This window comes from Onychomys torridus, chromosome 15 (genome assembly GCF_903995425.1).
Source record: "Onychomys torridus chromosome 15, mOncTor1.1, whole genome shotgun sequence".
In the NCBI taxonomy this organism is placed as follows: Eukaryota; Metazoa; Chordata; class Mammalia; order Rodentia; family Cricetidae; genus Onychomys; species Onychomys torridus.
Genome location: NC_050457.1, coordinates 428,253 through 500,341, shown reverse-complemented (window position 1 = coordinate 500,341; position 72,089 = coordinate 428,253). Strand labels below are relative to the sequence as shown.

Below are 72,089 nucleotides of genomic sequence, written 5' to 3'. Positions count from 1 at the left end.
ATTACTTATCCTATTTAAAATAAGCAGTTGCTTTTTAAAAGTAGATTCAATAATCTCCATTTTTACCTTATATCCATATTCTCTTTTTTTTTTTTAGTAGAACAAAAATCTGCCTTTTGTCTTATTTCTTATGCCACAAGGAAACCCATTTATTTGTGTGCTAATAAAGAATAATAAAACATTTTAAACTTATATTGCTTGATCTATTTTAACCCTCTGAGTCCAGTTAGTGCTTCCCATATGCACATTGGTGTAAGACCATCTATGGGGCTGTGGGTGGGGGTGTGGGAAGCCTACCAATGGTCTGATTCCCAAAGAAAAGTAACTGTTCCTTCCCAAGCAGCCATTATTACCAATAGATCTTCAGCTAGGGCTGGGCTTTTTGGACCCCTTCCCCAATCCAAGCTGGAGATTTAACTGGCTCGATCTTGAACAGATACTGTCTCAGTTGTCACATCTGCTGTGAGTACTTGTGTTCAATAGATATGACATGGCCAGAGGAAAGCACTTCAGAGCATCCTTCCCTATCCTTTGGCTCATTCTTGCCACCCCCTCTTCCATGATGCTCTTTGAGCCTTCAGAAGAAGGAGTTGATATAGATGCACCATCTGTGGCTGAGCACTTAGTCAGTTCTTTTCAGCACTTTGAACAGTTAATATACCTCTGCATAAACCACTATCCATTACAATAAAGCACTTCTCTGACTGAGGTTAGTGACAGCACAAATCTATGCATTTAAATATAAACATTTAGAAGGCAGTTTAACAACATGATCGTTTATAAAAACAAAATCAATGATTGCTCACTTAGGGTCTATGACTTCCCTCACTAAGGGTTTTAACAATATTTATAGTATAAGAAATTAATTCCCCTGTGGATATGCCTTAAATCCAACCAAGACAGTAGTTAGTTACCCTATAAACAGTTATTGCTGCATGCAGAGTCCAACACTGGATAAGACAATTAATGTAGTTGGTTGCTTTTCCTCTCTTGTTCTTTGCCTCTGGCTTTTTTTTGGGGGGGATTGCATCAACCAGTTCCCAAATAAATTACACAAAGAGGCTTATTTTTAATCATAAATGTCCAGCTTTAGCTTGGCTTCTTTCTAGCTGGCTTCTCTTAAATTAACCTGTCTACCTTTTGCCTCTGGGATTTTTCCTTTCTCTTACCTCTGCATATGCATATCTTACTCTTAATCCTTGGCTGGATATGTGGCTGGGCAGCTAGCCCCTGCACTCTTCCTCTCCTTTCTTGCTTCTGGTTTTTTTTTCATATTTTTTTTTTTTTTTTACTTTTTACACATCAGCCATGGGTTCCCCAGTCCTCCCCCCTCCTGCCCCCACAGCCACTTTCCCCCCCAACCCCTCCCCTCCATTCTCATCTCCTCCAGGGCCAAGGCTCCTCTGGGGATTCATTTAAACCTGGTGGATTCAGTACAGGCAGGTCCAGTCCCCTCCTTCCAGGCTGAGCAAAGTATCCATGTTTAAGCCCAAGTTTCCAAACAGCCAGCTCATGCACTAAGGACAGGTCCTAGTTCCACAGCCTGGATGCCTCCCAAAGAGTTCAAGCTATTCAATTGTCTCACTTATCCAGAGGGCCTGATCCAGCTGGGGGCTCCACAGCCTTTGGTTCATAATTCATGTGCTTCCATTCAATTGGCTATTTGTCCCTGTGCTTTTCCAATCTTGGGCTCAACAATTCACGCTCTTACACTCACTCCTCTTTCTCAACTATTGGACACCTGAAGCTCCACCTGGGGCCTGGCCAAGGATCTCTGCATCCACTTCCATCAGTTATTGCATGAGAGTTCCAGCACGACTGTTAGGGTGTTTGGCCATCTGATCCCCAGACTAGGTCAGTTCAGGCTTTCTCTCGACCATTGCTAGCAGTCTACAGAAGATGTATCATTGTGGATTTCTGGGGACCTCTTTAGCACTCTGCTTCTTCCTGTTCTCATGTGGTCTTAATTTATCATGGTCTGTTATTCCTCGTTCTCATTCTCTGTTCTTGATCCAGCTGGGATCTCCTGTTCCCCTAAGCTTTCTTTCTATTACAAACAAAGCTGCTATGAACATAGCTGAGCAAATGCCCTTGTGGTATGATTGAGCATTCCTTGGGTATATGCCCAAGAGTGCTACAGCTGGGTCTTGGGGGAGATGGATTCCCAATTTTCTAAGGAAGCGCCATATTGATTTCCAAAGTGGCTATACAAGCTTGCATTCTCACCAGCAGTGGAAGAGAATTTCCCTTGCTCCACATCCTCTCCAGCATAAGCTGTCTTCTGTGTTTTTGATCTTAGCCACTCTGACACCTGTAAGGTGGTATCTCAGAGTTGTTTTGATTTGCATTTCCCTGATAATTAGGGATGTTGAGCAATTCCTTAAATGTCTTTCAGCCATTTGAACTTCCTCTGTTGAGAATTCTCTGTTTAGTTCTATAGCCCATTTCTTAATTGGACTGTTGGGCATTTTGATGTCTAATTTCTTGAGTTCTTTATATATTCTGGATATCAGCCCTCTGTCAGATGTGGAGTTGGTGAAGAACTTTTCCCATTCTGTGGGCTGTCACTTTGTCTTGTTTACCATGTCCTTTGCTCTACAAAAGCTTCTTAGTTTCAAGAGGTCCCATTGATTGATTGTTTCTCTCAGTGTCTGTGCTACTGGTATTATATTTAGAAAGTGATCTCCAGAGCCAATGCATTCAAGAGTACTTCCTACTTTCTCTTCTATCAGGTTCAGAGTAACTGGATTTATGTTGAGGTCTTTGATCCACTTGGACTTAAGTTTTGTGCACGGTGACAGATATGGATCTATTTGCAGCCTTCTACACATTGACATCCAGTTATGCCAGCACCATTTGTTGAAGATGCTTTCTTTTTTCCACTGTACATTTTTGGCTTCTTTGTCAAAAATTAGATGTTCATAGGTGTGCGGGTTAATGTCAGGGTCTTCAATTCGATTCCATTGGTCCACATGTCAGTTTTTATGCCAGTACCAAGCTGTTTTTATTATGGTAGCTCTATAGTAGAGCTTGAGGTCAGGGATTGTGATGCCTTCAGAGGTTGTTTTATTGTACAGGATTCTTTTGGCTATCCTGGGTTTTTTGTTTTTCCATATGAAGTTGTCTATTATTCTTTCCAGATCTGTGAAGAATTGTGTTGATAATTTGGTGGGGATTGTGTTGAATCTGTAGATTGCTTTTGGTAAGATCGCCATTTTTACTATGTTAATCCTGCCTATCCATGAGCATGGGAGGTCTTTTGATTTTCTGACATCTTCTTCAATTTCTTTTTTCAGGGATTTAAACTTCTTGTCATATAGGTACTTCAAAGGCTTAGTTAGCGTAACCCCAAGGTATTTTATATCATTTGTGGCTATTGTAAAGGGTGATGTATCTCTGATTTCCTTCTCAGCCTGTTTGTCTATTGCATATAGGAGGGCTACTGATTTTTTTTAATTGACCTTGTATCCTGCTATGTTGCTGAAGGTTTTCATTAGCTGTATCAGTTCTTTGGTTGAATTTTTGGGGTCACTCATGTATACTATCATGTCATCTGCAAATAAGGACAGCTTGACTTTTTCCTTTCCAATTTGTATCCCCTTAATCTCCTTATGTTGTCTTATAGCTCTGGCTAGAACTTCAAGTACTATATTGAATAAGTATGGGGAGAGGGGACAGCCTTGCCTTATTCCTGATTTTAGTGGTATTGCTTTGAGTTTCTCTCCATTTACTTTGATGTTGGCTGTTGGCTTGCTGTAGATTGCCTTTATTATGTTTAGGTATGTTCCCTGTATTCCTGATCACTCCAAGACCTTTATCATGAAGGGTTGTTGGATTTTGTCAAATGCCTTTTCTGTATCTAGTAAGATAATCATGTGGTTTTATTCTTAGAGTTTGGTTATATGGTGTATTAGATTGACAGACTTTCGTATGTTGAACCACCCTTGCATGCCTGGGATGAAGCCTACTTGATCATGGTGGATAATTGTTTTGATGTGTTCTTGGAGTCTGTTTGCCAGTATTTTATTAAGTATTTTTGCATCAATGCCCCTCATGAGGGAGATTGGTCTGTAGTTCTCTTTCTTTGTTGCATCTTTGTTTGGTTTAGGAATCAGGGTAATTGTAGCCTCATAGAAGGAGTTTGGTAATATTCCTTCTGCTTCTATTGTGTGGAACAATTTAAAGAGTATTGGTATTAAGTCTTCTTTGAAGATCTGGTAGAATTCTGCAGTGAAACCATCTGGTCCTGGGCCTTTTTTGGTTGGGAGACGTTTAATGACTGATTCTATTTCCTTAGGGGTTATTGGACTATTTAAATGGTTTATCTGGTCTTGATTTAACTTAGATATGTGGTACCTATCCTGAAAATTATCCATTTCCTTTAGATTTTCCAGTTTTGTGGAGTAGTGGTTTTTGAAGTATGACCTGATGAATCTCTGGATTTCCTCATTGTCTGTTGTTATGTCCCCCTTTTCATTTCTGATTTTGTTAATTTGGATGCCCTCTCTCTGTCTTTTGGTTAGTTTGGATAAGCGCTTGTCTATCTTGTTGATCTTCTCAAAGAACCAACTCTTTGTTTCATTAATACTTTGTATTGTTCTCTTTATTTCTATTTTATTGATTTCAGCTCTTGCTTCTTCCTGTTCAAGGGCTTTCAGGTGTGCTGTCAAGTCACTAGCGTGAGATTTCTCCAGCTTCTTTATGTGGGCATTTAGTGCTATGAATTTCCCTCTTAGCACTGCTTTCATAGTGTCCCATAAGTTTGGGTATGTGGTGTTTTCATTGTCATTGATCTCTAGGAAGTCTTTTTTTTCTTTATTTCTTCCTTAACCCATTGGTGATTCAGTTGAGCATTATTCAGTTTCCATGAGATTGTAGGATTTCTGTAATTTTTTCTGTTGTTGAAATCTAACCTTAAACCATGGTGGTCATATAGAACACAGGAGGTTATTCCAATTGTTTTGTACCTGTTGAGATTTGCTTTGTGGCCAAGTATGTGGTTCATTTTTAGAGAAGGTTCCATGGGGTGCTGAGAAGAAGTTATATTCTTTTTTGTTTGGGTAGAATGTTCCATAGATTAAGTCCATTTGAGCCATAACATCAGTTAATTCCATTATGTCTCTGTTAAGTTTCTATTTGGCCGATCTGTCCAGAGGTGAAAGTGGGGTGTTAAAGTCTCCCAATATTAATGTGTGAGGTTTTATATGTGATTTAAGTTTTAGTAATGTTTCTTTTACATGTGTGGGTGCCCTGTGTTTGGGGCATAAATGTTCAGAATTGAAACTTCATTCTTGGTGGATCTTTCCTGCGATGAGTATGTAATGTCCTTCATCATCTCTTTTGATTGATTTTAGTTTGAAGTCTATTTTGCTGGATATTAAGATGGTTACAACAGCTTGCTTCTTAAGACCATTTGATTGCAAAGTCTTTTCCCAGCCTTTTATTCTTAGGAGGTGTCTGTCTTTGAATTTGAGGTGTATTTCTTGTATGCAGCAGAAAGATGGGTCCTGTTTTCGTATCCATTCTGTTAGTCTGTGTCTTTTTATAGATGAATTAAGTCCATTGATATTAAGGGATATTAATGACCAGTGACTGTTCATTCCTGTTGTTCTTTTTATTTTTTGGTGGTAGTTTGTGTGTACTTCTCTTCTTTGGGGTTTACTGCTGTGGTGTTATCTATTGCCTGTGTTTTCATGCATGTATCTGCCTTCCTTAGGTTGGAATTTTCCTTCTAGTGCTTTCTGTAGGGCTGGATTTGTGGATAAGTAGTGTTTAAATCTGGTTTTGTCTTGCAAGGTCTTGTTCACTCCATCTATGATGATTGAAAGTTTTGCTGGGTATATTAGTCTAGGCTGGCATCCATGGTCTCTTAGTATCTGCATTATATCTGTCCAGGTCCTTCTGGCTTTCAAAGTCTCCATTGAGAAATCGGGTGTTACTCTGATGGGTTTGCCTTTATAAGTCACTTGGCCTTTTTCCTTTGCTGCCCTTAATATTCTTTCTTTATTCTGTACATTTAGTTGTTTAATTATTATGTGGCAAGGGGACTTTTTGGGAGGTCTAGTCCGTTTGATGTTCTACAGTCTTCTTGTATCCTCATAGGCATTTTGTTCTTTAAGGTGGGAAACTTTTCTTCTATGATCTTGTTAAATACATTTTATGTGCCTTTGAGTTGGTATTCTTCTCCTTCTTCTATCTTTATTATTCGTAGGTTTGGTCTTTTCATGGTGTCCCAAATTTCTTGGACATTTTGGGTCATGATTTTGTCGGTTTTAGTGTTTTCTGTGACTGATGAATCTATTTCTTCTACCGTATCTTCAACACCAGAGATCCTCTCTTCCATCTCTTGCATTCTGTTGGTTATACTTGCATCTGAAGTTCCTGTTTGTTTACTCAGATTTTCTATTTCCAGCATTGCTTCTGCTAGTTTCTTCTTCATTTTTTCTATTTCCTTCTTCAGGTCTTGGACTGTCTCCCTTGCTTTTTCATGATTTTCTTTCAGGGACTTATTGTTTTCTTCTGCTTTAATTGTCCTTTCCTCTATTTTTTTTATAGAGTTCTTCCCATTTTTTGTTTGTCTCTTCCTCCACTTTATTTTTGATTTCTTCTATATAAGGCTCTAGCCTCTTCATGATGTTACTTATAAATTTGTTTTCTTCTTCTTCTTCTTCTTCTTCTTCTTCTTCTTCTTCTTCTTCTTCTTCTTCTTCTTCTTCTTCTTCTTCTTCCATTCTATGATGTTCAGGTCTAGCTGTTGGAGAAGGGCTAGGTTCTGGTGATGCTGTATTGCTCTTTATTTTGTTATATGTACTTCTGCCTTGGCGTCTGCCCATCTCCTTGTGGGTTGGTTCTTGGTCTTATCAGTGTACTTGGTCCAGACAGAGCTGACAGATTTAGGGAGCCTCTCTCTGGTCCAGATGGAAGCTCTGGGCCGGATGGGAGCTCCGGTCCAGATGAGAGTGCTGGCGGGATAGGAGCTGGTGGGCTGGACTCTGAGTCTCAGGAAGTCCCTGGGTTCTCCTTATCTTGTCCAGGTGGGAGCTCCTCTTGTCCAGATGGGAGTTCTGGGACAGGATGGAAGCTCTGATCCAGATGGGAGTTTTGGGATGGATGGGAGCTGGGGGCTTTCTGGTCCAGATGGGAGTTCTAGGGCAGGATGGAGTGCTGGACACTGGTCACTAAGTCTCCAGAAGTGGCTGGGGTCTCCAGCAGATGGGTGTGGGAGCAAGGCATTGAGGTTGTAGTGTCCACCAGAGGGTCTCTCTGATCCAGATGGGAGTTCCAGGGTGGATGGGAGCTGGGGGCTGGTGTCTGAGTCTCAGGCAGTGGCTGGGGTCTTAGGCAAATGGGTGTGGGGGCAGGGTATGGAGACTGCAGGGTCTGCCTGCAGTCTTGGAAAAGGGGAGCCTTCCCACAGGGCCTGCCGATTGGCTGGAAACTGGGGCCAAGTTGGGCAGGTCTTCCCAGGATGGTGCCCATGGGTGGGACCCAGGGGCAGTTGCCTCTCTGACTATAACCCCAGGCACTCACCTCTGGTCCAGATGGGAGTTCCAGGGCAGGTGGGAGCTGGGGACTGGTCTCTGAGTCTCAGGAAGTGGTTGGGGCCCAGGCAAATGGGTGTGGGGGCAGGGTGTGGAGACTGCAGGGTCTGCCTGCAGTCTTGGAAAAAGGGAGCCTTCCCACAGGGCCTGCAGATTGGCTGGAGACTGGGGCCAAGTTGGGCAGGTCCTCCCAGGATGGTGCCCAGTGGTGGGACCCAGGGGTGGTTGCCTCTCTGACTATCCCTTTCCTGATTCTTGCTCTCTTTTACTCCTTTTATTTATTCTCTCTGCCTGCCAACTCAGCCTATCCTTTCTCCTGCCTTGCTAGTGGCAGTTCATCCAATTCCTAGAATTCTCCCCTGTTTTTTATATCATATCTGTTCTACTTGTAGTAGGAATCTTAAAGGTACTTGTAAATAAAATCAAACCTGAAGCCAGTTATTGGGGTGAATGCTAGAAGATCAGAGAAGCAGAACAAGCCACAGCTATCTAACCTTGCTAGTTCCTCAGGTGGTTCTGTTTCCTCAGGCTGGAAGCTTCTGAGTCCTCAGCTGAACTGTGCTGCTCCAAAGCCTGAATGCTAAATCAGCCAAATGCTTAACCAACTTAGTTCCTGGTCCTCATGCCTTATATACCTTTCTCTTTCTGCCCCCACTCCCTGGGATTAAAGGCTGGGTTTTGGGGAATAAAGGCATGTGTCACCATGCCTGGCTGTTTCTAATGTGGCCTTGAACTCAGAGATCCAGAGGTATTTCTGTCTCTGAAATGCTAGGATAAAAGGAGTGCACCACCACCACCCAACTTCTGCTATGGCTTGCTCTGACCCATTTTCTAGCCACCATTTTTGGCTTTGCTCTAGTGGCTGTCTGTTCTCTGACCCCAGATAAGTTTATTAGGGTGCACAATATTGTTGGGAACACAACACCACCACATCTACTATCCATTATTATTATATTTTTTACTTGGTTTGCAAGAGCTCAGTCCCCAAGTAGCTTCTTCACACATACTTTATTTTTCTAAAGATTTTTTTTATGTCATTTGTGTAGCTGGAGACCTTCTCTCCAGCCCCTGCCAAGTCCTGTTATTCCAACACACAGATGTTTATATTATTTAAACTGCTTGGCCATTAGCTCAGGTCTACCACTGTCTAGCTCTTACTCTTATATTTAGCCCATTTTTATTAATCTATACTTTGCCAGGTGTCTCGTGGCTTAATGGTACCTTACATTTCCTTGTCCTGGCAGCCACTGCAGTGTTCCTCCTGCCTTCCTGTTCTCTCTATTTTCCTCTCTATTAGTCCCACCTGCCTGGCTACTGACCAATCAGTGTTTTATTTACCAATGAATCATCCACTGCACATTTGTGCGTGTATTCACACACGTGTATGCAGGTACCCTGTGAAGCCATAAGGAGTGTCAGATTCCTTGGAAATTTGTGAGCTGCCTGATGTAAGTGCTAGGTCAAATTCTGATCCTCTGATACAACAGTAAACACTTAACTGCTGAGCCATTGCTTCAACCCCTATACTTTTTTAAAATAAATTTTAAATACATTTATTTGTTAAAATTTTTTTTCATTTTACATACCAACTGCAGTTCCCCCTCCCTCCCCTTCTCCTGCCTCCTCACCTCCCTCCCACTCTACCACCATCCACTCCTCAGAGTGGGTAAGGCCTCCCATGGTAGTCAACAAAGTCTGGCATACCAAGTTGAAGGAAAGCGTACCCCATTGTATCAAGGCTGAGCAAGGTATCCCACCACAGGGAGTGGATTCCAAAAAGCCAGTTCATGCACCTGGGATAAGTCTTGGTCCTGCTGCCAGGGACCCCACAAACAGATCAAGCCACACAACTGTCAACCACATTCAGTGGATCTAGTTTGGTCCCATGCAGGTTCCCGGGTTGTCAGTCCAGAGTCAGTGAGCTGTCTCTGTGGGTTTCCCCATCATTTAAGCCTTCACTTGGCCCTTCAGTTTCACAGCCCTGTTATGTACTACTTGTTTGAACTCTTCTGCCCCATATTCCTGGTCTCTACTTTCATTTCACCTGTATTCTACTATCTCTTGTCACGTGGAATGCATCACTTTGTCAGTTCTTATTTCTTGTTTCCTACCTTTCATATTTACTCCATGTTAATTTTAAATCCACAAAACAAAAGATTTGAGGCTGAAACCTTCATATGAGAAGGAATATCAGGCATTTGTCTTAGGGGTCTGAGTGACCTCAATCGGTGTAATTTTTTTCCAGTTCCATCCTTACCCACCTGAAAATTTTAAGATTTCAATTTTCATTTCAGCTGATTGGTATCCCTTTGTCTATATTTTCACTATCATTCTTCAGTTGATGGGCATCTAAATTGATGGATGATAAGCTTCTAAAGAGTAAAGACCATATGGTCTTTATATACCTCATTTCATTTTTTACACAGAATTTTGTATACTTCAATTTTATTGTAATACTTATTGTAGAGAAATTTTACTTAAATTGCTTGCTATAGCTGGGAAGTGTCTTGAGCTGGGGACAGAGGTGTATCACTCTAATGTCCCATCAATTTTTATTGTACATACTTCTATATTTTAAATTTTGGATGATAATAATGTTCATACACTATTTGTATGACTTTATGAAATTAAATCATCACCTTTGGGTCCAACATAAATATTATGAGTGTAACCAACCACTTTAAAATTAGATTAAGGCCTGCTTCACAAAATAAACAATTATATCATACTTCTCCCTGCAAGATTCAGAGCCATTATAGAAAAGGAGATAGGAAGATTGTAAGAGCCAGATGTTGTGTGAGACTAGAATGAGATAGTGTCTTCTGGACATGACCAGACCACTGCACCCATAAACGCATAGCCTTATGAGTAAATCTACTACTATTGTATTGCTAAAAAGATAGAATACTATCAAATTCCCTTTAAATGCACATTTCTCTACCCACATGCAGTGCAGGTTTGAGTCCTCATCAGAGAAGCATCCTTGTGTAGAAATTGGCACTTAACAGAGAAATTCACAATGGGTTGAAGTGCAGAGAGTAAATGCTATGGAATATCTGGCCATAAGTGAAACATCTATATCATAACCCCTCTCCTCAAGGTTCAGGGACCATCATGGAAGAGAAGACTAAAAAGATTGTAAGAGCCAAAGGTTGGGGAGAACTGGAGTGTGAGGCCTGTTGCATCCATAAACTCATATCAACTGTGGTGGCTGTAGGGGTAGCCGATCCAGCTTTGACCTGGAAGTGCCACCCCCATTGAGGCTTCAGTAATTGTCATGCCTACAAGGCAGAGGTGAGAGAGGACACCTGAAGACCTGAGATCCGGATGGCCTGGCTCTCTTGGTTCCTGGATCATGGACGCTGGAGGTAGACTGAGCAGAGTTCTCCAGAGAACACCCCTGACAGTGCTTCACCTTTCCCAGACCCTGTTACCTATCCCTTCACTTGTAAGTTACCCCACAAAATAAACCTCCCCTTTAACTACGTGGAGTTGCCTTAATAATTAAACCAGTAGGTGGCCTGTTCAGGAGCTGAAAAAAGTAAAGCCAATCAACATGCTAGCATGGAATAAGAAGGAGTTCATGAGCCCTGAGGAACTATGGTGTCAGGGGGAGGGAGAGTCAATTTTCTTTTAGGGTATACTCCTAGATCAATCTTACTCTAGTGGATATTCCTACACTCAGAAGTATCTGGACAATACAAATTGCAGCTTGTATTGAAATAACAAGGATACAAAATATTAGAGGACTAGGAGGTAGAGGCAGATTTGAAAGGAATTAATAAAAATATTTTTAAAAACCCTAAAATTAAAAGTGTACCTATGTGAACTTATTATTTTAATTTAGTTAAATTTACAAAATATCAAACTATCTTCTAAATATCTATGTTTATACCCCCCCAAAAAAATACTACACTCACCCATAATGAGAAGCCTCCTTTTGCAATGAACTGTTGTGAATACTCCTTCAAGGAGCTGAGAATAAGTGATAGAATGAGTTCTCAGTCACAAGTGAGATATTTATACCACCTAATCTAAGCTCAGAGAATGTCTATTGACAGAAATAATGTGAGAGCTGAAAACCAGGGAGAAAGACTGAGAAACATCATCCTCTGGGTGCAACACAGACATCGGAATCTTGAGCTTACAGCAGCTGTCATTACTACTACTGGGTCTGCACAAAACTGGCCCTGCCAACAATCTGTTATTGGCTCATGAAGTTCTACCCATCCATGATGAATTACAGGCTTCTGAAAAATTGTGGAGAGGAGGAAGTCATTACCTTCACCAAGTTTAATGGATAATTTCAATTAGTCACATAGATAGCTCTGGTTAAACTCAATAGATCATGAAACAAAACAAAAAGTTATGCATGCCAGGAGTTTGGAGGGAGGAAGGGACAGCGATGGGGCTAGGAGGTAAATATCAAATAACAAATCCAATTAATAAAAGACAGACCTGTAGTGAGTCTTTCTTGTCAGACTTTCTTTGGACTGATAGCCCCCAAATAATGACACAGAGACTTATTATTAATTATGAAAGCTTGGTCTTAGCTTAGGCTTTTCCCACTAGCACATGGCACTGGTTGCTGGCTCTGACCCCTTTGGGTCCATGTGAGCCAAGGCTTATTACCCTGAAGATACCAGCTGGAAGCTGTGTTTATCTGCCTCAGCTATGGAAAGCTACTGAGCCTGCTATCTAGAGTCCCCAACAGCCAACTGTTATGAGTGCTCGCAGAGAGGTCTAGGCACTGGCTGGCATGACTTCTTGTTTAGTGTGGTCGTGTGCCACATTGGGCACCAAATGCAGTAAGTCTTTCTTTTTGGACTTTCTTTGGACTGCCAACCCCCAAGTAATGGCAACAGAGATTTATTATTAATTATAAAAGCTTGGTCTTAGCTTAGGTTCATTCTACTAGCTCTTACAATGTATATTAACCTGTTTCTATTAATCTATATCTGCCATGTGACTCTTTACCTCTCCTCTTCATGTCTTGCTGGCTAATGTCTTGGGCCTAGGTTTATTACCTGAGTTCCTCTCTCTTCCCAGAAATCCTGCCTAAACTTTTCTGCCTAGCTATTGGCCATTCAGCTTTTTATTAAACCAATCATAATCATATACCTTCACACAGTGTACAAATATCCCTCAACACAACCCAAGAACTTTTCTTGAGCTATGGTTCCCTCATCAGGTTTAATAGAGATACACAACTGGGCATGTGCAGGAAAACAAAATGTTTTGTGGCATTCCAGGAAAATTGTGTGGGAGTTGTAGACATGGTAGAGATATCATAAAAGTGGTCTCAGCCTGTCTGGAAGATGGCATGAACATGATGCACATAGCATGCCTATGCTCACTTCCTTGTTGATGCATTGGCTATGAGTAATGCTTACAAAGTCTGGACCAGGAGGACAAAGCCCCGTTAGAACAATCCCTCTGGAATATTTGAAATATTATTTTAGTTTAAATGACAGATCTCTTTGGAGAGTAAAGTTGATTGTCAGGGAAAAACCCATTTTCAGGAACAGAAAGGTCTGTTTTTGAGCTGTGGAATTTTGAGGGGTAGTAGCCTGTGCAGGGGGAAGACTGTTCTGAGAATGGAGACTGGAGGCTTCATCAAGGGACATTTTGGAGGAAGGGGCCACAGCTTGGCTGCTTTATTTTGCCTTATAAACTGAATTGTCACAAATGATTTCTCCAAGGCAATGAGTCCTTTTTGTTTTGCCTTTTCTCCTCCTCACCATCTCAATTAAGGTTCAGTCACACAGCTTCCCTGTGTTCTCATGAACATGAAAGCCTGGGATGGGTATGAAAATGAAATGTGCCTGTTCAAGTAGGTACTTAATTTGCCTCTAAGAAAGCCAAATCACCTAAAAATGAGTTAATCACCATTTTACTGTAAACCTCCAGTTTTTCTAAAGTCCATTTGGAAAACGCATTGGGAAAAAGAGAGAACCCATTTTTGTTGAAAACATGAGCTTTTCCTTTTTGACTTAATGAGGAAGCATTTATTCTTATTTATAAGTATATTTTACATGTTCTGATTAATACATCAAGTGTGTAATGTTGAAGTTCCATTAAGAATTCTAAAACCATGTTAGACTCAGTTGTACATTGTATTAGGATATTAGATAAACATAACTTTTAGTATCACACACACAAACACACACACGCACACACACATATATACACATATGCTTTTATACACATACACACACATATATGTATATATATATATACATATATACTTTCCTATTCACAGAGGGACATGCCTTTCAAAAATATTTTATTGGATGAAGCATTCTTATTCTCATGAAAGCTTTTGATTCTTTAATATAATTTAATATGCCTTTTAAAATTCTGTTTGATAAAAGCATTTGGTACATTATAAATACCTGTAAAGAAAATATAGCTTAAAATTCCAAGGGAAATATTATATAATTATCATTTTTAACATTTTCACAAAAACCCACATAGGCACTAAAAACAAACTGACAAAAATATTTTGTCTAAACAATATGGAAACATTCAAACATAGTATTGTCTAAATATTAAAGCTTATCCAGAGTGAACCTTTGGCTATAGCCCACAAGTTGGGGTTCTTATAGGGAAAAGATGCTATTCAAAAGGGCTGCAGAAAATCTCTATATATTTAGTATAAGGATTAGGAAAGGATGTTGACCTCCAACTCTTTCATTGTTCTAAATCACTAATTAACAATTAGTGATATCTTCCTCTAGGCCATTTTTAATTAGTTAAAATTTAATGTAGTAACTCTTAAGTCCTTTTCAGTTTTAATTTGCTACAATAGTGAAAATTTCATTTAAACCTTTTAACAAACACCATGTAAAACCTTCAAGAACAGAGGGCTACTGCAAGCCTTCTAAGCATCATGGGCATGGCTCTGAAGAGAACCTTGTTATGTATAAATTTAAATGATAAAACAGGAGGTGAAAATTTATCATGCTAACCACACTCAAAGAAAAAGCAATTGTCTTTCTGAACTAATTCAGTGCTGGAAGTGACTGTAGAATGCTCAGACATAGTAGAAAATTTACAAACCAACTCAGTTGGAGAATGCAAGCATACAGTTAACTAGAGTCTGCATTGGCATGCTAAGAGAAGGAAGCAGGGGTCTCTAGTTAATGAATAATAGAAATGAATATCCAGTGAGATAAGATTAAGTGTTCATATTAAATGAAACTCCCAAGATATTTTTAGGATTCCAAGTACTCTTTTTACTTATAAATGCAAAAAACTAACTAGGTCATACCAAACTCAATTATTAATGGCAAAGCCTGCCTGGAAGTACTTGTGTGAAATCTTTTTCCTAACACATTTGCACTTTATACAGATACATTTAGTGTGGAATTGGGCAAAAATCACATGTGTAAAAAGACAAATATCACATTTTCTCTTCTATGTGTAATCTGGATGAAATGCAAAGACAGGAATTAGAGGCAGGAGCACTTATGAAGAGGAGGACAAGTAGGAACAAACAGAAGAGAGGTTAATGGAGGATGGACATTGTCCATGTTCATGAAGTACATGGAGGAGAATGTCAAGATGAAACCTTATCTTCTACAATTAACACACTTAATTTAAAAAGGAATATATGCCCATGGGATACTGAGTAGTAACAAATAAAGTGGCTATTGCAATAAAAAAAAAAAAAAAAAAGCCAGCCAGGGAATCCTGGACTTGGAATCGTACTAAGAAGGAGCTACCTTTTGCCGGCTATTGCAGTGATAGATGATGGATCTGAAAATCAGATTTTATGTGAAATCTCACACTTTGAACAGTCCTTTGCATTTTTGAGACATTCTGCATAACTTACAGGAAGGACAAATAAGACCTAAGTGCAGCCCATCTGTTTTTTGATTTGAAACATGGAAGGAATTTGGTAAGAATTTGAATACTTTCTTCTGAGATTAGAGAAGACCCTGTGGTGTCCAGAAATGAACACTCATTTACAGAGAACTAGAAGAACCTGTCCTAGGAACACATTGTGAGAATGTCTCACTGCTTCTCCCCTTTAATCACTATTTTCTCTGTTAGTACACTGGTTCTCTATACACTGAGTGGCTGCTTGTTATTAAACAAAACTATGACTAGGCATTTGCCAAATTCAAGCATAATTTTGTTCAGAGAAATAAGCATGAATTAGTTCTTTGAGTTTTGAGTTTGTAGCTCAGAAAGAAAACATACAAGACAGAAAGGGAAATAGAAGGCCAGGCCATATACAGCATAAGTCACAGCCATCTTTGGATCCATAGAGATCTCTGCATGGTACACCTATCAAGAGAAGTATTCTATAACTATTCTATCTAATATAAAATTGAAGAGCTGTTTTCATATGTAAATAGTGCATTTTATTCTGCCGCTCTCTAAAATGGTCAGATTATCAGCCTCAGCATGAGCAACACATAGTGCTGCCTAGGGTGCAGACCTAGTTGTGAACTTTCACTAGATACTTTATGAAGGCTTCCTTATGATCAAAATTCTAAGGACTCAATTGCAAAAATAGGGAACAAGATAAACTGTAGTACCCCCCACCTTTGTAGATAACTTTTCTAAATTAAAATGGATCTCCCAGTCTTTTCCTATTCTTGTGAGATAGGAAATGGGGGAGAAGCTCAAGGAGCCATTCCACTGGGTATGTCGACAGGGACTTTTGAAAGAAGTTGCTTTATTTGTGCAGATAGGGAAGACATTCTTAAACATTGAGACCCATTCATGAAGTTTGCTTTCCTTTTGGAACTCACCCCAAGGTACAGTTTGAGGAGAAAAAGTAAAAACACCAACAAGGACTTTATAAGCATAGAAATCAGTGACACAACTCTAGACCCAGAAAAGTCTAAGGGGAAGGAGGATGCATGAATATTTCCAACTTGGGGCCACACTATTAATTTTCCTCATTCAGAATGTCCACAAGAGCTTGCAGCAGCCTATCATCTCTATGTTTATAAGGTTTTGTATTATAGAAAACATCAACATAGTCGCTGTACAGACTGTCCTCAGCATCTTCAAGCTGAGAGGGTTTGTTTAGCTTCTCCAGGGCTTTGTAGAAACTCTTGTAAGGGATGCTGAGCTTTGCACCTGCAGACTTCTTTGGTGATTGCTTTGAAGGTGAGTTTTTGCTAAAAGCACTTTGTAGGAGCCTCAGCACTGCCTCTGAAGGAGCCACTTGTGCCAGCTCATCCCTTCTGCCCTCCACACTGCTGCTGCTGGAGCTTTGAGGCACCAGGAGATTGTCATTCAGGCTCTTTTGTGTGGGCTGCTCCTGAAATACAAAATGTCATCAACAAAGGGGGGAAGCTTATTATTTACAGTCAGGAAAGCTAGCTGCAGCCCTAACACAAGCCCACTACAGGTCCCCTGAGAAGCAATTTGGAGAGTAGAGAGAACACAAGGTTTGGAGTTATATGGGTTTGTATTTCAATTCTTATTTTCCCACTTACTGATTCACTGTTGGCAGCTTTTTCAGTCTCCCAGAATTTTAGCTGTAAAGTAGAAATCAGAACGCTTCCATGACTGCTGGTTTTGGAGGTTGAGACTATGCAAGTATGTATTTAATGTGTTGTATTCCTTCACTTTCAAGCCTGCTACAATCTAATCCATTTGCAGAAATGATGATAAATATTTAACAGCTTGCTTGTAAGGCATCAGTTGGTTGCTGTGTGCAAATGCAGCTGAGTAAAGGACCCTTGCTCCTGTTAGTAGCTATTAGATTCTGAGAAGGTCCTAGGGAGGAGAGGTCAGAAACTAGGAGATATGAGAAGTGGTTCCTTGTCAACCTTTATGTAAATACAGTTGTTCTCTAGGACTTTCCACAATACCAAAATCAATGGATTCTCAAACCCTTTGCATAAAATGCAAGAGATTGCTAAATAACCTACACATATCCTCCAGTATACCATATCATCTCTAGACCATTTTTAATACTTAATACAATGTAAATACTTGGTATACAGCATTATTTAAGGGAATGGATACAGAAAAATAAGTTTGTACATGTTTGGTAAAGAGGCAGTTGGTTCAAATATTTTTTCATCCATACTTGGTTAACTATAAGAATTTAGAACCCACCATATGAAGAGCTGATCATATTTCAATACTTTAACAAGGAAAAGTCCTGTCAATACTTTGAAAGGAACCTTGGAGACACACTCACAGTATAAGTTCTCCTTGTTGCTGTGAAGAAACCATGCCTGGACTCTGCTTAGTAGAATACAAACAGGGGCCAGAACCCTAGCTGAGGTTCTCTCTGTTAGTTTATAAGTTCCTCATGTAAATGTCATGCCTTAAAACCCAGCAGAGAGATCTCCCATTTAGGAAAGATTATTCCAAAGATTCTAAAATCCTCCCTACAGCAGAGGCACTACGTTAGATGCTGGCAATGTGGGGAAACAGATGCCATTTCTTCATGACTTCTAAAAAGGGCAAAGGATCCAGGATCACATTGGCTACCCTCTGAAATTTTCTGAGAGAAATTGTGGTTTTATACCTCTTCTTAATAATGCCAAGGCATGTCAGCTAAGTGCCAATTACTAAACAGAAATTAGCAAAGAGAAGCTTACATTATTTGACTGTCTAACCTTGGTCTCCTTTCTTTAAATGTTTTTCTGTCTAGGTTGCAGAGATTACAGTTAAAATAAAATAAGATTGAACATATGTATATATGTTTGTTTGTTGTTTGTTGAGGCAGGGTTTCTATGTGTAGCCCTGATCATTGTGGAACTCACTTTGTAGACAAGGCTGGCATTAAACTCAGAGATTCATCTGCCTCTGCCTCCTGTGTGTTAGGATTAAAGGTGTGCACCACCACCATCCAACTAAGACTGAATAATTGCACTGCAATACAATACTACACAATTTATTATAATAGGTATATATAACTGTGAAACACAGCTCAATTTGCAATATGCTGTTGTACATGGATAAAATTCATGTTATGGAATTTAATTTTATGTCATCAACTTTAATTAATAAACTCCAGATTTAGGAACAAAAGAAAAAAACAAAGGTTCATCCCGTTGGAAACCAACAGTTTTTCTCTCCCAAGCCCTTTCTCTCTATGAATATACAAATTCTTCCCTTCTTAAAAATTAGATGCATCTTTACTCACTCATTGTTTACTACTGTTCAAGAGAGAACATGCCAAGAACAGAGCTACACAGACCTCCACAACATTCACCATCTTCTCCACTCCTCTCCTGTCATTCTGGACAGTATTGTAGGACGTATACACTCGGGGCTGCTTCATGTGCTCTGGCTGAGAAGAGGTCCCATGCAAAATCAACTTCCAGTTTACAATTCTTCCTTCATTTTGCATTCTTCCAGACTAGTAAAAGCAAGCATATGTGTATTTTAGACAGTGTTTCAAATATAAAACAAACTCATTCAACTTGCCAAAAAAAATCTCATAGTTAAAAATCTAATTTTAGTGGTATTGTGCATTTCATGTTCAAAGATCTATTTTGAAAGAAACCACTGGATCCATTCCTCTTATAAAAACTGATACTATGTAAGTTCAACATTTAAAAAAAAAACCTGATTTATTGCTTCACACTCAAGCATCTATTTTTAAAGAAGAATTCCCCGTGTAAATCTATTCTGTCACAGTGGTTCTGTTCTTGAAAAGCTGAAACGTCTATAAGTCAAATATCTAAAACTGTGGAGTCAGGCTATATAGACTTGACATGAAGTGGATCCATCTTGGTAAGCAGCCTGCAACTGAAATGGAGCTAAAGAATTGAGGAGAGGCTGGAAAGGTGGCTAAGTGGCTAAGAGCACTGGCTGCTCTTCTAGACGACCCAGGTTCAATTCCCAGACCCACATGGCAGTTCACAATCCTCTGTAACTCAAATTCAGGGGGATCCATCACCCTCTTCTGGCTTCCTTGGGTACCAGACATGAATGTGTTATATATGCATATGTACATACATACATATATATAGGCAGCACACCCATACACATACAATATCTTTTTTGTTTTTAAGAATTGAGGACAAGTGCAAGAACAGCACTAATAAGTAAAAATACTGCTCTCTACCTGTTAGAACAGAACTTACTATAGTCTTCATTTTCTAAACTATAATTAATTAATTGATGGATTAATTAATTCTGTGTGTATGTGTGAGCATGCACAGTGTGACAAAGCACATGTTTGGAATCCAGAGACAACTCATATGAGTTGATTCTCTCCTTCAACAATGTGGTGTCTAGGGATCAAACTCAAAGAGTCAGACTCAGCTTGATGGCAAATGGACTTAACTACTGAGCCATCTTGCTGGTCCTACTTTAACAATCTATAAAAAAAAGTTATTCTCAGAAAAAGGTAGAAAATACATAATTTGCATTAATTGGCTTCTTTAGAAGTTTAAAGTGATTTATTTTTTTAAATTATCTAGGGAATAAGATCTGCACTGCTGGTCCTTATACTTTTCTCTCAGAACTCAAAGGTGGAACACCATGCATTTACATCCCAACCTTCAGAGAAAGCAGAGGAATGGTCAATGGTACAGGAACAAAGAACTCAGCTATGTGGCTTCATATCAGATACAGCCCTGCCACTGCATCCTTGTGGCATCATACTTTAAAGCATGTCAAAGAGTTTTAGCACAAATCTATTATCTGAAATGATGGGAACCAGAAGTATTTCAGATTTCCAAATCTTTCTGTTCTTAAAGTGTTTATATAGGTTTTACCAGCTGAGAGTCCCAATTCTCCAAAGTCTGTAATGCTCTAAAATTGTAACATTTTTGAGTATCATTTGAGCTTTAGAAATAAAAATTAAAAAAAAAAACTTTAGTGTTTTTTTTTTGTTACTAAAAGTAGAAAAAAGATATTAAACAAGATGTATTGCTTAACCTGAAGCAGGCAGCTGCTTCAATGAGAGCAGCGGGAGAGTTGTGAGGATGATCTCCTTGACTGCAGCAAAGTATCACAGCAAAGGCTGTCCATGATTATGGATGGTTCCAGGGACCACAGCCACATGGCTGCCTGCATACCTTTCTTATCCCTTTCAGCATGCTGAGTTTAGTTGTTTCTTAAAAATCATTGCCTATCTTTCTTTTGCAAAGAAGTGGACAGGTCAAGTTCATTACAATCTAACTAAGTGATGTCATCAACATTTTAAAATACTTCGAAGTATTTGAAAATGAGCTTGGTTTCTTTGTCTTCTTATTTATGCTTACCATGTCTGTAATTTTCAATGTCCAGGTGCCTATAGGATTCTCTCCCCATGTGTGAACAGACATGAAGTCCCAATTCTTAAAGCCATTGGTGGATGTATCCCGTTCCCTTTCAGCCAACAGTACGGTGCTGGTTCCTATTTTTATACAACAAACATAATTTAGTGAATATCTTAACCTGACAGTCTGATCATAGGATTCACTCTAGAATTTAGTAACTGGGAATCAAGAGTGAGATTAAGTGAACTATAGTCTGTCAATGGGAAGGTATGGGAATCTTAGCAGTATTTCAGTCAAACTTCAAGGCATCTAGAAAGTATAACTTTCAATAGAGCCTACTCCCAAGCTCTAAGACTTCGTACGCTAGAAAGATCATAGAGTTAGACAGCTCATCTTTCCTTGTCTAGTGTTTATGGAAACTGAAATTATTCGACTGAATTTTATCAAAATATTTTGTAAGAAATATTTAATTATATTTTTATTTATTTATTTGTGTGTGTCTGTGTGCTCATGTATGTGCTTGAGCACTTACCCATACACATGTGTGTGAGCCATGGCATGCATGCAGAGTTCAGAGGACAGCTTGTGGGAGTCAGTGCTCTCCTATCATGTGGGTCCTGGGGATGGGACTCAGGCCATCAGGAATAGCAGCAGGTGTCTTTCCCTGCTGCCTATCTCACAGGTCCATCAACTTACTTAAATATATTGGGACAACTTTGGGTTGGATTGTGGTTTATGGCTCAACAGTCCTTAACTGATCTTAAGTAGGATTCTCTCAGAAATAGGGTAAAGTCTGTATGATTATATATATTCATATTCATATTGCTGTGAAAGACTTAATCACTATTCTCAACTTTATGGGTAACAAGTCCTGACTTTTTTTCTTCAATGATCCAGACATATCTATAGGTTTTGATAATTTTTCAAAAATATTTCACTGTCTTTAACCTGGTAAAATGAACTTAGTTTGAAAACAGGTGATTTCAGAAAAGCTTATTAATTAGCATACTTGAGCAGGTAACACCCTTTGTCTATCTAGGATCCAGTGACAATGAGCAGGAAGAAAAGATCTACCATCACAAAAAGAACTGTAAATGCCCACAAGGAGACTAAGTTGTACAACCACTGATTGGTAGTTGGAGTTTACCAGCGGCAGAAGTGAGTGTGACATGAAGGTCTCCTCTACGAGAATATTCGATTGTTGCTTCAAATTGCACATGTTCCAGGGACTTGATAGAGTTTTCTTGTCCTTCACAAGCTCTTGTTGGTATTTCAACAATTACTTCTCCATTAGCTTTCAGGGCTCTACATACATTAGAGAAGCAATATTGAAGGAAAGGTATCTCTCCTGCCATCCTTTTGCTTGTTTGAGACAGTTGCACAAGTATACGCATGTCTTGACCAGATAGTCAGCAAGGCTTATTGCTATCATAGAATTACCTGAATTAGAGTTCAATTCATAATTATCTAAAGATTAACTTAATGCATAAGAAAATGATAAGAGTTGGGCAGTGGTGGTGCACACCTGTAATCCCAGCACTCGGGAGGCAGAGGCAGGTGGATCTCTGTGAGTTCGAGGCCAGCCTGGTCTACAAAGCAAGTTCCAGGACAGCCTCTAAAGCTGTCTCAAAAAACCAAAAAAAAAATGATAAGAAACACAAATGTATAAATAAGATGATATTGCTGTACAATCAAATTCAAATAGGTTTTTCTTCAACAAAAGTGGTCCATGACAAAGATATCAATAAGATTCTCATTTAAAAATTGATTTAGTGTAGAAGGCCTTCCTGAGGCATGCTCCCAGGCTTTCCAGGCTCTGGGACTTAGTGTGAGTGTTTTTTTGTTTTTTTTTTTTGTTGTTTTTTTTTTTTTTTTTTTTTTTTTATCATTATGGTTGCCTTGATAAAACAGCTTAACAGTCATAGCAGATTCTGCTTCCATGACCACGCACATAAAGGGCCCTACTTGGAAGAAAATCCATCTGTGACATAGAACTACAGTATGAAGTAGGGCTACTTTGGAAATAAGCCTTAGATAACACTAGTTAGCAATACTGGATTCCTTCAATTCTAAAATCCATTTTTAGAACAAACAATAATATCTTAAATCTAGATGTTGATTGTTCTTGGTTTGAGGATGTTTTGTCTTAATGTTATATAAAACAATGGTGCCTCTGAGGCTTAATGCTACACTGTAGGTAGTCTGCAAGAAGAAAATGAAAATATGTTTACATGACCAGCAGATCTTTGTTTTTTCCATGACTCCCCATAGAGACACAGACAAAGCAAATACTGGTAAAATCCATCCTCATTTATTTCATAAGACCAAGTGCATGAGAAAAAATTTAAATGACAACATCTTAATAAAACTGTGCTTTGGGCATATAGTTGTTTAAAATTCTCAGAGATACTTACCTAGGCTCAAAGTTATTGTCTTTTACAACACATTCGTTCTTCTCTGGCACACTTCTCCAGGTCCTAGGATCAGCCAGATCCACCAGAGCTTTGGCATTTAGCAAACCAAATCCAAACCGACTATTCACCATCAAGCCTGCACCATTCTTTTTCCAACCTGGATTATTGGCCAATGGGTCATACTCAGAGGTCCAGACAACCAGATGCTGCATATCTCGCCAGGTGAGATTTGGGCTAGAGAGAAAGTGACCCAAAGTATCTTTTAGGGACAAAATGAAGTATTCTTATAAAATCAAGTGCTACAAAACCTAAGTTCAAGTGGATCAAAGACCTCAACATAAATCCAGATACTCTGAACCTGACAGAAGAGAAAGTAGGAAGTAGTCTTGAACATATTGGCACAGGAGACTACTTCTTAAATATAACACCAGTAGCATAGACACTGAGAGAAACAATTAATAAATGGGACCTCTTGAAACTAAGAAGCTTTTGTAGGGCAAAAGACATGGTCAATAAGACAAAATGACAGCCTACAGAATGGGAAAAGATCTTCACCAACCCCACATCTAACAGAGGACTGATTTCCAGAATATACAAAGAACTCAAGAAACTAGATACCAAAATACCTAACAGTCTAATTACAAAATGGTCTATAGAGCTAAACAGAATTCTCAACAGAGGAAGCTCAAATGGCTGAAAGACATTTAAGGAATTGTTCAACACCCTTAGTCACCAAGGAAATGCAAATCAAAATGACTCTGAGATACCATCTTACACCTCTCAGAACAGCTAAGATCAAAAACACTGGAGACAGCTTATGTTGCAGAGGATGTGGAGCAAGGGGAACACTCCTCCAATGTTGGTGGGAATGCAAACTGGTAGAGTCACTTTGGAAATCAGAAAATTGGGAATCAACCACCCTCAAGACCCAGCTATACCACTCTTGGGTATATACTCAAGGAACACTCAATCATACAAGAACAGATGCTCAACTATGTTCATAGCAGCATTATTTGTAATAGCCAGAACCTGGAAACAACCTAGATGCCCCTCAACTGAAGAATGGATAAAGAAAATGTGGTACATATACACAATGAAGTACTACTCAGCAAAGAAAAACAATGACAACATGAGGTTTGCAGGCAAATGGATAAAACTAGAAAATATCATCCTGAGTGAGGTAACCCAGACTCAGATAGACAAACATCGTATGTACTCACTCATAAAAGGATACTAGATGTGGAGCAAGGGATAGTCAGCCTACAACCCATAGCTCCAGGGAGGCTGGCTAGTAAGGATGACCCTAGGAAAGACACAGGGATTGCCCAGTGATAGAGAAATGGATGAGATCTACATAACAAAACTAGGGGTGAGGGGAGGGTAATGGAGGGCTAGAGTCAGGGGAAAGAGAGCTTAGGAAAGACAGAGATTCTAGCTGGATCTGGAACAGAGTGGGAGAACAAGGAGGGAGATGCCATGATAAATGAAGACACCATGGGAATATGAAGAAGTAGAGTGCTAGGGAGGTCCCCAGGAATCCACAATGAGGACTCCACCATAGACTACTGACAATGGTGGAGAGGGTACCTGAGCTAACTTGCTCTGGTGACTGGATGGCTGAATACCCTAAATGTCATCACAGAACCCGCATCCATTGACAGATGGAATCAGATGCAGAGATCTAAGACTGGTCCCAGGTGGAACTCCATGGGCGGGGGATGTGGAAACCATGCTTGGAGGGAGTGCACAGACAGCTAGCCAGACTAGTAGAGATGCATAAACTGTGGACCAATGGCTGGGGAGCCCCCATGGTGCTGGACTGGGCCCTCTGGATAGGTGAGACAGTTGTTTTGAGGGGTCCCCAAGCAGTGGGACAGGGGCCTGTCCCTAGTACATGAGCTGGCTTTTTGGAGCCTGGTGCCTGTTATGAGACACTTTGCACAGCCTTGGCGCTGGAAGGAGGGGCTTGGACCTGCCTCAACTGAGTGTGCTGGGCTCTGCTGACTCCCTATGGGAGACCTTGCCTTGGGGGAGGTGGGAGTGGGGGGTGGGTTGGGGGGGGGGGAGGAGAGAGTACAGGGAAATCTGTGACTAATATGTGGGATGAATGGAAAATTTCTTAATTAAAATAAACAAACAAACAAACAAATAAAAGAAACATGAGGAAGCTCTAAAAAAATAAAATAAAATAAAGTGCTAAAAATAAGCATCTCCTTTTAGGGATTATTAAGTGACTTTTGTAAATACATATTCTCTTGCTTAATACTTAGTTCTTTTATTTAGAACTTACAATTCTAATATTTAGAATACAAGTAAATTGATTCATGGATTTCAATCAGATTTGAAAGACAGGGGCTTATAACCTACTCAACACATCTAATACATCTTGCCTTTTTTTTTTTTTTTTTGGTGTAGTTAGAGTTCCATATTCCTGGGTTCCACATATTTAGGATTCAATCAAACATGGATAAGAAAATTTTCAAAAGAAAAACTTTTCACTTGTACTGATGTGTATATACTTTTCCTTGTTACCATTCCTTAGACAGTCCAGTGTAACATAGGATTTATATTGTATTAGGTATTATAAGTAATCTGGAAATTACTTAAAATATATGAGAAGATGTATATATATTGTTTATAATTACTATACCATTTCATATAAGAGACATGAGCACTATAGAACATGATCCTAAACCTGATCCTTGCCAGATATTGAGGGATGAGAGTAGATGAAAGTTGTCAAGAAATTCTTGGCTTCATGAGATTACTCTTGAAAGGAGCTATGTTAAATATTGTTAGAATATTTAAGGTTATGGTTCTAAAAAATTTACAGCACAGTTTAAAAAAGGCCTTTTCTATAACTATGTATACTGAAATTGCATTTATAACAATGTACTGTGAGGGCTGGAGAGATGGCTCAGTGGTTAAGAGCACTGACTACTCTTCCAGAGATCATGAGTTCAACTCTCAGCAACCACATGGTGGCTCACAACCACTTGTAATAAGATCAGTCACTCTCTTCGGGCCTGCAGGAACACATGCAGGCAGAATGCAGTGTACATAATAAATAACTAAATCTTTAAAAAAAACAAAACAATGTACTATGAAAACCTGGAGAATGTCCCTTCTGGGAAGACATATATGAGATGACTTTTGAAGAGTTAGTAGAGCTTCTCTAAGGGAGAACAGGGCAACTAGAGCAGAGGCAGCACAATGTAGGAGAATAGTTGGGGGCAGATTCCAATTCGTAGACTAGGGCAGTGAAGAGGCAACGAAGAGAACTGAGCCAGAAGACTGAAGATGGTGAATGTCACAAAGTGAGCTTAAATTTGACCATTTGGGCAGTGGGAATTGTTCTGGACTTTTGTTCAAAAAAACGTTAAAATTTGAAGTTTTAGTAAAATTAATTTGTCAACAACATGTGTAAGTTGGAGACTCAAAGTATTACAATAGATTCAATCTTCTTTGACTATCCTATTTAGATTTTCAGCTCCCCCCAACATGCTCCTGGAGCTCACAGCCTGCTCTGATGTTTCTCTTTCTCCACATTATTACATACTGGTCAACTCATTTGTTTTGTGTCTTATTTTCTGCTGCTCTAACTAGAATTTAACCTTAAGGTGTGAAAACTTATTACCTCATTCCCTGATGCTTAGCAAGCACACAGAAGAATGCCAGGCACAAGAATATACAAGAACACATGAGTATAGCCAGCAAGTAGGGGCACCTCAGATCAAGCCTGTTGATTTGACTGCTATTCCCAGCATCTGCTTGGTGGAAGGAGAGAGAATTGACTCCTGCAGGGTGTCCTCTGACCTCCATATGTTTGTCCTCTGTGGCACATACATGTGCACATGAATCTATCAAGTGAATATAATAAAATATCTAAGCTACACACATAAAGTCTCACTAATGTGACTACATAAATGTGAGCTGAACAAAGACAACACCAATAGACATGTCAAAGTGGACCAAAGAAAATCTATGAGGCCTCAATCCTACACAAAGAATGACGGGCATTTAATGAATACTGAGAGTGGAAAAAATGATCTCTCAGGAAAGAGTACACCAGTTGCCTTGAAGACATGCATACAAGTGGCATGTACAGACTGGACAGGTTATATTTAGGAATACATATATACATATATGCATATATGTATATATGTAACAACAATTAATAGAAAAAGAGATCATGCAACACCTGTGGAGCCTCTGTGGGACTGGACTTGATCCTCTGCATAAACGAGTCAGTTGTGTAGCATGATCTGCTTAAGAGGCCCCCTGGCAGTAGGATCAGGATTCATCCCTGGTGCACAAGCTGGCTTTTTGAAGCCCACTACCTATGGTGATGCCTCACACAGCCCTGAGTCAGGAGGAGGGGCTTGGACTGCCTCTACTGAATGTACCAGGCTCTGCTGATTCCCCATGGGAGGCCTTACTTTCTTTAGGAGGGAATGGGGGGTGAGGGGTGGGGGAAGGCTGGAGGGGTGCAAGGAGAGAAGAGGGGGTTCTCTGACTGGTAAGTAAAATGAAAAAACATTTTATTAATAAAAAAAGAGGTCATGAATTTTAAGGAGCAAAGAAGGTATATGGGAGGGTTTGGAGGGAGAAAAGGAAAAGAGAAAATCATGTAATTATATTATAATAAAAAATAATAAAGAAGAGTATATGTAAACAATATTGATGAATAAGAAGTTGCCTAAGTTAAATATTTTGATATAATTTTGAAGTTTACTGCTGTTAGTCATTAGACTTCTCCAAGACCTTAAGATTTTTATTGTTTTGTGATCTGCATTGTTTCCCTCTTGTCAAATCAATCATTATTTAATGAATAATGCTTATTTCTGAAAGGTTCTATCTTACCATGAGCATGCAGAATCATGGAAATCTGGCTCAATTTGCTGCCAATAAGGTATCAGTTAATCATGCCTGGGGTACTGGTTAAAGATCTGTGTGTGGTCTTTCAGGCATGACCACATGGAATTACAAAGGCTTTCAATGATTAGACTTCTAGAGAAAGCTACCTACATTTGAAACAGCCCTGGTCCAGAGCTATTGTACTGCTGCCTTTGAGGTTGTAGTCAAGTCTTTAGCTCTCTGGCCCCTCCTGAACTTTCCACAAGTACATACCTAGCCCCCAAGGGTAAATTCCTTTATTTGCAAGTCTCTCTGTTGGAGAAGTCTTCTTGAGTTACTTCTGCCAAGATTTCCTTATGGAAGAAGAGGTAGAAACCCTAAAATCACTTCTCCAATTTTATCCTCTATCGAGCTCCTAGTACATACATAATTATAAGCTAAGGTTCATAAAACTGCTGAGATCTGTCATTTGGACTCTCAGAAATGAGACAAGCATCCTGTCTATGCTAGTCCACTTGACTGATGGAATTAGAAAAACCATTAATGGATAGTCCATTGGGTGATTAAAGGCTTAACTCTCTCATTTTAACTTGTTTTAATGGGATGTTCCAATAATTAACAGTTCTACTCATTCTCACTCAGCTGACCTATATTCTTGCTAGATATACTAGGAAATGCCAAAGACTAGTGGAGGCTTGAAAGGGAGTCCAGTCTAGTGATACCTAGGTCACATACATCACAGTCACCCACTACATTTATAAATAATGAAGATTTCTGAGACATATCCAACTCTACCAGTGTAGGTAGGGCAAGATATTTATATTTTTTAAAGTCTACCCTGTTTTGTATAGCAGGAAAAATAGCAGGAATTGGTAGGAATATTATAAACATATGAATAGTTAAGCAAATTACCAGACACTTTGAATCATAGCATCAAAGTAGGGAGCAATATAAAAAACATATTGAACTATTTAATATTCCAAATGAATGGCTCGACCTCAGTGTGACTTTTTTCTTTCTCTGGGCCTGAGTCATCTCATCTGTCATATGAGAAGTTTGGATGTGACAATCTCTAGAATGCCTTTCAACTCAGATCTTCTGTCTAACATTAGAATTACCTCTCTGTAGCTATTGTTTTTCATTCATCTGTTTTGTGGCCATCACACACTCAGGAATCATTAGCCAGTAGAGCATAAAAGGCTGTATTCTCAAGGAACAAACTACTTCTGTCCCTAAAGCACATTATTAAAATGCTTGTTTCATTCTAGTCTTTAAAATAAGGTGTCTCAACCAAAAGCCTCCTATCTAGGTGGTCAATGGACACATGTCCCATTTGGTTTATCAGGGTTTGCAGGTATGTGTAAGGGGGATGAATATGGAGACTAATGGGTATAAGAAATGATGATGTGGTGATCACATTCAAAGTGTCCATTTTTTACATTTCTATGAAAGAGCATTTATTTGCAATGCTTTCTGTATTTTCAAATTTATGTATAATTTTTGGGAAATACTTAAGAAAGTTCATTGTCAAGCAATTAGAAAAATTAAGTCTTGTTTCTTAACAGTTATTCCTCAGTTGTGTGCTTACATTTTATAAATGAAAAGGACCTGCTAACAGTAGAGCTAATTCCTGTGAGCCTTCCTTTGTTAATTACTGCATAGCAGCATCTGTAATAATTAAAAATGTTAAGATTGCACTGTGTTACTAACCAGAGATGTTATTGAAAATAAGAGTTACATAAGTTAACACTGAAATTTAGCAATCCTTTAATTAGAAGAGATGGAGATTAAAAAAAAGTCCAGGTATAAAATCACAGATTGAAAATTTTTGCGATACCTGGTTCAGTCTCTACCTGGTTCAGTCTCTAACTGCACCTATTTGAGTTCAGATTTTGAAGAATTTCTCAATTGAACTTTCGAAGAGGATTGTCTCAATTTTGTGGGGGGTTGTTCCACTGAAGGCTTTGTGCAATATTGATGATTTATTTCTGTTTCTCTAGACTTCAGTAAAGCCTAAGGTTCATCTGTTTGTTGAATATCTCCAAAGGTGTGATAGGATGCAATGATTGACTTGAGAATTTTTCTTCCATATTAAAAGTATTCTGATTCTTCTGATCTTGCCTCTGAATACTGAGATGATTATCTGCAAGCTTTCTTAGATACATTTAATACATGCTAATCATGGTGCCACAGGCATTTATGCAGAGAATTTCTTTCTCTTGAATTTGCCTATTTGGTACTCTACTGGATATTCTCATAATGGATGAAGTTGTAAGAAATAGTTAAGTAACTGATTCTCAACATTTGACTTAAGTACTCCTAGCATTAAAATGCCTTTGATGCCTGGTTAAAACAGGGCTTCTAGGATGGACGGGTCAGAATCTGAGTTCTTAGCAATGCAATCTGGTAAAGAGCATGGAAAATAACCTCCCCTGAGTGATACTGTATTCAAGAGTTACTGCCTGGGAAAGGAACATGTTACTTTGTAGATTATTTCACCCAGAAATGATTCTTTCTTCTTCCCTTTGTTCTCTCCAGTCTCTTAGTTCCCTCACTTAGACATACAGTAAGGAATCTGTGACTGCAGCCTTTTGTGGGGACCTAGATGTTCTTTACATTAGCCTCCTTTGTTTGGTGGGATGATTGGCTTCCATTCAATATCCTCCTCCCTGTCAGAGCTGTTGGGTGCAGCATAGGATAGCACCATTTCAGGGCAGATAGGCCTGAGTTTATATCATTTTTGTGGTCACACATTTCAACCCCTCTAAGCCTCAATTTCTTCATTTATAAAATGTAATGTAACTACTAATTTCTATATTATAAACCTGTCATAAGAATTAGAACAAACATTGTATGTGAAAGTTTAGCACAGTGTCTGGACCACAGTAAGAACATGATAAGCACAAGAATGTCGTTCTTGACAATTGAATCAAAAGTCATCCAGTCTCACTTAGGTGAGAGTGAGTGTTTGAATAATTCAGTCTAGAATGACTAGGGACATGGCTTTGGTTCCTGTCTAGAAAGTCTAGCATTCAGATGTTCTGATATATAGTCTTGAATAGGGTGCAGAAAGCAATGCAGTTGAGAACAGACATCTCAACAATTGCTATTTACTTTAGTAGGATGGATATAATGCTTAGACAGATCAAGTCCATTGTATTGGTAACTAGAATAAAAATTTGTGAAAGTTAAGTCTTATACTCTGCACCTGGAGGATCACAAACTACTGTTTTAATCATGAATATGACAAGGAACTTCTAGAACCCACAAGACAGTCCCCAGAAAATTCCATATATAACCCCTTAAGTAATTCTTCATTTAAAAGCAAAGAAATTCACAGACTACTTGGAAACTAGGCATGTACTTCACAGCAATAGTGCCCTCCTTTAGATAAAGCCCACTAGAGACAAACAAGATTAATTTGGCTACATCATTCTTAGATAATTTCCCTCCCATGAAGGTATGAAGGTCAGAAATTTTACAAGCCCAGTTCTGGGGCTGAAGAGATGGCTTCGTGGGTTTTGAGTATTTACTGCTCTTGCAAAGGACCTGAGTTTGATTCCCAGTAGTCAGATCAGGCAGCTCATAGTTGCCTATAGCTCCAGTTCCAGGTTATCTGATACCCTCTCTGACTCATAGAGGCATTGCAGGCATGTAATGTACACACATGCATACACATAAATAAAAATAAAAATTCCAGTTCTTATGTAAAATTAACACATAAAAACATTATAAAGCTTGGTTTAGTGGATTCCTTTGCTCCATTGGACACTAAACCAAAATGGCTCTGATGTGGTGTAAATATATTTGTATGCATCTGACAAATACTGAATAGAGAAATAAAAAAGCCCAACTTAATCAAACATCTCTCCAGTTCTTCTTAATACGTAGACAAAGGCTCAGCTGCTCAGTACTCTTCCATGTTGCTCAGTGGACAGCATGTTCTGTTCTGTCCCTGTGAGTCTGGTCTACAAATATGTGGGAGGCTGTTACTCCCTCTTCCAGCTAGGTTAACCTTTTGTTACCAAACATCAAAAGGCAGGAATAAGGAAAAATAAGCTGTGGAAGCAGGTACGAGGTGAATAGGCACTTTTCCCTTTCTGTGTTAAGTGTTAGAATGCTAAACAAGTCTTATGAAGTAAAAATGTTACTAAATTCATGTTCTGATATCATGTACTGAAATAAAGGCCAGAGAGATTTAGAAGTTAAGTGTGGCAAAGTAGATACAAGAAACACAAATAATTTGAATCGAATTTTGGTTTATGAGAATTTTTAAAGAAAGAAGCTCAAGAGAAACAGACCGGCAAACATAGTTGGTTACTTATTAGCTTCATTGCACTAACTGAAGGTAAATGCCAAACTGATAAAGTATTAATGGATCTTTGGAACCAAAGTCATAAAACAAAGCCAGGGTCATAAAGAGGCAGTAACAGAAAGCAACTGGCCAAAAGACATAAAATTATGAACTTTATCAGTAATGACCCAAGTATTCAACAAGACACCATTTCCTTCACACAACAAACACTTTAAAGGTAAATACTGTCTATTAGTATTTTAGAAAGTGGCACTTTCAGACATACACTCCTGGTGAGAATATAGCATGATATTGCCTTTCAAGGCAACAACTTTCAATAGCATCAAAATCATTAAAACATACTTTCTTTTTGGCTCAAAATTCTCAATTCTGTGTGCTTGTCCTGAGGAACATATCAGAAATGCCAATATTTATAGAAACATGATTAGATGATGGCTTTATCAAAATTTGTATTTATAGTCTGTAGTAGTGTGAAAAAAAGGTCTTGCTTTAATATCATGTCTTATCTAGCTACAGTAGCTCCAGAATGAAGGTTTTACAATCTGAAGAAAACATACTTGTTCCCAGCATCTCTCCTAGGAAAGGATTTGGACAGAATTCTGCCTGACAGGACAGGCTTGGTACCCTGGAGGAGGACTAAGGGAAAACAAGAATTTAGAAAGCCAAGGAGTATTGACTGAGATGTGAGTCAATGTTTCTAATATCTTATAGATTTTCAAGTATTAGGAGATAATTTGCAATAAGATATATGCTTCTTAAATCTACACTGAGGTGTTAACAATGATAATTTCAAAGTAGCAGGATTTATCTGGATTTTGTTGTTGTTGTTGCTATTTTTGCAGTTGTCCAAAATTTCTCCTATAATCATATATTCAGAAAATAGTATGAGAAGCAGTCTCAGTAAAGCTGGCCAGATTTGGGAGCCTTACTTTGCTTCCAAGGCCAGAGCGAAGATGCCTGCAGCCAGAGGTGCAGAAGCTGAGGTGCCTGTGTGGGTCTCTGTGCAGTCATTATGCAGATCGGCGCTTGTCTGGAAAGGAGAGAAAGGTAGAGACATGAGGAGCATGAGAGAAGCAGCCAGACCAAGGTCTACATCTGCTGTGACCAGGAACCTCCACTTCTTCTTCTCAAGCACCAGCAAGTGGATGTTTGCCATCTGATATTTTAGTTCACCCTCCTCTATATGCAACTTGTCTATAATTCTGGCAGCAAGTTGCCTTTTCTAGGGATGAAGTACTCCCACTATGAATATTTTCTCTTCTGAGATTCTCAAATGAAATGTGTCTATAAAAAAGGAACTGTTTCTAAATCACTGTGAATCATGCCAGCCCATTAATCATCAGGTCCATTGTGCATGGTTGGGCATATTTAGAAATTCTAACTCAAACAACATTCCCTCTGGCCTACAGATTGACATCTGTCTGCCTTTGGAACACAGGGATATAATGACATCTTGATCAGACCTCTTTGAACAGAACTTACTTAGAATAGATTTCATATTAACTGTAAACTTGATTGGAGAGCTATGAGTCATGCCTTCTGCCCTTAGATGGGAATGGTTAGATTTAAAGATTAACCCACACATAGTTATGTTTTCAGATGATAAAATCTGCTGTGTAGTAGATGTGACCCATGTTTACATTATGTGGTCTTCACATTAGCAGAATGGGATATATATTTTTTGACTTCTTCTGAGACATAAGTGAGAGCCTGCTTTGTGAACAATATTATTGTATGTAAGTAATTGTGCAGGCTAACTTTAGGATAATAAAGAGGTTACTGAGATAAAGCACAAATACCACAATCACTGGCAGTCAGTCTGCTGGCTGAACAAGCAGTGGAGCCAAGGATTACTAAACAGACACCCACCCAGGCTTCAGTGTCTTAGTTTTAGCTAGAGACTTCAATGTGTGGAAGGGAGGTGTAAAAAAATAATTTGTTTTATTATCACCTCCTTTGGCTTCCCACTTAGTGTCCTTGGATTTCTCAAGTTGTGGTGGCTCTGCTTCTCAGAGAACTGAGGAAGTCAAGATGCCCTTTATACCTGTTGACGCAAATAAGCCCCCAGAGATGACTATGCAAAGGAAAAGGGTTATGTAAGAAAAAGCATTATTGCAACTGTCTCAAATAGAATCTACCATCTGTCTTTCCCAGGACTGGTTTACCTAAGGATGAGTCTCTACAAAGGTGGAAATCTCTTCCCTGTTTCAGTGTACAGGGTAACAAATTAGGAGAGTCTATGCAGTAGCAATTCTAAAATGCTTAATGGGCAATTTTAACATTTCAATTTTTAACAGAAGCCAACTCTAGGTGCTGTAGGAATAGCAATATCCAGAGGCTCTGACACCCATGGACAGATGTCTGATATGTCCCTTTCTAACACTATAAAGTATGCCTACCATAAAGCACCTTTGAGTAGAATGTCACAGTCTATTATTCAAGTAACTGAACATATGGCATGAGAGAGAGGCCAGCACCTTTCAGTGAAGACTACACAGCTCTGTTACCTAATGCAGGTACTGAAAGAAAGCAATAAAACACTGATTCTGTGCAAAGCAGACATTAATGCTGGTTATCTTTTCAGGGTTGTTAGAGGGAATTGTGCATATATTCCAGGACTCTCATTCCCAGAAGACCATACAAATATGGAGCCCTTCCCTTGTCTCCCCTAAAAGAAAAGACAGACAGATGTATAACACTCTGTCATAATCTACTGGGGTTACTGGCAACCAGTCCCCAGAACCTGGTAATTATTAACTGGGTCACAGCCTGCTGTTTTATTGAGGTTAGGATCTACATGCTTTATCTATCTGGATTCTATGTTCAGAGTTAAATTTGAGGCTTTAAAATTTTAAATTTAAAGTGCCCATCTCTGTTCTCAACGCCTCCAAACAGTTCTTCATCATTATGCCCTTGAAGGGAAATCCAATAATTGTTCATGACTCATGGAAGTAAAGGCACAGGCTTGCGTGGGCTAGAGGAGATTGAAGCATATAACTCCCTGAGCTGCTTCTCTGAAGGCTGAGGAGTTCACCCCAGGCGAAATTGAGACTGTTATTTTTCATATAGGTCATCTGTTCTTAAGCAAAATCACTGTGTACAGTCTATATTTTTATCATTTGCTAACGGACAAGTCAGACTACATCCCTATTATTAGAGGTTCAGCAAGCACAGGGTGATGAAGCCATATGACCCTGAAATCTCCCTCTAGGCTGTTTCCAAGGAGACATTGGACAAGCAGAAAAGGCATCTGGAGAGCCTGCTATATGTAATGACAGGTTTCGTGGCTTCTCTGAGCTGACTTAAAAAATGACAGGGAAGATCATCTTGGCAGAAGTGCCATTATCCCTGGAGAGAAACTTCCCAATATATGCCAATCTTTCAAGTGAGTAAGCATGAGTCTCCCCAACTGAGACATCAAGCTGAAGCAAATCAATTCCACCAAAGGTCAGGGAAAAGGATATTTCTGAAAGCATGCCTTGCTCCTCTACCTCAGCCAAGAGATAGAAACAAAAGCAACCTGTAACCTACTATTCGTTGGTCTGTGTAATCCCCGCTGCTGTAGGAGGTGGCCAGTGTGGAGGAACACTTCTCTGCATACCAGGGTGACAGGCCTTGCTGGGAGGCACTGCTGATAGAGATGGTGTAAATGCTGTCTGTGTAGCCATCACAGTCACAGTTATCTCCCTGACGACCCCCATTCCCGGAAGCCCAAACAAAGATGGAGCCCTTCCCTTGTCTCCCCTGAAAGAAAAGACAGAATATGTAACAGTCCATCATCATCTATTGTAGGTACTGGCAAGCCCACCAAAACTACCAGAAAATACATGCACAGTGTCCTCAGAGACAATTCTTTGGAATCTGTCTTTAATTTCAGGGCCTCAAGTGTCAATGTCAGATTGTATATTACAGACCAGGACAAGAGTGTCCCTGCAGTCTCCAGGTTTCAGGGCTCTCTCTGCAGTGGGGTCCAGCAAGGCTTTTTCTTTCTTCTTTATTAGTAGATTTATAATCTGGCCTTTAGCACATGAATAATTCTTTTCACTCTTCTCTTGGCTGTGCCACTGTACTTGAATCTTTGAACTTCCTCTATTTCTGCTTGAATCATCTGGCTGGCTGATAGATTGACAAAATCAAGCATTATTCATATCTGCCTTGCAGCTGACTTAAAAAAGACTTTGGGTTGAATGAAACTTGTCAAGGCCACATTTTCTGTGATTTTTCAATTGGTGCTCTCCAAAGCTTCTGCTTTTGTCTTGTCCTGCATAGTTCAAGGTCTTAGAATCTGCCCAATAATGCATTCAGTTTAAGTGAAAGAGCAACACATGGCAGGTGAGAGGATTCCAGGTACATGTGAAGTATAGAAGGCAAAGTGTTGCTACATTCAGGAATGCATTCTCACAGCAACGGGAAGAAGTCTAGCTTGTAGATTACCTACTACAAAATTCTGAAGAAAAATGAGAAAGATGTCCAAAGCAGTGTGTGTGCATGTGCATGTATGTGTGGATTTATGTGTGTGGGTGCATATATGTGTGTGTGTAGGTATACATGCATATGTATGGAGGCCAGAGGTCAGCCTGTCTGTCATTCCTGAGACACTATCTACATAGTTTTTTTGGAAAAAAAAATCCATCTTGTTTGTTTAAGGCAAGGTCATGCATCAAAGGTTGGCCAGGCAGTGATCTGTAGGGATCTTTGCCCATTTCTGCTGCCTTAGCACTGGAAATACAAACATGACCATCATTTGTGACTTACAAACCAGATGCTGGGGCTCAAACTCAAGTTTTCATGTTGTACAACCATCACTTTTTCAACTGAGCCATCTTCCTAGCCTCAAGAAAGATTTTAAATGTAAATATTCTGAAAGTCGAGGCTCTCTATGCCATGTTGGACCCAAATATGGAAATGCTCTTAATCTTGAACACCTATCCCCTGAAGAGTGATTTAGTCATTTAAGTGCATCTGAAGTTGCAGAAGCTTTTTCCACAATGTTCTCTATATGTTTCCCTCTAGTCTAGGTGTTCTCTTCTCCTAATAGTCTCACATGAATCCATGCATTAAGCATCTCACCTGTTTGACACCATATTCAAATGCCTTCTGGGCTAGTCTTCCAGGCCCCTCCACAGTTTTTCCATCATCATTAGGGCCCCAGCTTGCACTGTAAATATCCACATGGCCAGGGTTGAATCCAATTGAACTGGCCTCAATTGCATCAGTTACAATGCCATCCAGCATTCTTATGCCTCAGCAAAACAAAGAAACAACACAATGAGAATGTAACAGGAATGTCAGTGTGTCCATACAGAAAAATAAAACACTCTTAATAATCACATTCTTAAATGACTTTCTGAAACAAAATAAAACAAATAACAAAGCAAAACAACAAAAAGCAAAGCAGACACTGGATGTTTGCAACACCTATGAGGCAGTTCCTAGTAGCACCAAACCCACAATCTGTCCTCTGTGAAGGGGTTTGAGAGTTGATATTATGTACTATAAATTAGCTGTGATTTGCTGCTCTAAGCTGTTCCCCCAATACTGAGATCAAAAGGAAGTGGCATCCTTGCACAAGAGGAAATACCATGGCTACTGTTAATTCAAAGTGTCTCCTCTCCTTCTAGCATCCAAACAAAGCAACAGATGACAGAGAGCTTCCAGAAGGAAAAATAAACCAAACATCCCTTCCTCAACACACATGCTCCTAACTGTACCATGTGGCTGTGGCCCAATCTGTCCTTAGAGGACCCCTGCTTGGAAACTGCCACCACAAAAGATCCTTCTATAGTAAGAACTAACATGAGGAAGGAACTGTTGTTTCTAAGCACAGAACAAAAGTAACCTAGAGGTCACTCTTTTATATGCTTGCTGAGAAATATTTTTTAAGGAAAATGCTTTCTTTTCTTCTAAATAATCTCAAGGATGAAGTCATTGCCACAGATTTCACTCCTGAGGCAGATCATTTTTCATCAGGAGCGAGATCTTTGTGCTTTCCAACACCCTGTCACCCATCATCAGACTCAAGAGCCAGAAAGGAAAAAGCAATTTGAACAGATAGACCAATACCTGGCTACTCCTGGCTTTGGGCTAATGATCCAGTGCACTGCACAACCTTATATTTTCACACTGTTATTTACTATGGAACAGAGGGAGAAGAATACATAATTCACATGAAAAGTTAAAGTCATGTATGTAGTGGGTAGCCATCCCAGCCTTGGCCTGGAAGTTCCAACCCCCATTGAGGTGGGGCTGAGGGAGGAAGCTGAAGACCCAGGATAGAGAGGTGAAGCCTCTCTTGGTTCCAGGACCCTGGACGCTGGAGGTAGACCAAGCAGAGTTATCCATAGAACACTGCCGGACTGCACCATCCCTTTCCCAGACCCTGTAACCTATCCCTTCATTTGTAAGTTACCCCACAAAATAAAACTCCCTTTTAACTACATGGAGTGGCCTTAATAATTTCACCAATATCTGGCTCCCAACATGGGGCACGAATGAATGACCCTGAGATTAAGAGTCTCATGCTCTAACTGCTGAGTTAGCCGGGCATGACTGTATCAGCTCTGCACGTAGCCCGCGAACCTGCTCACTGGTGATGGCTCGGCTGGCAGTGTTCTCTGGAGAACTCTGCTCGGTCTACCTCCAGCGTCCAGGTTCCCAGAACCAAGAGAGACCTCTCCTCTCAATCCTGGGTCTTCAGCTTCCTCCCTCAGCCCCACCTTGTGGGCATGACCACTACCGAAGCCTCAGTGGGGGTTGGAACTTCCAGGCCAAGGCTGGGATGGCTACCCACTACACATGTAGTTTTTAGAGAACTGCTTTTCTAAGCATGATCAATAGCATCTGCAATCCCAGCAGGAGGATGGTGGAGGCAGGAGGATCCATAAAACAAGATCATCCTTGGCTACACAGTGAGTTCAAGGCCAGCCTAGGCTACTGACCCTGTCTGAAAATAAAAACAACAACAACAAAGTTCTTTAAATGCATTTGGGAGAAAAACATTTCAGCTCTAATTTTTCATAGCATATTGATACTGAAGAAGCTATTCCACCTCTCCAAGCCTCCCTTTCATCAACTCTAAAATGTAGACGATGATAACAGTACACTTGAATTATATATAGTCAGTGTTCCACTCACACTACACACAGAAACTCATCTCTTTACAACTACCATTTCAAATGGGTTCTGTAGTTCCTGAATTTTATATGTCCACAGACTGAGGCCTAAGAGACACAGTGGCTTCTTTAAGACCACATAGCTTGAAAGCAGTAAGCCTGGATCCAAACTCCAAAAGCATGGTGCCAAAGTCTACATTGTCTACTGCAGGGGACATGTTCTGTAATGTACTGTATGATATTTGATTGATGTACAATAGATGTCTAGTACCTTAAACTGTTCTTCAAATTGGGACTTGACTACCAAAGGCAGGAGTGATGAAAAAGCACAGTTGGTTTAGGATCATAAGTTTTATATTTTTTGTTTGATGATGGTACTGGATGCTACTGGTTACCTTAAGAGCCTGATGGCAATTTTCCAAAATATGAAGGATCAGATAATTTCTTCACAAACTATGAAAAAGTGAATTCTTTTTTAAGTTGATTACATGATCTGTTCCTGCCTTCATTTTCTTTAAATTAGAACAGCATTTTGAAGATGGTAGTATTAAAAAAAATCAGAGTGATGCTTGAAAATCTACACTGGTGAGAGATACAGACATATCCATGTCACAAGATGTATTTATTTGGTTTCTAAAAAGAAATTCATAGCCAAATTCAAAGTTTAGCCATGTAGAGTCTAATGTGACTTTAGTGTAATGGCACGTTCTACAAATGACCACTTTGTGGTTATGTTTTTAAAACAAAATTAAGCTCAAAGTTTACTACACAACTGTGAAAGCCAGGAGTAAGGAGTGAGGAAGGAAACAATTTTTTTTCTCCCTGAATCCCAACAGATCTGTCCCCCACTGTTCTCCATTGGAACATGGATTCTCCAAGTGGACTCTCTTGCCTCCCCAGTGGCTTCAAATACAGTCACCCAGAGGAAGGTGGTCATGGCAGGTGAGTGAAGTCTTTTTTATCTATAGCCTATACACTTGGAAGTGGCTTCTTTCACAGATGTGGAGACAGAGCTCATGTCTAGGAGCTCTCTATGGCTATGGACTTCTCTTCTCTCTCTGCTCTTCTCTGACCTCCCTTTCTCCTTGCTGATTTGAGCCTAGAGGTGACAACCTCTGCTTATTCCAATTAGCCTCCTCTTTGTCAGTTCTAATTTATATGAATGGCCTCAATTACCTCAACTGTCCTCAATTACCCTACACTGAACAAGTCAACTAATAATTCTCCTTTTTTTTTTGGCATCAAAAGGTAGCATTGGCTACTTCATATAACAAGAATGTATTTTTTAAAAATCATTTAAAAACTATTCTTTGAACCTGGTATGGTGGTACAAGCTTTTTATCCTAGCACTTGGGAGGCAGAGGCAGGTGGATCTCTGTGAGTTTGAGGCCAGCCTTGTCTATAGAGTAAGTTCCAGGACAGCCAGGGTCATTACAAAGAGAAACCCTGTCTTGAAAAACAAAACAAAACAAAAACAAACAAACAAAAAAAAAACGTTTTTTACTTATAGGCAAAGAATTGAGAAGCAGGGAAAATCTGCCTAAATTTACCCATCCCTTCTGCTCTCTTAACAAGAATCCCATAGCTATCCCTCCTAAAACAAAACACAGAGTAAATTAGATCTCACTCAAGTGCTATTCAACATAGCCATTATTTTTCCTGCAAGGATGTACATGCTGTATTTAGGAATTCAGAGCCACTAATTTCTTCCAAGTCACACTCAAGTCCTACAACAATTTCTGTTAAGAACTCATTTTGCTTGTATTCTAGGAATTCAGAGCCACTAATTTCTTCCAAGTCACACTCAAGTCCTACAACAAATTCTGTTAAGAACTCATTTTTCCCTTGTGTTGGAGAAAGTCCCCTCCCCCCATTTTATAACAGAATACAAGCCTCCAATTAACATGCCAAACTATAGGAAAAGGGCACCTTACCTCCAACTTTGGAATTGTATGCAACTCCAACCCCACACTTGTGATTATTTGCTTGCATGGCAATTTCTCCTGCACATCTAGTTCCATGTCTAAAGAATAAAGGAGTAAAACTTATAAAACAGAAATAAAGATAAGAATTGTTGTTTTTCACATGAATTCATGGTATTAGATGTACTAACTTTTTTTTCAGCTTTCTTCCTCCCTATTGAAGTTAAATAAAATTTGTCAAGATGAATAATATAGGTAGTGGGGTCAAAACATGTGACTTCAAATTCTGGTTTCTGCCAATAACTAATAGTGTGATCTTGGGCCAGTAACATCCTCAAAAGACTGCCATGAAGACTACATGAGTTGTTTGTGAAGAACACTTTGAACATATATTAAGAACCCAGCCAGTATAGCTGTTGACACTATTGTGAGTGAACCAACACCCAGGGACAGTTTCACCGACAAATCTTCTGTTCCTTACATACTGGCAGTGAAATGGCTCCTTACTTTCTATTCTAGGAATAGCTTTGCATTAAGTATTCATGATGAAATAGTTGCTTACTTTCTATTTTAGGAATGGGCTTCCATTAAGTAGTCCTCAATCAACCGTAGTAAAGTATGATAGACTAGGGTCCCCCTTTTTAGCCCTTCTCTGTGCCTCTGACCATGCATCATACTATGATACCCAAAGATTTTGTTATCAAGAGGAGAATGCAGTTTTCTGGGGACACTACTGACTAACTGAGAAATGAGACATTCTTGTAACTTGGTTGAGACATGAACAAGATTGGCTTTTTAATCACCCAAAGAGTAATTGGTGATTCAGAATGTTTGGTGGAATATACCAAACCCTAGAGCATACTAACCTCTACCACTGAAGCATTAATTCTGAAATTCTGAAGAAAATAATAGTGCTTTCATCTGCAGCCTAACTCAGGAGGCCCATGACTGACAAGAATGCTAAGGTTAATCCATTTCCAGGGTTTATTCTATTGCAGAAACGGTGGCTATCATACAAAGCTGCTAATAACTTACAGGAGGCACTGACAGAGATGCTGGCATATAGGAATAGAGAAGGGTTACCTTTTAATAGTGACACTAACCAGCTACTTCTAGAAAGTACTGCACTGGCTGTAATAATTCATTTTATCACAGGATATAAAGTTCCTGAAGTTACAGAGCCAATAAAGACAGTTCTGCTTATTTTCTCTGAAGTTCCAAAGATGATTCCCTGGTCTCTTTTGACTAAATGATATTCCTGCTCCCTCATGCTAATAGTGGACAGGAATTGTAGGTCAGAGAAATGTCAATTTCTTTATAATGAGGCTTAACTGTTATCACAAATATCTGGTTTAGAATTTTGTTGTTGTTGTTGTTTGTTTGTTTGTTTTTCTTTTGTTTTGTTTGTAAGCTAGTATGATCCCATTTAATTAAGTAGGCTCTCAATGATTCCTTGAGATTCTTTCAATAATAGTTAGCTTCCCCAGCCAGCTTTTAAGCACAGAAGCTGATTTAGGGGAAGAAAATACTGTCCTTCCTTGTAAACCTTCAGTGTGAAGTAGTAGATAAGTCAGAAGCGTCTTGCTGCCACTCAGGACTCTACAGAGGATGAAGCTAAATGGGCAAGCAGCACTAACCATGGCTGGTATTCCAAGAACACATGCAACTTGCAGTCTCTTGCAACTTCTGAAGCTAGATCATCCACTAGTGATTTTTAAATTCCCATTTTACATTTTATCTTTGAGTTAGCATTATCTCACAGGCAGCTGAAGCTGTCCTGAAACTTTCTATAAAATGTGTACAAATCAGAACACATAAAACATACCTACAATAGCCTATGTTGGATCCCTTGCACAGTGACTCAACAAGATGAAATCTATGCCTGTCACTGAAGGTTTTACTTGATGTCAAGTTGAGGTATTCTCTCCCCCATTATATGGTGACTCCATTTAAATTTCTCTCCTATAGTATATACTTAAGGAAGCTTCTACAGTAATAGGTTTCCATAACATCTCTTTGGAAAACCAGATGGAAAGCCATTCTGCCTAGGGTAAGATGAAATATCAAAGTAGTTTAACTGGTAGTTTTCCTGGTGGCTAAGGATATTGAATATTGTTTGAGTGTTACTCAGTCATTTGTGTTGGTTGCTTTCCACAGCATGATGGCAAGGTCCTGTAATGGATGAAGACACCACTTATTTATGTCATCAAACACAGAGAAATCAAGCTGATGCACAGCTAGAAAATTCACCCCTTTACTGACTAGTATTCATGATGTTGATAGGTACTCTGCACATTACTAGAGGAGAAAAGTACTCATGCAGTTACAAACTCTGTGACCTATAACAGCAATCTGCCTATACTATGTACTGGTGCAATATTGGCACCCATCCACTGCAAGAAGAAGCTTATCAATGTGGGTTGAGTAATGCACTTAATATGCGTATAGCAATATGTCATTAGGAGTCATTTTATTGTCATGCTGCTTTAGTACTGGATTTTCTTCTAGGCCCATAAACTATCTAGTCTTAGGCTCTCAGCCACTTTAGCAATGTCAGTTATGGGTTCCATCTCATAGAATAGGCCTTAAATCTAATCAAAATGTGGTTGGTTACCCAAACAAACAACTTCTACTAACTTAGAACAATGGTAGTAACCGGTATTTTAAAAATTGATTACAGAATTTTCAAAAGGTAACGACTATTATTTTGCTTATAACATCCTGTGACACTAATATTTGACTGGAAACATAATTGGTAATTGAAATACTGAATACACCTTCATGCCAGCTTATCAGTAAGAGTTACCTGAAATTTTATGATTTATTGTTTGGTGATTCCTCTTTTGATTGGCAGAGGGCATTCATATGTGGCTCTGTGTGGTTCCTTATGTACTAATTCTGAAGATCAGTGATAAGGATTGTTCAGAGAGATAATGGTCATGAAATTGGGAACCAACAGGTCTCCAATTGCTGTACAGGGCTACTTATTTTCTAAACTTAAGGAATGTTATATCTGGCAATGTGCTAGAAAGTAACTTTTCACTTATTGTTCCTTCTAATTAATAACAGGGATACTATCTTTCTGCGTGATAGTCAATAGAGCTTTGAGAAATATTCTCATGTTATTTTCAAATACAAATTCTGAGTTGGCTGAGAAAATAAAAATATGTTTCTCTTTCTGCTCCTATCAAATGATGCCATTCTTATTATAGTGATTTCTTAAGGAAATGCAGTCTGTTTCAATTGCTACGTGAGAAACTTTGAACACTATCATTGTCCTTATCATTAAAATCATTTCAGTAAACAATTATTTATATCTTTATGTAGTAATACCCATGCCATATATATATATATATATATATATATATATATATATATTTTTCATAGTCTCCAAAACATTCACTTTCCAAAGGCATTGAGATCTAAATGTAAATATCCCCTCACTTTGTTGACTCAACTGTAAGTGGAAGAGCTAAGATTTTACCTAATCCTGTCTCTAAGCCTGCTGTTAACTACTGTACTGATGGCATGTTAACTCCATACCATGTGGAAGGCCTATGGTAGGCAATGCTTTAGAAATGCATGGTTTTCAGGATAAGCATAAACAACACTATATGGAACTTTGAAACTCACTATGAGGGCACCTCTTGGGGCAAGAAAGAAGGTTTACCACACTTTGGATGTGGAATGTTCCCCCAAAGGCCCATATGTCAAGGGCTTGGTCTCTACCTTGGCCCTATTGGTAGGTATTGGAACAAATAAGAGGTAAATTTTATGTAATTAGGGACATATCCTAAAACACTGATTGAGAGATGTTGGTCTCTTCCTCTCTGGTTGCTTCCTGTTGCTGTGAGGTGAGAAGCTATATTCCACCACAGTGATATACTATCTCACCTTAGGTCTAAAGAGCAGTGGAGACAACTGACTTTGGACTGAATCCTCTAAAACTGTAAGTCAAGATAAACCTTTTCTCTTTTCAAGTTGATTTAATTTTATTTGTTACAGTAACACAAATATTACTCATATAAGGTCTGGGTCCTTCTCATGACCAGAGAAATGGCAGAGTATCATCACACAAGTTATCACCCATATTGTATCATACAGCCAGACCCCAAGCTCTATACTGGATGGAGGTATACAGCCTTCTCTCACTAAGTCTCCCCAGACTCACAATTTGGCCACAGGCAGATTGCTCTTAGTCTAAACCAGGGGTGCAGTGAAAGATATTTTTACACCATTCTAATAAGGTAATGCCTGTTCTCAAGTATTTATTGCCCATTTTCTCAGGAACTTTCAGAAATATAGACATCAGGTACTTTATCACCCATTTAAGGAGATAAGAAGAAAAGCAGAAACATTGAGAATCAAGTGATTTCCCTAAGATTACTCCAACTCCTTGCTAGTAATTGCAAAGCTACAACTTCCAGCTAAGCTAACACCATATGGCAGTGTTCCAAAAAGAACTTGTATTCCTGTTGTTTCTGACTTCCTGACTGAGAAATATGTCTAAAGTTTGTCCATGAGCTCTGCTGTCATTCTTAAGTTATTCCCACTTTCCTTCCGGGAGACTTCACTAGCTTTTCCCTGTATTGTACTGGAACATCCTGGGCTAGTGGTTAGCTCCTTTACACAAACCTTCCCTTTTTCTCAAGGAACAAACAGACCCTTGGAAGCTGAGATCAAGTCTATATGATACAGCCTCTCTTTGTGGTGTGTTTTGTCCTTCTGGAGGTGGGACTGTCAGGGGTAGTCCTCGCTCAGTAGCCTAAAAACAGACTTTGTGTAGATTTATAGGATTCTCATTCAATCTTGAGTGGTCTGGAGGAAGTCCTCAGGCCTTTCCCTCAGATAGTAGTTGCTGATGGAGTTAGCAGTGCATGTCTGGGATCTCTACCTGAAGAGGAGGTATGGGAGTGGAAGTCAGGTGCAATACATGTGGATGGTACTCAGCTCAGAGGTGAGTGGAGTACTAGCGTGGGTCAAGTGCCCCTTCTTGGAGACTGAATGGTCCTTAGGGAGTGGGGATGGGTGTGGTTTGCTGCCTGAATCTGGTGTCTGCCTAGAGAAGGGACCAGGTATCCAAGTACAAGTAATGAGGATGAGTAGAGCTGGTTGGAATGAGTGGAGATGGAAGGGAGTCTAAGTTTCCTAGACAAGAATGGGGCAAACAAGAGCTCTCACAGGAAGTAAGGTTGAGGTGGAAAGGGATACCATGTGACTTGGTGTTCCTTACATGAAGGAAGTGTACCAGAAGGGTCACTAGAAGGCGGGCAGGACATGTGTTCCTTAGGCAGGTCAAAGAAAAATAACTTTAAATTAAAATTACTACCCAAGGCAGACAGGCCCCAGAGGAAAGAGAACTACTTCATATTTCATATAGAATGCTTCACACACCAAGAGCTGTCAAAATGATGCCTATCCTCACAGCAACAAGCCCCAATTTTGACCCCAATTTTATCTTTTAGTACAAGTCTTTTCTGGAGAAAATGTAAAGTTGGATTGTCTCGTTGAAGCCTATAAAAAAATACCAGTATGAAAAAAGGTGAGTGCTCACATGGACCTAGATAATTTAAAACTATAGGTCTCTAGAATAAAGTTTCTCTAGAGTTAGTAGAGGACTGTCAGTTTTTGGCTTCTGGATAATTCTTTGGCATCTAGCTGTAGAAAGACTGACTAGTTCTTAGCTTCCCTTATGCTGTGAGACTCCAAAGAGAAGCTCTTAGCCTAAGAGTCAAGGTTCTCCCTTTGTCTTCCCCTTGAAGGTTCCTAAACTGCTTCAACATCTTAGTTACTGAGCCAGACGTAGGAAGCAGATCTCAACTGAGCTCCTTTTATCTGCTGTCTGACCATGACCTTCTGGTGGAACTAGTTTAGAAAGCATGATTGTTACCACCACGGAAAGTTGTTGAGTGTTGGTATTTATCTGTGTATATTTCTTTATGCTTATTTTTTCATGATTAATATCAAGCATGAAGGGGAAAGGGAAGCATACAATTTACATTGATTACATTTCTAACATTCTTCCTAAGTTCTACAAATATTCAGTTACACTTGAGGGGCTAATTTCATAATATAAGTATGGCAATTTTATAATATTAGAAATTTAACTAAATATGCTTCTATTAACTAAACAGGAATATGAAAACAGGTTTTTGTTTCTACTTTAAAAACAGTGAAATATGGAGAATGTGTAGTAACATTTACTAAGACTTGAAAATGGACCAAATTTATAACATAAGTCTCCCAAAGAAGATAAAAGCGTTGTGCATAACTTTATTCTTCCAAAACACAAATTTACTCACTTGTTTTCATTTGTGGGATCATATCGGGGAAATGGATCATGATCATTATCATTAAAATCATAGCTAGCCTCTGGATCCTAGAGACAACAAAAATAGCAACATAGTGTCATAAAAGGAAGCACTTCTAGAACCTTTTCCATCCTGGCAGACAGCTCCAAAGAGTGAATTTTAGAGCTTCTAGCCTGACTGTGTATGTATTATACCCGCAAGCCAGCAGCAGTGGTGAGCAAGGCACCCAACACCCAGTGACTGTACCAAACTCATATTCCACAGATGCTTAAAAAGCTATAGAAGGCCAGTGTTCCATGGGTTAAGCTGTCTCATTCTTCAGAAACAAATAGTGAGGCCAAGAGAAGTTGAGTGACTTATTAAGGCCTCAAGCTAATTATTGATATGGCAACATGCATCCTTTCATAACCAAGATGCAAAGAGATGGTTGTGGGGTGGATTGATTTCTATGATGCTTTCCCTCAGCCTTCCTAGGCACAGTAAGAAGTAATGAAACTTAATTACTGAAAATTTACTTGAAACTCAAGCAAGCTTAACTTGCCTATTTTCTTTTCCAGTCTTACTGCTGCATTTAGACATCTCTAACTTGAATACTCTACTATTACTATTCTTACTAATACTACTACTACTATTCTACCTTTTAAAAATTCTTGATTTCTACTCTGGGCTATTTTTGAAATCTCTTCCCTACAGTCCCTGTCCTAGCTTTGAATTATGGCTGGGGAGTTTTAGATGAGTGAAAAGTAAAAGAAAATGAAAAAGGATAATTTGATAGATGAAATATTCAGCATCTTGTTCTAAAGGCAGTAGATCCATAATTGGAGTCCATGGTCTATTAGGAACTTAATTGACAATTATTTGTCTTCCCACTTCTAGTAAACTCTTCCCTTCTTGGCTTTGCATTTTTACTGTGGTACTCACCTTGATTTTGCAAAATGGGAATTGTATTCATGTAAGAAGGAACACTGACCCAGAAAGCATTTGAGAAAATGACCAATAAAATTATATCAAGCAGCAAGCTTGATCCTAAAGCTTTACTGCTCTACATGCAGAGTGGCTTATGGTGGTATTGTGTTCCTCAAAATATTGTGCACCCTAATAAATTTATCTGTGGTTAGAGAACAGACAGCCACTAGATACAGAACCAAAAATGATTGCTAGAAAGTGGGTCAGAGCAAGCTATAGCAGAAGCTGGGCGGTGGTGGTATATGCCTTTAATACCAGCACTTGGGAGGCAGAGCCAGGTGGATCTCTGTGTGTTCAAGGATACAGCCAGCATGGTGACACATGCCTTTAATACCAGGGAGTGGAGGCAGAAAGGAAAAGATTATATAAGGCGTGAAGACCAGAAACTAGAAGCATTTAGCTGGTTAAGCATTTGGCTGGTTAAGCTTTTAGACTTCTAGCAGCAGTTCAGCTGAGACCCATTCTGGATGAGGACTCAGAAGCTTCCAGCCTGAGGAAACAGGATCACCTGAGGAACTAGCAAGGTGAGATAGCTGTGGCCTGTTCTGCTTCTCCAATCTTCCAGCATTCACCCCAATAACTGGCCTCAGGTTTGATCTTATTAAGACATTTTAAGATTCCTGTTACAGTGGCTTGTGGTCTGAATGATTTTAACAATTCCATTGGTGTGAGTACCTCTCATTCCATTTCCTAACACAGGTTGTTAGACGTCATCTTTTATTTCACTGGACTCTTCTTATGCCTCCTGGTTCAGGTTGGTATCAGGGCCCCGAGACTGACACCCAGGCAACCCACCTTTCTTCAAGGAAAGAAAAACCCTGCATGTCTGTAGAGATGGCTCCCCAAGTGACAAACACAGAACAGCTCAGACTCACATAATTGGCATATATGTCTGTGTGGTTCCACTCCAAGCCATCATCCAGTACAGTAATAACAACTCCTTTGCCTGTAATGCCCTTTTGCCAAACTGGTATCACATGAAGATCCAGCTTGGGCAAAGCTGCAGTCATCCTGGTGTCTTGCTAGTGAAGAAAAAAAATAAAGAAACATTGGTGAAATTATGATTTTCTTACTTAATCAGGAACTTAAGGCCATTTTTTTTTTCTTTTTCCTTGGGTGACAAAGAGAAGGCAATTGGGTAAAATGAAAACACAAAGTTGAGAGTACAAATAACCCATTTATGTTACTCTTCTAGTTGTCCTAATGAAAAAAAAATCACAAGAGTTGAATTATCTTTGGCCTCTTAATTACACATATTCTTTTCCCAGTTATATTAACAAGCTCAAGCTTTCCTCATGCCTAGGCTTTATTTGGTGGTATGTGTTTTTATCTTGCCAAAGTTCTGAGTCTTCCTTGCTACACTGAGTTCTCATCATGTATGGTTATGGTAGAAATATTATCCTAAGAGAAAAATAAGCTCCTGGAAATCCTAAGGAGACTGTATCCTCACTAGAAATTGTTATCTAATAGCCCTTTTCTGTTTATATGTAATTTAAGGAATACTTTCTTTCCTTTTTGGGTAATTTTCCTGATATTTACAGTGTGTATGACGGTATAGAAGAGCTGGGAAACAAGGTAACACTGATATAAACACATTTCTAAGCATATGAAAACTGCAGTAAAAGAGTAGCAGGTACCTGGTAATAGAGTCAGCAAGCAATATGTAAGTAACCACAATAAAAAGCCCATGAATGGGCTATCCCCTTGGTGATGCTCCCTATTAAAATATAGTAATGGGGGAAGGTTCACCAGGTGATTGTGAGGCTGAATCACAAGAGTTGGAAATACATAACCTTTTCAATGGCCAACAGTAGAGAAGAAGGCCCCCATGTGAGTTTTAAGAGTAGTTATAGTGTATAGTCATTAAGAATATGGCCTCTCCAGTTGTCCAGAGGGGTGCCTGGACTGGTCTACTCTGGTAACCAGCCTAGCAAATAACCTAGCTGTCATCACAGAGCCTTTGTCCAGTGACAGAGATCCACGGCCCGGCACCAGGCTGAGCTTCAGGAATCCAACTGATGAGAGAGAGGAGAGATACTGCAGGCAGGGGACATTGAGATCATGATGGGAGACGTGCAGAGATGACCGGCCACACTAGTGGAAGCCCATGAACTGTGGACTGGTGGCTGTGGAGCCCCCATGGGACTGGACTAGACCCTCTGGACGCAGAAGACGGTTGTTTGGCTCAAACTGTTTGGGGGCACCCAGGCAGAGGGATTGGGATCTGTCCCTGGTCTGTGGTCAGGCTTCTGGAATCCGCTGCCTGTGTTGTGACACCTTGCACAGCCTTGGTGCAGTGGGAAGGGGCTTGGACCTGCCTAGGCTCAGTGTGCCAGGCTCTGCTGACTCCCCATTGGAGACCTCGATTTGGGGGATGTGGGAATGTGGGTTGGCTTGGGAAAGAGGGCTGGGGGTTGGGAGGAGGGGGTGTCTGTGGATAGCATGTGGAGTGAGTACAAAATTTCTAAAAAAAAAAAGAAAAAAAAGAAAAGAAAAGAATATGGCCTTTCAAGATTTCCAGTGGAGGGACTGGTACAACAACCCAGCCACATAACCTCTGACCTACAATTTTTCATGCCTATAAGATATACTCGGGTACAGGTGGCCCAGAAATGTGGGAGTGGCCAACCAATGACTGTTTCAGCCTGAGATCAATGCTGTGAGAGTGAGCCCACCCCTGACACTGCCTGGAGTGCCAGGACCTAGAGCCTGAATAGCCCAGAGACCTAGGATAGACCCAAACACGACTGGAAAAAAGAGTCAATGTAGTGATGCCTAATGATACTCTGCTGTATTCACAGACTGGTGCCTAGCTCAGTTGTCATCAGAGAGGCTTCATTCAGCAATGGGTGGAAACAGGTGCAAAAGCCCACAGCCAAACATTAGGGAGAGCTCAGGGAATCCTGCAAGAGGTGAGGTAGAAAGGATTGTAGGAGCCAGAGGGGTCAAGGACACCCACAAGAAAATCCACAGAATCAACTAACCTGGGCTCATAGGAACTCACAGAGACTGAACAGACAACCAGGAAGCCTGCATGGGACTGACTTAGGCCTTCTACATATAAATTACAGTTGTATAGCTTGGTCTTCTTGTGGGGCTCCTAACAATGGGAACAAGGATTATCTCAGACTATTTTGCTGGCATTTGGGACCCTATTCCTCATACTGGGTTGCCTTGTGCAGCCTTAATATGAGGGGAGATGCTTAGTCTTACTACAACTTGGTATGCCATGTTTTGTTAAATTCCATGGGATGCCTGCCCATTTCTGAATAGAAACAGAGGAGGATTGGATGTGGGGCTGGTTACAAAGGAGAGGTGGGGATGGGACTGGGAGGAGAGGGAGGAGGGGAAACTGTGGTAGGGATGTAATATATGAGAGAATTTTTTTTAAAAAAGGAATATGGCCTGTGGGACCATAAATGTAAATTTATTTACATCTAAATTTATGGTCCTGCCACTAGTGGCCATGCAATTTAAATAAATTATTCAACTTGGCAATTCCTCTGTTTTCTCATCAGTGAAATGGTTATAATTAGTAATTCTATCTTAAGCTAGTTCTGAGATAAAATGAGTTACTAATATCAAACACTTATAATAGAACTTAGATTTCCTTAAAATAGTCATTATACAACAGGTGTTGGTGGACATGTCTTCTACTGGAATCAGAAGTATCACTTAATTTAAAAGAATGGCATGGCCAGGCAGTGGTGGTGCACGCTTTTAATTCCAGCACTCAGGAGGCAGAGCCAGGAGGATCTCTGTGAGTTCGAGGCCAGCCTGGGCTACCAAGTGAGTTCCAGGAAAGGTGCAAAGCTACACAGAGAAACCCTGTCTCGAAAAACCAGAAAAAAAAAAAAAAAGAATGGCAAGAGAAACTAATGGCCTTCCCTATGTAATATAGGAACAAAAACCTCAGTCTGTAATTGGAAAATTATCTTTTATGCTATTTCCAGCAACAAATTTTCTCTATTAGCAGCATGTGTCTCTACTATAAAGGCTTAACATCACAACAAAGACAATACATTTAAGCCAAGCAGCAGGATGTCCATACACCAATAAAGGCTTGGTAAACATCTTATAGAAACAATAATTTACAAGGCAAGGTATTTGTAAATAAACTTTCCTAGCATTCCTTCCTTTTGCCTCACTCAGAGATTCTATCTAAAGCACATCTAAGAACTGTCAGTTTGGACAGCATATTATGTTGTGTATGGTCTATGCGTGATTTAGAGGATTCTAGAGAGTAAATTCCACCACAGTGATCTTATCATTCTTTCCTGCCAGGACATGATTCTTCTGAATTACACCATTTACACTTAAGAAGTGTCTACAAAGACAAGAAGCATCAACAATTGGATTTGTTTTAGACACTCAGCAAAACAAAAGGTCCGTGTCAGGAATGTTCTATCAATCCTGCATTCTAAAAGCATTGTCTTCTCCCAAATTTTGTATTAAATACTGTGATGGGTTTTCTTGGTTGTCATCTTGACTATATTTGAAATTAATCAAACCCCAAATGGTGGGCACACCTATGACTGGCTTTTTCTTAATTAAGTCATTTGAAGTGGGAAACCCACTTCTAATCCAGATCTTTGGAGGTGGGAAGATCCACCTTTAATCCAGATCACACCTTCTGCTTTCACCCTATATAAAGGACATGGAAGAATGGAAGAAGGAAGCTGGCTCTCTCTTTGCCTGCTTGCTCTTGCTAGCAAGTCCATTTCTTCCCTGGCATTAAAGATTCCAGCACATACAGAAGACCAGATGAGACATCTAACATCATGGACTGAGCAGATGCTGGATTCTTGGACCTTCTGTTGCTATACAACCATTTTTGGACAATCTGGACCACAGCCCATAAGTCATTCTAATAAATCCCTTTCTATATATCTATATTTAGATGTATAGATAGATGATAGACAAATAATTTATTTTGTAAGTTTTTTTTCCTTTAGAAACCTCAACTAATACACATAAAAACATATACAGACAGATCTACTATGTAGATGATGTAGCAGTATAAGAACCTAGATCCTACACAGTTCTTTCAGTACTTACCAAGTACCACTGCTGATTCCACATTGGATCATTGAAGAGGTTCAATGCTAAGTCTTTTTGAACTGAACGTTTGCTTCTCTCTTTTTGATACTGTTGTTCAGCCCATATCACCTACAAATATTTTATAGTAAGAAATCAAAATCAAGCTTCCACCTGGATATAATCATCCAAGACCCTCCCACCAAAACTTACATAGCTCAGTGATGTTTTTGCCTGACCACAGCTCAAACTCCCAGCCCAGAGAGAAGAAAAGATTGCCCACTGAGGAGGCAAGGGTTCCCGGCATTACTGTAAGGAGTACTCTTAGGGGAGGAGAAGCAGTAAGCAAAGGACTGAGTCCTTCAGATTATTTATACTATGTTTACAGTAGGAATAGAAGTGCAGGCTGCTGCCATCAGAAACCAGGCCACAATATACATGTCCACACTGGAGTTCCAGGGCTCTGAGACTGAAAATTTGCCCATTTTCACAGAAAGAGTCAACATCCGTGGGTCCTCAGGGACTGTTATTATAACACTCTTGCTGCTTCTATCTCTCTTCACATCCCAAGATAAAGATTGCAAGTATTTGCAAGAGCAGTGCTGTGTGTGTGCAAATTTGAAAGTTTGGCTCCTTTGTGTTTCTAGCTCTTGCCTAGGAGTATGTAATATGAGAAACAGATTCAAGATCTGAGGTGATCAATGAGCATTACTGGCCAGGCACACGTGTCATTAATTCTGCCTCATGCATTATGCAAACAGATCTGACAGTATAAAATTATCTGGCTCACATCTCTAGCATAATCTTATTATATCTGAGGCCCTGAGAGAATTCAGGGCTGTCTTGTAGGTATTATTATTATGAGATAATACTATATACTTGTTTTGATGGGAAACATGACTATTTTCTGTTCCAAACATAGCTTTTCTGTTGTGCATGTAGTAACATTTCACTGTGAGGAGGGATATGTTTAAAATGAGAATTTCCACAGGTGAAATCCAAAAAGAAAAACTGAAAAATAATTTCCAGCTGAAGGCCAAAGACATCTACTAGGAATGTCTTGAATTTTCAATTAGAAAGTATATTGCAAGCCTATTAGAAACACTGGGAGGGACTGGAGAGCCAGAAATTAGTCACTATAATTTATTTTAAAGTGCTTGTATTTTCAAATCCAATCATTTTGTCTTAAAATACCACACTACTTAGAATACACTACCTGTTATCTAGCTTGGTCTTTGGAAGCTGGGTGCTAGGAGAAACATGGAAATCTCTGTGGGAGGGGACCACTTAAAATTGAGAATTTCATTAGTCTGTAAAAATAGGCATCATGATATATTTCATGGGGTTTATTTGAAAGAATATTTTCCCAATTAAAGTAGAGCAGCCAAGTGAAAACCAAGAGCAATTTTTAAGACTAGCATATGAGAAGAACTTCTTTGCCATCTGATCAGATAAACATCCAATTGTAGCAAACCATGCTATGATTAATGTCATAAACTAGAATTGCATTTTAATCTCTAGAAGAGCAGACTAATGGAATAGAGAATATTGGCAGTGCCTTCTTACTACGTGTATAATAGGTATCATGTACTTCACTGTAAATAACACTTTGGATCTTCGAAGATACTAAATACCATCTTGTCCACTGCAATCTCCTATGACTCCAGGGTATTTCCTCAACTAAAATTATCCTGAGGTTAAGTTTTCATGGGATTAATTCGTTTTTAATGAACTTTCATTAATGAGTAATTATTAACCTTTTGTTATCAGAATTGGGATTTCCCTAAAAATTATTGAGATAGTTGAAAGGGAGAACTAAACAATCTGTTGGGGAAGCATAAGAAAAGATCTCACTAGGCAAGAAAACTTTTTAAACAAGGTTGCTGGCATCCAATTTGGTTTACCACATCTAGACATACATTGACACAAAGAATGAGCTGTAGTATTGTGGCCCTTGGTCCTGATAAAGCAGCATTAATGTGGGACATTCTACTGCTTTTGAGCCCTGCAGCCCAAGACCCAAAAATTGTTTCTCCTCATAATTTGTTTTATTTTAAGGAAATCAGTTAAGGAGAAAACCAAACCACAATGTAATTCATAGGATTCCTGTATATTCCTTCTTTCAACTGGTATATCACTATCACCTTTCTGTCACTTAGCTTCTCCTCCCTCCCCAAGTTGAGACAATACTCTGTTTCTCACAGTAACTCTCAGGGTGTCTAAGAAACATTAGTCCTGTATACAGACATCAGGCCACCAGCATGCATTTCCCTAGGAACACCAGGGTCAGAAGAGAAGGCAACATTGTGCATATGTATTTCAGCACCCTTAATGTATTCATTCAGTCTTTTGTTAACGTAACTTCTGACCTCAAAAAATAGATCCACAAACGAATAGATCTAATTAAATATGCATTCAAATTGTCCTCACTGTTTATATATATTGGTCCTAGATATTCCTTGCTATTGCCAAATGTTCATGACTTGGTATACAAACAAGGTTGGAAAGAGCTGAGACAGTTTGGGACAAAGAATATAACATGCTTAGAAACACTTACCTCATAAAGAAATAGATTAGAAGCTTTCTCAAAAACACTAATCCATTTTAACAGTGCAACTGGTAAAACACTTTTCAGTTATACTGAAGTGTTATTAAAAGACAGGTCTACACATTTCTTTGGTACCATTGGGTTCATATTAAAATTGTCTTTACATTTTCTGAGTTCAAGAATTTCAAGAAGGAACATTTCATATTTGTCACATATCATATAAAAGGCTGTTGACTGACTACGGTATCAATTATTTCATTAAATTTTCCCCTTGGTTTTCAGCACTCAAAACTTAACTCTAGCTGCATAAATACATATCACATATAACTAAGCTATGTATAAAATTAATGTTTGTTAGCTTAATCCAATCCAAACATATTATGAGCAATTGTAATTCTACAGAAAAAAATAATAAGCAATATAGACAAGCAATCATGATCACAAGACTAAAAGATCAAATGTAAAATGCTTTTGCTCCTGTTGGGAGTTCTCTAGGAAGCAATTAGTCAGACTGTTAGTTTTAGGACAAATGTACACTTACACGATCATCATCAGATAACCTCTTAGTGATATGAAGAGCACTTCTTCGAGACCTTCGAGGATGGTTTTTATGTTTGAATAAGTAGTGATTTTCAAGTGATCCAATCTATTAAAAAAATCAAAATAACAATCCACTTTCTTCAGAATGTATATACAGACTAGTTCAAAAATCAACTAACAGAGTTAAGTGGCTTTTAGTAATAAAAATATTTTTTATTAAACCCACTGAAGTTAACTTTTTCTTCACGAGGAAAGCACAGAAGTATTGAGATGACCCTCAGTACTCAAGAATAGGGATGCTTCTGTTTCACATAGCAATAAGATGCTTTTTATTTTAGAGGAGTAACTTGGTATTTTCTTGATGAAACAAAATGTGTATATAGATATTTCTCAAAATATGTCCATTTAAACAAATATAAACTATCAGAAAACAATATTTGTGGAACACAAGAAAATTCCTTAGGATTTATTAGTGACTACTGCCACATTCAGTTAAAACAAAATATTGTAGGTATAAAGAATCAATTGTGATAAATGTTACCAGCCATCATTGGTGGTTCAGTTTTTCATTAGTTCAGTGCTTTCAGGAAGTGTACTGCATTTAAGACATGTGCCCCACCTCAGGATATTTGTACTTCTTTGGTAGCTATCAATACCCTCTGGATCATTTAGAACTATGCTTAACATTCTTTGAGCTAATGTCCTTTTACATTAACCAATACAAAATGTGAATTGACTAAGTCCTTTAGATGCCTGATTTCTAAAAGAAATTAAGAGACAAACAATTGTGTTGTTTCAAAAGAAGTATGTTCTTTACATTGGTGGTTCGTATTACCCAGAGAATTGCTTTTAGTAAAATGCTGAGGCTTAGCTGCAAAACAGAGCCTTAGGCAGTGAATCTACTGCAAGCGGTGGATGGAATTGGGAAGAGATATCAAAAGCCGTAAGAAAAGGCCAGGGTTGCTCAGTGCTGTTTCTATTGTCCATTGCTATGCTCCTTGTTTCTACTCTATTCCTAGCTTTGTCACGAGGCTGCAATGTTAGGATATTTGTCTTAAATTAGTATGGTTTTAGAAATGCTGAACAAAATGGGATGTAAGCAGAACCAGGAAAGCAAATTATTATTTTCTGAAATTTTGTTACTGATTATGGCATTTTAACTTAAAATGAGTAGGAGGAAGCTAGTTTATTTTGAAAAATTATTTTCATACAGAGTGGTCTAGGTTTGAATATATGTCTGAGGCTAACATGTGAGGGAGGGAAAAAGAGAGTTTTATGTGTTTTCTTTCCCAATCGAAAACATCAAGCAGCCAACTAAATACTACCTCCACCTCCCCAGGACAAACAAATTTCCACTGTGCTTATAGTACCCACCAGAATAATCCCTTCTGATACTCTCTTTTGGTCCCCAAATGCTCAAGAATTGCACACAATAAACAAACTTATTCTGAAGTTATTGTGTCTGTTTCCCTGCTGTTTTTCATGCTGTAGTGCTTCTCCAGTCTCACGTGTTCTCCAGGCAGTCTCTGACTCTTATTCTCAACCCTGCATAGTAGATTTTTTCAGTAGCTTTCTTACCTGCCTCCCAAATACTTTTACTTTTTCTCCCTTCTATCAAAAAAACAAAAACCAAAAAAACAAAGAACAAAAACAAACAAACAAACAAACCGGTGCCTTAAACCACCTACTGCAACTTCTCTTACACAAATTACATTCAGGTGCCATTATTTATTTCTAATCCCACTGTCCTCTAGATCTGAGTTCCACTGAGAGCATGTCTTTTCCCCCTTTTTAGAGGACTGTTCAAAAAGGCACAGGGAATTTACTGAGTTTCATGCTGGGTCTCTCAAAGACCATTTGCCTCACAAAGTTAGAGAGAGAAAGAAGCCTCTGTCTAGAGAAGGCGTATTTCCTAGTGGATTTGATGCATGGAATCGACACCGCCCACGCCGATTACTCATCTGTGACTTCAGAGTCTCAATCACCACCTCCGGAATAGAAAACGCGCCAAAATGTTTTACAACTCCCTCCTCCCCCGCTTAACTGTGGACTATTTCCCTGGCAAGGGTCGAGGGTTTGACTCTACTTCAAGGAAAAAGAACGATCAGATTAGATATTACACCCTCTGGATTCCCCTTTGGGATCCCTCTGCCAAGCAGGCTCGCACATAAGGCTTCTGAGCACCCTTCCCTGCCTGTCTGTCAATTCAGCACGCATTTGGACAGACATCAGTTTATCTCATAATCTGACACCCCTAGGAAATGATTTTGCACTTGGCCGAGGAACAAGACAGAAAGAGATCTTTTCCCCAGTCGTTTCTGCAGCTAGACCCTGGCGATGCAAAGTTAGGAAGCTCGGACTTCCCAAGTTCTTGATAAAACCTTAAACTCCCCTATAAGGGATGCTCGGACGTCTTTCTTTACCTTGTCCCCTTTCAGCTTCCCCCACAACCCTGCACCACCGACACCAACCCCAAACCCGGAGTCACTAGTCCCAGCAGTTGGCGCTCTGTTCGAGCTCTGGGCGCGCCCCTACACGCGGGCATCTCCTAGCCTGCTTGGCCCCTGGCTTCAGGGCTGGGAGCGGGTGCTGCCATATTGAAAAGAAGGAAAGCACCGGCTCTGGACGCAGGCCGCCAGCGTCCGGGGGTGGGGGTGGGGGAGAACCGAGCGCACTGGCTCTCCCACGGAAAGTGAGAGCCTGTGTACACCTCAAGTTCCCCGAACAAACGTTTGGGGTTTTATTTTCCAAACCTCGTGGGTGCGAATTTCAAGTCTAGAGCGGACAACAGAGAGATCAGGGTCTGCTAAGCCGCCGCAGCTTCCTTTTGCTTGGCGGCGCCCAGCCCAAACAATAAATAATGCAAGCGTTTTCCCTCTGAAAGCGCGCAGGGGGTGCAGGGGCAAAGGGGATGCTCCTAGCTGTTTGCGACACTGAGAGCAGGGTAGTGCAATCTGCGGATCCCACTCAGGAGACTGCTCCAGCCCCACCAGTGTCCTCAAGCTCCACAAAGTTTCTCGAAAGTGGAAACTCTTACCTGACCCAAGAGGTCATAGCCCAGCTCCTCGGCGATGGCAGAGGCAGCCTCCGGCCCTCCGGGGATCTCCGCTGCCCATTCATTGACAAATTGCCTCTTGGCTTTTACACTGTTGAGAGCACACCAAGCACAAAAGAGGGCGAAAGCAGTACACTGCAAAGACCATCCTCTTTGCTCCATAGCTCACTCCCTTGCTCTCACACAAGCAAGAAAAGAGAAAAGAAGCGAAACAAGAGAAAGACCAGCTAGACCCGACCTTTCCACCCTACCGCTCTGAACCACACCAGGCTCGGGGTTGCTCGGCTAGAGCTAGGAGACGCGCTGGGAGAGGCTGGGCGGCGGCGAGGGAGCGCTCACTGAAGCGCTTCAGTCTGCCGGCTGAGTGGAGACCCAGCCTTCCCAGCCAGAATAGAAATGAGTGTTTACACGTCAAATCTACGAAAGCCATCTCTTGACGTCAGATCTACCTGGACTGAGAACTGGATGGTATCCCCGCGGGGTGGAGAAACGACTAAAATAAGCAGGGAAGGATTAAGAAAAGGAAAGGACTGTTTAGTGGAATCCGTCAATTCTGCTGTCTGCCCATAAATACTGTAGCTACGAAAAACATCTCCGTTCTTCAAAGAGAAGCGCTCCATTTGAATACAACTACCAAGATGGCAAGGCAGGAAGCGCACCCTCCCTCATCTGTTTTCTCTGTGTTACTTTATTGTCTCCCATGTGCCTGGGAATGGGGAGTGAAGATAGGATTCTAATGGCCCTTGAGGATCAGCATTTGCTTTAAAACAAACCGACAAAAACCAGGACTCGAGCTTAGATCTTTCAAATCTGACAGAGGCTGAGCGGTGAAGGGAAGCTACCTACTGCGTTCCTTCTATCGCAAATCACCTAAGAAAATGAGCACTTCTGTAAGACGGTGTTGAAACGTTTTCCAAGTATGTTTTAAATCACTCGTAATTCCTTCTCTCTTGTTTCTGGCCCCGCTAAAGAAAGCAATATCTAAAATTCTACCCGAGACCATTTGAAGCCTAGCGCCACCATCATTGCAGTATTTACGTTGTGTGTGGTGTGGTGGTGGTGGTGGTGGTGGTGGTGGTGGTGGTGGTGGTGTGTGTGTGTGTGTGTGTGTGTGTGTGTGTGATTAATTAGCAACATGAGTTTTCAGAATAGAAAAATGTTTTGAATTTTCAATAAGAAGGTTCAGGGCTCCAAAGATTTTTGTATTGACTCAGGAAAGGGAGGAGTAAGTTTCATAAACCCCGGAACTTTTCTATTTTTCCCTCACTTAGAAATTTCACTTTGGGCTCTGACCTGAAACTGTTTCACTACGTTCACATTAAATACGCTGTGTATCTTTGTGAAAGACAGCTTTTCCTTAGAGAGAGAATAAGAGATCGTCCCCACGCCCACCTGCAAAACAGCTCCAGGCTTCCTTGACAGAATTCATGTGGATTCAGAGGGATTGAACTGGCGGGAGCAAGCCCAGCCTTTAAGATTCAGCACCGAGGTCTGGACAGCGACAGTCACAATGCTGTAGAAGTGCTTCTGCCCCTGGCCAGCTCTCGGTGGCCTCCTCTTTGACCTGCATCTTCCCCACTTTTGAACAGCAAAACACGAAGCTGGCCTAAGTGGGAGTGTGATGAAGTTCGTGATGGCTACTGTGTACATCTGGTTTGGGGGAATGCTCAAAATTAAAATTTTAAGGAGCGAGAGAGTGTATTTCTTCTAAAAGACATTCTTCAACATTCTAAGGTGTGTGTGTTGTGTGTATGTTATGTGTATGTGTGTTTCGTGTGTGTGTGTGTGTTGTGTGTTTGCATGGTGTGTGTCTTGTGTGTGTATGTGTTATGTGTGTATGTGTGTGTTATGTGTGTATGCGTGTGGTATTATGTGGTGTATGTGTGTGTATGTGTGTGTGTGTGTGTGTGTGTGTGTGCAGCACTGCGTGTTTATGCATTTCTGTGTGTATGCTCAGAGGCTGGAACTCAATGCTGGGTGTCCTGCTCTATCTCTTTCTGCATTATTTCCCCTGAGATGAAGTCTCTTACTGAATCTGGGGCTAGGCTGACAGTCAGCAAGCACTAGTGATCCTCTGGTTTCTGCCCTTCACAGCAGGAAGTTAAACACACACACACACACACACACACACACACACACACACACACACACACATACACACATTATCATGGTTGCTGGGATCTAAACTCAGGTTCTTATTTGTGTGGCACATCAGATGTCTCTCCAGCCCTAGAACTGTTTTTAATAATATTTTGATCTTACTAGTTTTTATAAAGAAGGGAATGATTCAGACACTGAGCAGAATTGTGTTTTTTTATAGCATGCCTGTTGTGAATGCTCCCAATGTCCAATGATTCAGTTAACAACTTATTAGAAGTTTGGGAAAATAATAAAAAAGCAATGTTAGTATGAAAGAATGAATAGGTGCCTACAGACCATCACATTTATTTGGCCTTAGAAATTTATACTACTGTAACATTAAATATGTGCCCTGAGATATTATATAAATTGCATAGAAATTTACTGCAAACTGAATAACCAAAAAGAACATTTCAAGCTCCAATATAATGCCATTCCAATGTTTTCAGAAAGTATTAAGAATGTTGGGGGAAGAGGATTCCTTCAGTTGAGCCTGGATAGAAAATAGGGTGTTATTTACAAATAAAAAGGGATGGCAATGAAATAACTTAGTTTAATATTTCCCAGCCATTATTTAGACTTAACAGTTTGCTGTTGGATAACAACAAATGCATGTTGAGTCCATAATTAAAGCAGAAGGTGTTTTGGAAGAGAATGTATACTAGAGGCAACATTTAGTAGTTTTCTCAACCTACAAAATAATATTTATGTGGCACATTGAGAAAGACTTGAAGAAATTTGGGTACTTTATGTATAGGGCTCTGCAACATGAATCTTAAGAGGACTTAAAATAAAAAGCCCAGAGCCAGATATTGGAGTGAAAGCTGAAAGATCAGAGAAGCAGAACAGCCAGCCTCTAGCTTACCTCTACTAAATCCTCAGCCTCAAGAAAGCAAGTTTTTGTTTCTTTACTCACACCTTATAAACCTTTCTGTGTCCTGCCATATTACTTCCTAGTATTGAAAGTGTACCACTACCTGATTCTATTTCCCTCATGTAGCCCAATGTGGCCATGAATTCACAGAGATCCAGTTGGATCTCTGCCTCCTGAGTAATAGGATTAAAAATGTGTCACCACTGCCTGACTTCAATATCTAATTTAGTGGCTCTGACCTCTGATCCCTAGGTAAGTTTTATTGGGGGAACACAATACAACACCACATTTCCTCCTTTTTTGTCTAAAATAATGGGAAAAAGTTATAACTAATATAAGAAAAAATATATACAATAAGTACAATAAGTATATACAATATATGCTGGCAATAAATACATCAGCAATTTATAGTTCATTTGCATTTGACAAATGCAGATAATATACTCCATTATCTATCTTATCTTTGTGAATCCAAAGATTATATCTAATTTACCTTCTATCCAAATTTGCATTACCAACCCAAAACTATCTTTTGATATCTCTCAAACTTATATACTTTACACATCTGTAGTGATTTCCTTTTCTGAATTTGTTAACAAGGAAAACTATAACTATAATTATGTAATCTTCAACTCCCTCAGATATGTGAGTAATGACAGAAACAGCTGGCTGTCTGGACAGTTACCCATTGTTCCTCTGCAACATTGGGGCATCCATCTTCAGCCTAAAGGCTGTCATACCTGACAGCCTTTTCTGTGAACATGATTTTCTAAGGGCCCTTCCTCCCCTGTCTTGGCAAGGATCAGCAGTCCTTTCTTTTGTGTTCTTCTTGTCCATTTTGGACAGCATACTGTCAGCAGTTGATGTAAGGACACTTTTGTGACCAGTGGCTAACTTTTGCCACAAAGAAAGTAAACTCCATATGGAGTTTCTTCAATGCCCATCATCTTTTCTGAAGTAGATTGGTGCTGCCAGAAGCAGACATAGTCTAAAAAAAAAAATCTATGTTATTAAAACATCTTAAATGACATATTGTGTAGATATCTGAAGTGTTTGAAAGTGACCTGTATATCTGAAATATATCTGTTTGACCTTGAAAACATATCTAATATGACTACAAGTTTGGTTGTAATAACTATTATTAATAGTTTATTAATTAATAACATGTATTTCTTATATTGTAATTACTTGGTAATAACTTTCAAGGATGAGCAATTTGCATTACATTGTTAAATGAGCTGTATAGGTACAATATCTTGAACAAGATTAGAAATGTATGTACCATATTTTCTAACAAATTAATCTCAAATTAGTATCAATATATAAAATTTATATAAAATATACAAAAATTAATTCAATGTAAAATATTTAAACTAGCAATTACTTTTTTAAGTAGATTCAATAATCTACCTTTTATATTATATCTATATCCCCCCCCTTTTCAGCATAGATTCAATAATCTACCCCTTATCCTATCATTTCTGTATATTTTTAGAGTAGATCCAATAATCTACCTTTTTTCTATGTCCTCTTTTCTCTTTCTTTCTTTTTTTCAAACAAGAACCCTAAATCTAATCTCCTTGCTTAGCTTTTTTCCTGACCATTAACAATAACAACTTGTAGCCAACCATCCTAAACAATGACAATTATCCATAACCCACTGCATGAGCAAAAACCACTCACCCTACCTCTTGGGAATGTGGGCATCATTTTCTTAAAATTACTTCCTGTTGTCTGAGGCCAATGGCATCTTTAGGAGATCCTGAAAAGAAAGATTTTGGGTTAATTGTCAAGTCCTAGGAGAGGTAGTTCTATCATTTTTTTATACAGTCTCTGCATAATGGGAGAATGCAGAGCTTGTCCCAAATCCCTGCTCAAGTAGTCTTTGAGGCTGAATAATCTCAGCTAGCCATCTCAAAACTGTCCTGAGCAGTTTAAAGTCCAGCATTAGGTGATGTTTGTCAGCTTAGTGGTATTATCACCATCCTGGTGGAGTTATCATTGTGAGGCTCCATCATATTTTTGGAGACTTCAAAGTCACTGTTAGGCATGGTCATGGTACCCTGCAGAAAACTGAAAGATACTCAAACTCAAAATCATGTACAGAAAGCTAGATAAAGCCCTTTTTCTAGGATTAGCTAGTATTCTATATGACCATTAACATCATGACAAAAATTAAAAAATATATATGTATAATACATTTTGATATAAAATTTATACCTTAAGAAAAGTTTTCAAGAGTCAAAATTAAATCGAAGAATTATGAGATTGGTGGCAATAGAATAGTCCCTTAATTTTGGTTTTTCCTCTGTCCCATATCAAGTGGCTTTTCTGACATGATACAGAGATTTTGCATTTTCTTTTAACAAGCACATTTGGATTTAGAGAAGAAGAGAATCATGCTCCAATTCTAAACCAGCTTTAATTTTTAATTGAATGGGGACTACATAAAGACCATTTGGATTATATGTCTGCAGAGAACAGCAGCAACAAACATTTAGGAAGACTTACGAAATTTTATCTTGTTAGATATGTGATATACCAATAGACTACTCTTTTACTTGAGACATTTTTTTCTGGACAATTTGTCCTTTTTCTTTTTTTTCCCAGATGTCTCATTTGTCCAGTGTTCTTCAGATTCCATAGACTTCATTCTCCTGAAAGCCAAAAACAAAAACTCTCCCCTAAGTCTAACTTTAGGGAGGTTCCCTTTTGGAAAGTTATATCTGATTAAATAAAAAGCATTTGTTAGTGGTATAAGTTAGTTTAAATTGAATGGCCATGCTAGTTGATGAACTATAACCTCTTCTAATTAAGAGTTCTCTCTTACTCAAGTTGAACCTTTATTAATTTTGATGGTATCCATAGCTTTTCTTCTCCTGTAGAAACAAAAGCAAAACCTTATCCCCAACATAATACATATCCTGGTTTCCATTCTGAGGTTAGTGTATCTTTAAAGTATATAGGGTGATTTAATTCTGTAGGTTCTTCCTATTATCCAATGTCTCTCTACAAATGTTATTCCTTTCTCATTAGCAATGAGAAAATTCAAAATTAATAGAGCATTATGTAATCTAATTCTGGGGGGTTGTTACCCCTTCCTTTTTACTTAGCATATCCTTTAGAATTTGATTTGAACTTTATATGACTGCTTGGCCCATAGGATTATGTGGTGTACCTGTAATATCCTTTATATTGTAATAAGCCAAAAAAAAAAAAAAAAACCTGTTTCATTTTACCAGAGACATATGCTGGAGTATTGTTAGTTTTAATTTGTACAGTTATACTTACAATGACAATAACTTCTAGCAAATGTGTGATTACAAAATTCTTGGCACTCAGAGAAGTTGCCTATTGAAATCCTTTAAGGGTATCAATGGTGTGGTATACATGTTTCAATTTTCCAAATTCTATAAAATGAAACACATCCAACTGCCAGATTTCATTCCTCTGAGTATCCTTTGGGTTACATCCTGCTGGTAGAGATTTTTTCCAATTAAGTTTTTAATTTTTAACTCTATTTATTTTGTAGAAATATCCTATTCCAATATAATACCTTCCCTTTGAATTATGATTCCTGTAGGAGAATGCTTAGAGGGTAAAATATCCAAAATGCAATCAAGCTTTGGATCCACGTGATCCATATGTGCATCCTGTATTTTCTTTTCCACAAAAGCCAATTTTTTCTAAGCTTCAGCTGATAATTCTCTTGAACTATTTAAGTTCTTGTCACTCTTTATGGTTTTGAACAAATTACTCAGTTCATCATTTTTTTTACCCCAACTAGTGGTCCATAGATTGGAAATATCTTTGAATAATCTTTGAACGTCATTAAGAGTCCGTAATCAATTTCTCCTAATTTGTACATTTGGGACTTTAATTTTTTGTAGACCTATTTTATACCCTGAATCATTAATGGAATCTCTTCTTTCTATCTTTTTAGGAGCAATTTGTAATCCCCAACAATGTAAAATTTTCTTTACTTCTTTAAACATTCTTTCTAAAGTATCCACTTTGAGTCAGCTAGTAAAATATTGTCTGTATAATGATAAATTATAGATTTAGGAAATTCTTTATGTATTACTTCCAATGGATGTTCTACAAAATATTGGCACAGAGTTGGGCTATTTAACATTATCTGTGGGAGAGCTTTCCACTAATATCTCCTGACTGTCTGGGAATTATTATAAGCAGGAACTGGGGAGGCATTTTTTTCTCTGTCTTTTTCTTGTATTGAGAAGAAACAGTCTTTTAAATTGATAATTATAAGAGGCCATCCTTTAGGTAACAGAGTAGTCAATTCTAGATTGTAGAGATCACATTGGCTGAATAACCTTCTTAATACCTCTTAGATCTGTTACCATTTTCCACTTACCAGATTTTTTTTTAAATAACAAATACAGGGGAATTCCAAGGGCTGGTTGATTCTTTAATATGCTGAGGATTTAACTTCTTTTGTACCAGCTGTTCTAAATCCTATAGTTTCTCTTTTCTTAAAGGCCATTGCTGAACCTGTACAGGCTTGTCGGTTAACCATTTTAAAAGTAGAGCTGTTGGTGTCTTTGGAAGATCAACAGTTGCTGTGCCCTGCTCTTATACAATCTGGATGGTTGGTGACTGTTCTTTATAATATCCTCTAATATTTTTCTCAGAAACATGTGTTAGTTTATGGATTGCTTCTGAGGTTGGAGGAATGTTAATCTGGCTATTCCATTGTTGCAATAGATCATGACTCCATAAATTCATAGCTATATTCACCACATTTAATTTTCCTCTCTATTCTTCTGGCCCCATACATTCAACCCATCTTGTACTCGGTTTCACTTGAGATAATGTTCCAATCCCTAAAAACTGAACATTTTCCTCCCAAAGAGGCCAATTTGGATGCCAAGATTCTGGTGCAATTATTGTTACATCCATATGTGTTTCTACAAGATCTTCAATGAGAATGTTGTTTATTCATATTTTTAATTTTGGTCTTTGTTCATTTATAGAAGTTTGCCAAAAAATGTACTTTCTGGTTTCTCCCAAATTTTTGTTTTCTCTTCTGTAGCTGTTCTATAGCCTCAAGCAGTATGGTTTTTTTTACAATAGGCATTAGGTTCTTTAATTGCTCTGAAAAGGGGTTGCAGATTCTATGATGACAAGAAAGGATTGAACCAGATTTGTCATGGGGGCCTGCAAGAGGCCCCTCAGGAAGCCTACCAATGGCAAAGGCAAAGGATTACCTTGTCCGTTCCTCAATGACCTACATTTGTTAGTACAATGTTTGCCTTTATGACACCTTCTGCATAGTCCAGAAGGGAGGGGCATTCTATTGCCATTGTTCCTTGAGGAAACATTGTTTCTAGGATTGCCCTGTTTACAGTCCCTTTTTAGGTGACCTTGTTTAGCAAAATTAAAGCATCTTACATTATTATTTTTCTTCAGACATCTGGAAATTGCCTCTCCTATCCAAGTGTCACCATGGTCATGATATTCAATATTAATTGTATCTCAGATCCATTCCTCCAAGGGTGCTGATCTTGCCTTTAACAGCCTAATTATCCTTTTGCATTATGATTCTCAAAATCCAGAGATTCAATTATTATCTGTCTAGCTTCTAAATTTGGTATCTTTTTATATACTATTGAAGATAGCCTTTGTAAGAACTCCATGAAGGTTTGTGGGGCCCTGCATAACTTTTGTAAATAACTCAATTTTCTTTCCTACTTCTTCAATTCTGTCCCAAGCATTCATGGCTACCACGTGGTATAGAATCAGGATATGGTCATAATATAAAGATTATTTTTGTATATCAGCATAATCGCCTTCTCTAAGAAGTTGATCTTGGGAAATTTCCATATCTCTAGCTCTACATCATTGTTCAATGGTCTTAGCCTCATCTTTCCACCAGGTTCTCCATTGTAACTGGGGACCAGCCTCTATGACTAGTGAACCAAATCTTTCCAGTCTTGAGGGATAATTCTATTACAAGTTAACCACAATTTAACATTTGCATCACAAACAGAGAATGCATACCATATAACACTATAGCTTCTTTGAATCTTCTCAAATCTAACATTTGCATAGGAGTCCAATCAGCTCATTCACAGCCTTGAGCATTTGGCAGTTCCTGTATGTATGGATAGATTAAAGTTGGCTATTTGAAAGCCTTAGGCTATTTTTCTGTAACCATATAATGCAATGCTGAGATTGGTTCACCTTTAAATTCCTCTGTCTGGGTCTAAATTTCTCTATGATCCATTTTAACAAGTATTTCTAAAATTTTTATCTTGGCACTCACATTAACCAATTTTTTAAATGATAAAACAGAATGATCACACAAATAATATTTATAATTGACATTACATCTATCTCATCAACATTAACTATCCTCTCACTTAGTTGTTCTATTTTCAGATCACCTAATATGTTATCAAACAACTAATTTCTCCCTTTAAGAAATCTTAATTGACTCACCATCTCTGCCAAATGCATAGAAGAGTAGAAGCCCAAGTGGGTTTCAAGGCAGCTACCTAGTGTGGTAGCAGCTTGAGATGGTTATCCAGGGGGAGCCCACAACACACCAGGAGAGAAAAAAGTGAAAGACCCAGCCATCTGGATCCACCTGGTTAGGGACTCCAGCCCATGTGCAGCTCAGGACTGAGCTGAGTCCTGTAAGGTCACAGGCAAGTGGCTTTTCCGGGAATTTGTGCTACAAATGTTCAGTACTTGTGGTGGTATTATGTTCCCCACAATATTGTGCACCCTATTTATCTGGAGTTAGAGAACAGACAGCCACTAGATACAGAGCCACAAATGGTGGCTAGAAAATGGGAAGAGCAAGCCATAGCAGAAGTTGGGCGGTAGTGGTGCACACCTTTAATCCCAGCACTTGGGAGGCAGAGCCAGGTGGATCTCTGAGAGTTCAAGGCCACATTAGAAACAGCCAGGCATGGTGACATGCCTTTAATCCCAGAAATCCAGCCTTTAATCCCAGGGAGTGACAGCAGAAAGTAGAAAGATATATAAGGCATGAAGACCAGAAACTAGAAGCATTTTGACTGGTTAAGCATCGGCTTTGGAGCAGCACAGTTCAGCTGAGACCCATTCTGGATGAGGACTCAGAAGCTTGCAGTCTGAGGAAACAAGACCAGCTGAGGAAGTAGTGATCTTCCAGCATTCACCCCAATAACTGGCCTCAGGTTTGATTTCATCAATAAGAACTTCTAACCATTCTGCTACAAGTACTAGATGTAGCATAAATCTTAAAAGATTTTAACTAGCTCTTATAACTTAAATTAACACATTTCTGTTAATCTATGTTCTGTTATGTACAACCCATCCTGCTTCTGTGTATCTGTGTTTCTTCACCCACCTAGATTCCTCCTCCTATCTCTCCCTGTGAGGAAGTCCTGCCGATACCTCCTGCCTAATTACTGGCCATTTATTTTTTTACACCAATCACAGCAATACACCTCTACACACTGTGCAAATATCCCACAAAAAATGTTACTTGTATGTATATATTTTTAGAATTGACCATTTAGTGTTGAATAACAAACTGGTGTGCTCTTACCTGGGGAAGATTATTTTTCCCACTCTCAGCATTCTTTAGTTACCTGGAGTTTTTGTGTAGGGTTGAGGTCTCTATTTTGCTATGATTTTAGACTTTCAAAAAGCTTCAAAGTTAGTTCTTAGAACTTTTATATATCTTTCACTTAGCTTTCCTAAAGGTACATTTTATGGGACTAACATAAAAATTAGCTGAAACAAGATATTAATATGAGTATAATACTGTTAATTAAACTACAGATCTTTTCCAGTGTTTCCAACTGTTCTACATACTTATTTTATTATCTGATAGTCAGTTGATATGTCTCATTGTATTTTGTTGTTATGTATTCCCTCATCCAAGACATTTCCTTTTTGTCTTTCTTGAAACTTTGAGAAGTATTAATTAGTTATCATTCCTCAATTTTGGCTAATTTGATATGGTCTCATGATTAAGTTAGAGATAAGTAGTTCCATCAAAAAATTATGTCATGCTATTTGGTAGTACCTTGTATCAGAAGGCATATGAAATCAATACATCTAATTACTTGTGATGCTATACTACATTTGATCACTTTGTTGAGATGATATTGACCAGGTTTCTGCACTGTAAAGTTATTATTTAAAAAAGAACATTTCAACTTCAAAATCATTTTCTAGACCATAGGAAATGCCATAGGAAAGCAGTATTCTCCAAGTGTGGTTTGGGGGAGAAAGTAAATAGATTTGTGTTCATGACATACCTTCTTTTCCTTCATGATTTTCTCTTATTGGTTGTATTTCTTATTTGTTATGCCTGGGATCAAGGTTAGAACACTGTTTTAACCACAATTAGAGGCAGTTACTGAAGGCCCATTCTTCCCAGTTTGTTTACAGCTGCTTCAGTGCAATTTTTCAAGGATAACATTTATTTAAACAATAAGCAATTATTTTCAGAATTCACTAGAGGAAGGTGCGAAACAAAGTGATATTGTATTCCATTCATAATTCTCCTCAGTTGATAGTTATCTGCCAGTAAGATGCCTGAAGAGACCAATCCCACAGTTATTGCTAAGGAGAAAACATGGTTGCCTCACACTCCAGCAAGCTGGCTCTCAGCCACTTGTACCTGTCCCCTCCTGAGCCTCACTGATCATGAAAACCACATGAAGAAAACAACAGTTCTAGGCTGAGTCAATCCACTGAGCAGTAACTTTGAAATTCTAAGTTAGTTTATGCTTAAATTAAGGAGAGATGCATACTATTCAGGTTTTCTGAATTTTTTTAATTAGAGAATATGGGTCTGTAACTGGGGTCCATACAGTGAGATGTAGAGCTAATCTTTTCAGTTATGTTTACTTTCCTTTTTTCCCTCACTGTAGAAGTTCAGGAACATTCATCTGTCAAAAGTAGGAATATAGTAGCAAAAATCAAGTGTATGGAGAACTTTTTCTTTTGTACTTGACTTATCTGTTGTATACTGTTGTCCCTTTGTCTCCTGTGAGCATCTATGTATGCAGACATCTCCTAGAGCTACTTCTAGACTCTTCCCTATACTATTCATATCAGGCCACTGCAGCCTTAGCTCTTTACTCACAGCAAGAAAGAGAGACAAAAAGCAGCAGGCACTACAGCACAAGCAAGTGTACTTATGGTGAATGTATGAATGAGAAAGAGATGGATCTGCTTGTGGAGTGGGAAGAGACAGAATGAGTTGACATGTTATAGCTACTCATATTCTGGCACT

General features: G+C 39.1%; 1 protein-coding gene across 1 annotated transcript; it reads right to left on the bottom strand.

The window, feature by feature from the left end:
• Window positions 1–13,741: 13,741 nt before the first annotated feature.
• On the bottom strand, window positions 13,742–60,235 carry Pcsk1 (proprotein convertase subtilisin/kexin type 1). The gene is made up of 14 exons (XM_036207118.1): window positions 59,797–60,235; window positions 56,761–56,865; window positions 53,693–53,803; window positions 49,510–49,656; window positions 47,660–47,736; window positions 41,370–41,458; window positions 37,394–37,566; window positions 35,855–36,067; window positions 33,253–33,353; window positions 23,152–23,385; window positions 21,885–22,042; window positions 20,741–20,874; window positions 18,724–18,885; window positions 13,742–16,824 (listed from the first exon to the last, which is right to left on the bottom strand). The coding sequence occupies exons 1-14, from the start codon at window positions 59,974–59,976 to the stop codon at window positions 16,447–16,449; spliced, it is 2,262 nt and encodes a 753-aa protein (XP_036063011.1). The 5' UTR covers window positions 59,977–60,235; the 3' UTR covers window positions 13,742–16,446.
• Window positions 60,236–72,089: the final 11,854 nt, after the last annotated feature.

What these genes read in the sequence shown, in the direction of transcription:
- Pcsk1 (XM_036207118.1), bottom strand. Translation starts at nt 59,976, where the DNA reads ATGGAGCAAAGAGGATGGTCTTTGCAGTGTACTGCTTTCGCCCTCTTT. An exon ending in ATACAATTCCAAAGTTGGAG is followed by an intron (nt 37,567 to 41,369) that starts GTAAGGTGCCCT and finishes TGTTTTGCTGAG; the next exon opens with GCATAAGAATGCTGGATGGC. An exon ending in CATTGAAAATTACAGACATG is followed by an intron (nt 18,886 to 20,740) that starts GTAAGCATAAAT and finishes TGCTTTTACTAG; the next exon opens with TCTGGAAGAATGCAAAATGA.